We start from the raw sequence: 72089 nt of genomic DNA, 5'->3' as shown, positions 1-72089 counted from the left end.
TGAACTCGTATCAGAAGGAGAAATCCCCAAAATCATGGCCTTCTTAGCCTCGGAAGACTTCTCAATCCGAACAATGGCGATGGACTGCGTGTTAGAGATTGGTTACTACGGTCGAAAGGAAGCCATTGAAGCCATGTTGGAAGAGGGTTTGGTGAAGAAACTTGTGGAGTTGCAGAAATCTGAAATTGGAGGTGTGTTAATGGATGTTAGAGGTGAAAGTATGAACACTGTGATGCGTCCATTTGAGAGCTGTGTAGCTAGATTTGCAGTGCAATTGGAGGTAGGAGAAGGGTTGAGACAACGAGAGAAAAGGGCATTAAAGCAACAAGTGTTGAAGAGAGTTAGAGCAGCCCATGTTTCTGATGCAGAAGCTGCCACCATTGTTGCAGAGGTTCTGTGGGGTTCTTCACCTTGAATTTATTTCGTAATATTTCTTTGTTTTGCAAATTTTTTTAGCATTTTTAATTATCAAAAACATCTTACTTTTTATTTTCTTTTCAAATTCAAACGGTAGATTTTTTTTTTTTTTTTTTTTTTAAATCGTCTTGTCTCAAGATCATGTAAAAAGAAAGCTCATGTATAAAATATGGTTTTAAAGGGTAATCATTATTTTTGTTTCTTTTTCATATTCTTTTAATCGGTGTAATTATTGGTCATGTTTTAATGGGGCTGCGTTTTCTTTTAGTTATTCTTTGCCAAATTTAATATTATTTTGTTTTTTTTTTCAATTAATTTGTAATTTTCTTATATTTATTTAAAAATTAAATTTTAAGTTTGATATGTTGCGGAATAAATGTATATCATTTTTTTACATATCTAAACTAAGAAGTAATTGTTACTTTATTAGGCGTATCATAATGGGTAATTGAGCTTGTATTTCTTGTTTCGTGTATGATTATTAAAATATACATTGAATAACATACAAAGCTGATTATGTGCACTACAAGTTATATATTATTATGTAATATTATCGATTCTGATTTCTAGAAAAGATTCAATATATGAATAATTTTAATATTCTACAATAGTGTTTATACGATGTAATTTAGGCATCACCAGTCATCTTAAGCCAACAAATCAGTTGCCAATTGCAAATTTGCCCACCAAATTTCATAATTTCTCAAATATAGTATTGTAATATATTTTAATAATACACATCGCTTTCTTCTGCACACGTAAGACGATAAGATAATAAGTGTGATAATCCATATATAATATTTTTTAATCATTGATAACAAGTTATGCATTAAATGGTTGTATAGTATAATTATTTAAAACATAAATTGTTGTGTATATATAAAAAATATTGTATAAAATAATACAAATCACTATCCAACGACCACATATATATATATATATATATATATATATATATATATATATATATATATATATATATAAAATTGGAGGAGAGAAGTATCCAAATCCAATAGCTATAGTGACATGTGCTTTTCCTATGGTCATGGAGGAGTGATCAATGTGAACTTTACTACTACACATGTAGAATTATTCAAATCAACAAAGATATAGCCATTTCCTCACTTTAATTGAGATTATTTCATGAAGGAAAAAATGTTCCAAATTTTGAAATTTTTTTATTTGAAAAATATTGTGAGTATTTTTTGTGGTTATAAACAACAAGCATCCACATAGTTAGTGTTAAATTCATGATTACTGATTCAAACGAAATTTTCTTCTTAAAATGCAAATGTTCATTTATCACATTATCACCTAATAATAGTAAAATCTTTTTGGATGTTTCTCATGAAATAAAATCTTTTTGGATGTTTCTCATGAAATAAATAACATAAGAAAATGAAATTAAGAATATGTTGATTTAATAAAGAATTAATAAATTAATCAAAAGTATTTAATTAATTAAAAGATGTTGAATATTAATTAATTACATGGATTAATTGGAATATTCTAGAACCTCGTGTAAGACATATATGAAACGGTTTTGGTGTCCATAGGATAGGGTAGAGGTGGTTTGAATCAGATAAAGATAAACCTTATAGTTTGTATCCATCTAAGATTCTAACATCTACCTATAAATAAACTGTTAAGGTAAACACTAGATTCAATTATTCTCTCCCTCAAAATCGTCCGTACTCTGTCTCTCTTACTCTCCAAATCCAAAAATCACAACCTCTCTCCTAATGTTGGTGATTTTTGAATAAACCATAATTTGTTAGTTCTTCTTTTTGCTATTTTGGCATGTACCTTAATTCCATTAGATGGATTTTCCTTTGGATCATTGGTTTTGCAACAAAGTGGTAAGCACAAGATCACAAAGAAGAAAATATGAGGTTAGTAATCTTTTCTATGATGGTTTTCAAAGTATGTTGCTATAATAGTGTCGCACCCTCTACCTGGCGCAACGCGTCTATCTGGTTTTTCAGATTTCAGGATTTTTACTGATTTCAAAAATGTGGGGATAAACCTCAATTATAAAATATTATTTTAACTATTTCAATATGAATATTTAAATATGATACTTATTTTGAAATATTATTTAACAGGAATTTAAATTTGAATATTTAATTAATTATATTTGAATATTATTTGAACTAGAATTAAAATTTGAATATTTATCTTGAAATTTATTTAATAAGGAAATTAAATTAGAAAGACGGGAATATAAATTTAAAAGCTTAAATTTATTATATGATATTATTTACTATACATACAACGTTAATATCACATGTGTCCTTGCATGTTAATAAAAGACATTGTCGTTGAATCAAGACTAGGCTCACCCACTCTAATATATGGTTTAAGGAGGCCTCTTTGATTCATAATGAGACCGATTCTAATATACTTCGTGCTTACCCCACTTACTGTCTTTCATATTTTGAGAGTAGAGTTACTAAAAAGGTTCAATCAGATTTTGTATTTCAAGATTAAAAGTATTAATCAAGTAATAAAACAAAATATTCACATTTTATATAATTTGAAAAATGTGAGCGGTGTGCTTCCCATGAAAGCGCACATTTGGCTATATTCTGATGATGGAACGTGTGTTGTTAATCGGCACGTCATTTGCGAGAATATAGATCTAGAATGATGAGTCGCTCATGAAATTGTTCTATTGATGGAATGCGTGTGACTAACCGACACGTCAATACGAGAATAATTTTATATCGAGGTTCAAGCGGCTTTGCATGGTTGATTCACCATCTATTTAATGGTTTGAGGCATCCCTACATCAAATTTGGGATGATCACAATTAAGATTAACATGCCATTGAATGTCAATGAATCTCAAATGATTTAGGAGTTTTAAAAGTTTGAAACCGACAAGTTGCTTTGACTGCTTAAATAACTTTGTTGTGTATTTAAAACATCCCTTTACACATTACAAACTGAAATATGGATTCTAGCATTGTTAATAATTTATTTAGGGTTGAAAACTATTTTAAGGCCAAATTCAAACTAACTAAATTTCATTTCATCTTGTTGATGTCGAACGAGAACAATCTTCTTCCTCCTCCTCCTCCCCCCCCCAACACCTAACTCGAACGTTTTGCTTATCTCGATCTTACATAAGGAGAAACTCACCAGTCAAAACTATTTGGACTGCGTTCGTACCCTAAGGATTGCCTTAAGGTACGATATCAAAGAGTATGTCCTCGATGAGGATCTCCCTTTTGTGGATGATAACGCTTCGCCAGAAGATCTAATTGCTTATGACAAGCATGGCGAAGAATCTGATGGGTTTTCTAGGTTATAAAAAAATTACATGTGGCGGAAAAACACTTAAACCCTTAAGTTCACATGCATCATAGAAAGGATCTATGTTTTCTTTATTGATAGAAACTAACTATAAATATCAAGAAGCCCTAAGAGAGAGGCTATGAAATCTAAATTCACATAAATTAGGGTTACATACCTTTTTGATTATCATTGCAAATAATCAAAGTAGAATCTTTCTTGTAGACCTTGGAAAGCTAGCACCAAAGGAATGAATGTCTCTAATAGCTTGTACCCAAAACCCTAGTAGCAAGAAGACTTGAGGAGAGAGGAACCTAGAGAAAATTTTTGGCTCTTGTATGTGTGTATGTGGTGGACAAAAATATGATGCCAAAGGTCCCTATTTATAGCTGATAGGAAAATCCAATAAATCATAATTTAAAATAAAATAATATTATTTCAAATCCGGAATTATCTAGTTTCCTAATTATCCATAAGTAATATCGCAAAAACCCTAAAAACCCTCATTAATTTCATTCAAGGGGTTGGAAGGTTCTGGAATACCTTCTTGTTCAACTAATGCATGACTGATTCGTAAACTATGAACTATATATCTTTGTTTTAAGAATAGAAGATGTTATCGTCTTAGAATTACACGTGACCAGATCCATGAAGTAATTTCTAAGCGTGAGTTTATCCAATACTTAAAATCCCAATTTTCAAAGTACTCATGAATATTGTAACAATTCAAATTGCAATGTCTTAACCTCAATCAAAAATCTACATTCAATTCATGACCGTCTTAATTCACTACTTACTTCCAAAAGTATGAATGCCTGTGGAAGTTTGAATGATTCAAATTATTCAGGATGTTTAAACATGCAAAAAGAAACACAAGAATAAATAATTGAATAAGGTGGTACGATAATCATAAATAATTCTCTATTATTCATTCACCAAATCAATTACATTTATTTTTGTTACAAGTTTCAAACATATCACCTAACTACTAAAACTAATAACGTCCCTTAGGCCTAAGCTCCTAGCATGCTAGTAGTGTTTGACTCTGCTCAGAGCCTTTGTGAAAGGATCTGCAACATTATCTTCTGATGTTACTGTCTTCACCAAAAGGTGTCCTTGCTCTATCCGATGTTGAATGTAATGGTACTTTCTATCGATATGCTTGAATCTATCATGATCCTTTGGTTCTTTCGTTAAAGCAACCGCGCCTTCATTGTCACATAACAATTCCATAGGTTCCTAAATAGTTGGAACGACTCCGAGATATCTGATAAAGTTCTTCAGCCAAGTTGCTTCCTTCGATGATTCACTCGCTACAATGTACTCCGACTCAGATATGGAATCAGCCGTCATGTCTTTCTTGGAACGTTTCCAAGTATCCGCTCCTCCATTCAGTAAGAACACCCAACCAGACTGCGAATGAAAGTTGTCCCAGTCTGTTTGAAAACCGGCGTCACTGTAACCACTCACTCTTAACGTATCACTACAGCCAAGAACTAGGAACATGCCTTTCATTCTTTGCAAATACTTAAGAATATTCTTCATTGCAATCCAATGGGCTTTGCCAGGGTTTCCCTGAAATCGAATAACCATGCTCAAAGCATAAGTCACATTAGGGCGAGTATAGGTCATTGCATACATGATCGATCCTACAGCTAAAGCATATGGGACTCTACTCATGTCAGCTATCTCTTCATCAATACTTGGACTTTGAGTCTTACTCAACTTGTTAGTACCATGAATGGGCAATTTCCCTTTCTTTGAATTCTGCATACTGAAATGCTTCAGTATTTTATCAAAATATATACTCTGTCTAAGACCAATGAGATAATTTTTTTTATCCCGATGAATCCTTATTCCTAGAATATAGGATGCTTCCACTAGATCCTTCATAGTGAAACACTTCCCAAGCCAAGACTTAACTTCTTGCAAGGTTGGAATGTCATTTCCTATAAGGAGCATGCCATCAACATACAAGACTAGGAAACTCACTATACTTCTACTAGCTTTGACATATACACAGGACTCATCTTCACTTCTAGAGAACCCAAATTCTTTGACTTTCTAATGGAAACAAAAACTCCAACTGCGAGATGCTTGTTTCAATCCATAAATGGATTCCTCAAGCTTACACACTCTATCGGGAAATTTGGCATGTATAAAACCCTTTGGCTGACTCATGTAGATGTCCTCAGATAGCTTCCCATTATGGAAAGCTGTTTTAACATCTATCTACCAAATTTCATAATCATGAAATACAGCTATAGCAAGCATAATCCATATAGACTTTATCTTAGTACTAGTGAAAATGTCTCATCATAGTCAATCCCTTGGGTTTAAGTAGACCCATTTGCAACCAACCTAACTTTATAGGTATGCACTTTCCCATCCATGTTTGTCTTTTTCTAGAAGATCCATTTACACCCGAATGTCTTTCGACTAGGCACATGATCAACCAAGTTCCATACTTGGTTATCATACATGAACTGAATCTCACTATCCATTGCCTCCTTCCATTTAGCAGCCTCAGAGTCTGCCATTGCTTCCTTGTAGTTAACAGGTTCATCCAAATTTACTAGTGTACGATCACTGGCAAATGTGTCACCATCTGTAGTAATATGGAAACCATATAACTCAGGTGGCATGCTAACCCTACTGGAATGACGAAGGGTAATGAGTTGTCAACGGGCTCAATTGGAACTTCTTCCTCATGTTGAGTGCTAGTGTTGTCAGAGGTTCCTTCATTGGATGACTCCTGAATTTCTTCAAGACCAATAGCACTCCCACTGTTCTCGTTGAATATGAGCTATCTCTCGCGAAAGACTCGTCTTCGATCACAAAGACCATGTTATCACTGTTGGATTAGTGTCTAAGTCCATAACTATTTTGGTATGTACTTGACCCGATTGTGAGCATGGTCCTTTTGGGTTGCCTTCACACGGGTGACTAGACAGGATGACAATTGAGGAGAGAGGTTGATTAGGGCATAAATATGATTTATTTATTATATTATATGAATAATATATTAATTTGGAATCATATTATTAATTAGTATTTAATCAGAAATTAATCAGGAATTAATTTTGGGATTAAAGGAATTAATTAAAAGTACAGGGGCTGTTTTGTAATTATTTGATAGTTGAGACTTTGGGCTATTGGATCACCTTTATTAAGGCTTGAATGAAAATCCTAGAAGGATCTAGGAGTTTTCGTCCAAGGGCTTAAGGAAAGGAGTCCATGGACTTGCTTAGGCCCTAAGCTAAGGGATTAGGGTTTCCACCTTGAAACCCTGGCTAGCCTCAAGTATAAATAGCACCCTAAGGCACTAGAATTCGTCCAAGCCTTGGGAAACCCTAAAAGGGACGAATTTTAGGGCAAGATACCCTTCTCTCCTCTCTCCCATATTTATCCTTTCACCTAGTGTGTTTGTGAGCCATTAGAGGTACTACACTTGTGGTACTTGCTTCCAAGAGCTAAGGTGATTCAAGGAACTAGTTGTTATTACTATATAACAAGAAAAGGTATGTATTCTATTATTCTATATGGATTTCGAAAATAATAGTAGCATGCCAGGTTTCTTTTTGTGTTCATAAAGTTGTATGTCTAATAGTGAAAACATAGATCCAATTAGGGTTGCATGCACACATAGGATTGTTTGTATAAAACCCAACAGTGGTATCAGAGCCTTTGGTTAACTTGTTTTCAATTAGTATTATACAATTGTATGAACTTGACATATTAGGGTTTATTGCCAATAAACCCTAGGAGGCTAGGATTTTCAAGATTAGGGTTTGCAAACCCTAATTTGCAAGAGTTTGAATAAGATCTTCAAATCCTTTCCTTAAACCCTTAAATTTCGAAATCTAGGGTTTGTTTTAATCCCTTGATTTTCGAAATTAGCCTCCTCCCCAAGATAAGATCCTAAATTTTAGGGATTTGGATTATCCCATATCTTGTAATTATCCTCTAATTGTTATATATGGTAATAATAGTTTTTTTTTTATTATCCTAACCATATTTTCAAAATCTAGAGAGATAATTAAGGGATTAGGATATCTTAAATGTATAAATGGTAATTATCCTCATGATTTAGATAATCCCTTATGATTTAATAATTAAATTAATAGTCTAATTCCAGATAATTATTAAATCAAGAGTTTTAATATTTAAAATTTTAATTTAAATAGTCTTAAATTTCGAAAATTTTAAAGTGAGATTAAAACCTAATTGTTTTGAAAAGTTTCAAAACTTGCCCTCAAGTTTTGGAATTTAAAAGTTGATTAAAAGTTTAATTTTGAAATGTTAAATTCTAAAACCCTCGTATTTTGAAAAGGTTCAAATTACACCATTATGGTTTTGTAAAGTTAATAAAACCACCTAGTATTTTAAAAGTGTAAAATACACCCTATACTATATATATATGACATTAAAAGTCTAATATTATATATGTATAAGTAAACAGTCAGTCTTACCGTTAGTAGGCCTCATTCACGAAGCTGGTCTATAAGGGGTGTTTAAGGAAGTTGCCTATAAAATGGCGATTGAATGGGTATCCACTCTTACCCACCGCACTCTTGACTAGTGGAGGGTCGTTAGCCGAACGGGTAGGATAGGACGAAACCTTCCATTATAAGTATAATGAAGTACAAAGTAACTACATGCTTTTACAAATTCCCAAATTCTAGTTACTTTAGGGCAAAATGTGAATTTGTATGCTAATCCATGGAATTACACTTCGTACCCTTGTCAAACGTTAGTGGAGCGTGTGTGGCTAACCGGCACACTAATTTGGGAATGACATTGGTGGCGAAGGGTGGCTCGATGTTTATCATAGATCAATGGAGCGTGTGTGGCTAACCGGCACATTGATTAGGTGATAGTAGCAATTGGGTGCACCACGTGATTCGTATGGTTATTCACACCTTGTTTGTGATCCTCGGCATCCCAGTCACAAATAGAAGGGCATAATCGAGATTAAACATGCCATTGAAAAGTTCAATGAATCTCAAAAGATCTAGGAGTTTCAATTCATTTAAAACTTAAATTTATTTTTTCGTTTTTCATGGTGGGAATTGGTAAATCGTCATTTACCTACCTTCAAATATTATGCAACTAGATTACGGCATCCCTCTTCTAGGTTGTAGAATGTTGTGTTGGATCCTAGCCTTGATGTTTCATTTGGGTGTTACATCAAGGATTCTTATCAACTAACTTGAATTTTCTCCCGTTTTGTAGATGTCTAAATCTTACAATGGTCTTCCCAAGTCCCTTGGAACAAGCTTTCCAAATGAAAATGACGTTCCACGATACGATCAAGGAAATGAGAGTCATGCTTCACTTCCTCCACCTCCTCCAATTATTCTCCCTAACCCACAAGTTCAAAGGCTTGAAAAGTTCAAGCTCACTCAAGCCCTATTGGCAAGTAAACACGAAGATGGGAAACCTGTGTGTGCACACATCTTAGAGATGAAGTCACACATTGATAGGTTAAGGATGATGGGTGTCGATATCTCAGAAATGTTGGCTGTTGACTGGGTTCTTCAGTCACTTCCTGAATCATATAGTGAGTTCGTTAGAGAGTACTATATGATGGACCATGATGTGACCCTCATTGATTTGACCTATTTGCTTATAGCTGCTGAATCAGAAATGATTTGGCGTGCTAATCGAGCAAATTTGTCTGGCAAATCAAACTCCCAAACTTCAATGGACATTGAAAATAGTGACATTGGAAATCCAGAAAAGGTAAATTCTGAGATAGTTCCTTGTGCCATTCCAAAAGAGTCCATCTGCTTCTACTGCCAAGAGAAGGGGCATTGGAGATGAAGCTGCCCTGTTTACCTGAGAGATCTAAGAGATGGGAGAGTCAAGACGTATGGCTCTACTTCAGGTAAAATCCAATAACTAACTCTATAAGTTCCTATTCTTTGATTTTCAATACATGATGTGATAAGATTACATTTTGATGTTTTGTAGGATCGAAGAAAAGAGAGGAAGCTTAAAGGAAGAAGTAAGCTGAATCTGATCGTGAATAAATGGATTTCGATCGCATTGCTTGAAGATCGGATTTTTGAGCTACTACTTTAGAGTTAGAATAGATTGCTTAGAAATTGAAATAACATAGTTTTCATTTGAATTGCATTGTAAGGACAAGTTTTTCCGCAATAAAATGAATTTTGATTTCGTCCTATTTATTTATCCTTGCAATGGCATATGTGAAAATGGATGTTTATGTATTTCTAATTTTAGCAATGTTGAATTGGATGTGATTCTTGATTATGTTATTTGTGAAATGTCGAGGATTTGCCAAATAAAGGAAGATTCTCATCGCCCAAGTTTCAATTGGACAAAAACTTGAAATCATACAACTTGGTTGCGTGATGAATGAGAAACTTCATATTTTGGAAATTAGACTAATTCTTTGGCAAAGTGTCAAGAGAAGGACCAGGAGATCGAGTACACTAGGTTGTGCGTTGATCAAGTCCACCACAAGAGTGATAAAGATATTCGTCATGATTTACTAAAGGTTAGTAAATATGATTATACTTATAAGATTAAGTATAATTCTGAGTTGATTGAAAGAGTTTCAATCAATAGCAGAACGAATAAGAAGAATCAAGTAGGCAGAAAGATAAAAGTTTCTCTATTCTAAGAAGAAGGGAGAGTACCTTTTATTGTGTTTTATGATAAGTCTTAATGATTAAGAACCATATCTCAATTGATCCTCTAAGTGAGTCTTAGTGCAATTGCATGTCTAAAAAGAGGAATCGAGAATTGTAGAAATGGTTAAATCAAGAAGTCAATCATACTTCGTTCCAATATCAAGTCTTAGAGTCAAGATTTTGACATGAGTGACAAGTCTTAAGTAGGTTTATAACACTCGACAAATGTGGAATTTGGAAAAGTTTTCTTATTCTTACACATTTGAAATTGGTAAGTTGTGATGTCTTGGATAAGACAAAGACCAACCAGGACCAATTGTGTGAAGTGTTAAACTTGACAAAAGGCTACACTAACTCTTGAATATTTGTTTGTCAAGAAATGTTTCTTGACAAGAGAATCTTATATGTCAAGGAGTCAGTGGGAGTCTTAATGGTCTTGAAAAGTTTCAAGAACAAATCAAGAGTAAACCTAGTTGATCATCACTAGCACACGACTTGAGGTTTAAAGCCTATCGTGGATGACATACTCTTTTTCTGTGCCATTCCAATTGAGTTAATTATGCGTGTGAGTTCTATGAGTTCTCATTTGAATGCATAAAGACAAAGCACCTTGATCAATGGAAAGTACATTGATATGAAAGGGTGAGTTGCTTGGAAGACATGGTGGGCATTCATGTTACCATGAGGCAAGAAATCAAGATTGAACAAGTTCAGTCCATATGTTTTTGGATTTGTCGCAAACTTTCGTTTTGACAAATTCACATGGATAGGAACACATACATCATAAAATCTAAGTGTCATAAGGTTTTCCTCCTTTATGAAAATGATTGTGAGGAAATGCTTTCACTAAGAGAGATTTTAAGAAAATAGCAATTGTGAAAATTGTATTCACAAATTCGATTATGATTACGGCATCCCTTTTCATAGTTCGAATTGTGAGATTTGGCAATTGATCTGAACATTTGGGACTTAGTAACATAAATTCTGAATTGTTTAGACACACATGTGAGCTATCTAAGGCAAATGTGTATGAGCTTAAAAATCTTAGATAAATTCTTCTGAAAGCATTAGGTATTAGAAATATGAACTTAAGGAATTCAATAAGCATTGTTTTCTAGAAGTTCAATTGTTTTCTGAATACATGTCAAAGCTAGTGGGAGCATAAGTGTTATGCTGGTAAGAAAATAATCGTCATGTTAGTGGGAGCATGATTATTATAGTAAGTATTGCAAGTTAGCAATATTAATTATAGAAAACAAAGATTCATTTTTTCAAAGTTGCAAGGGTTAAAAAAAAAAATTTGTTTTGCTATAATTAAGGGAGAGAATATTATACTTCATTTCAAAATTCTAAAGCTTAGATTGAGAAATGTTAATAAATTTAGTCAAGGATACATAGTGCATTCTCAAAATTCGATTATGATTACGACATCCCTCTTCATAGTTCGAATTGTGGAAACAGGGCACATAAAATATTATGGCAGAAGGATGATAAAGTATCACATCCTTATGTGATACATTATGCATCGTGTCTAATACGCTTCGGGTATGGGACCGATTGCATATGTTATAATATTTCACCATTCTAAATTTTCCAAATGCCTAGGGCATTAAGAGGGAAAAAGGACTAGAATCGGTTTTGACTAAAATAATTAAACAACCATCAAAGGACGGTCTGAGGTTCACTGAGGATTTGTCGCTTGTGAGTAGTTGGAAGTATAGTACTGGATGGACTATATTGACATTATTATGAATAGATAAGATTCTATTAAGAATAAGTTGTCATATAGCAAATATGGAAATGTTTCCATTAATGGGAGTTGGATATTAAGACTCTATGTAGATTAGAAACTTTTATGCAAAAGGATGTTCAAAGGAATGTACTTTGAGTGAGAGACATCACATCTATAAAATTGTTTTGTAATTTCTGATAGAGAACTTAGTAATTCATTAGCCGGGTCTTGGTGACTTTTGTGCTATGACATTACGAAAGAATCATTGCATAAAGTGTTAGAATCTGACATATTCTAAAAGTGGCAAGAATTTGGTATTCTTATACTAATAATAAAATTGGGGATTGTGAAATGAGTTTCATTGGAAAAGTTTTTCAATTGTTGTATTTCACAGAGTATGGACCATAGGTAACCAAAGTGTGCATGCTTGGAGCATGGGACAATTGTGGTTATAATTCGAGTAATAAGTTGATTTTCTGAAACAGTAAGCAATGAATAATGAGTAATCAATATGGTGTTTAAAAGTGTTTTTATTTACGCTCAAAAAGTTTTGGGACCATATAGGATTAATATTATTATTGCGTTTCATTTTTCATGTTTTGACTTCCAGAATAACTAAGTTATTCGAAGCTCCACAGTCGGTCATACGTTGGAAGTAGGTATGAAGGAAGACTGTCATGAATCTGTCTGTAGATTGTCTAAAGTGTTTAGACATAGCACAAGTTTGCTGCAGAGTTCATGAGTGCTTTGATAAGATTAAAGTATTGGATTAAACCCACGCTCACTTGAATCACTTCATGGTTTTATCACGAGTGATTGGTGAGACGATAACATTGGATATTCTTGAAACCGAGACGTGTGAGTTGTTATTTGCTAGTCGGTTGCACATTGATGATAAGTAAACACACCAGTAACTTGGTGTTATAAAACTTATTGTTGTGTGTGATTCGATTAGTAGGTGCAAGCAAGCATTTGAGTCAAAGTTTATCCATTCCTTTTACCCAAGGTGGGATAAAAGCGATATCTGTGGGCCCCTCGATGATTTAGTGATGACAAAAGAAAGTGCTCGGCCGGGCCAGGACTGATTTGATTTGTTCAATTAGTCAGTCGTCATAAATCGGAAATCGGGAAACGACACATAGACTGAGAGAATGATTTCAATCCATGTCTCATGTCTATACGATATCTTCTAGAATGGAGGAATATATGATCCCTTATCTAAAGGACACGCGTATCTGATAAGATCAGAGTTGACAGCGGCTTTTGGAAGCTACGATTGCTGATCAGGTTCTGAAGTCATACGCAGAATAGTTATTAGACTTATCCAAGTGGGAGACTGTTGGATTAGTGTCTAAGTCCATAACTATTTTGGTATGTACTTGACCCGATTGTGAGCATGGTCCTTTTGGGTTGCCTTCACACGGGTGACTAGACAGGATGACAATTGAGGAGAGAGGTTGATTAGGGCATAAATATGATTTATTTATTATATTATATGAATAATATATTAATTTGGAATCATATTATTAATTAGTATTTAATCAGAAATTAATCAGGAATTAATTTTGGGATTAAAAGAATTAATTAAAAGTACAGGGGCTGTTTTGTAATTATTTGATAGTTGAGACTTTGGGCTATTGGATCACCTTTATTAAGGCTTGAATGAAAATCCTAGAAGGATCTAGGAGTTTTCGTCCAAGGGCTTAAGGAAAGGAGTCCATGGACTTGCTTAGGCCCTAAGCTAAGGGATTAGGGTTTCCACCTTGAAACCCTGGCTAGCCTCAAGTATAAATAGCACCCTAAGGCACTAGAATTCGTCCAAGCCTTGGGAAACCCTAAAAGGGATGAATTTTAGGGCAAGATACCCTTCTCTCCTCTCTCCCATATTTATCCTTTCACCTAGTGTGTTTGTGAGCCATTAGAGGTACTACACTTGTGGTACTTGCTTCCAAGAGCTAAGGTGATTCAAGGAACTAGTTGTTATTACTATATAACAACAAAAGGTATGTATTCTATTATTCTATATGGATTTCGAAAATAATAGTAGCATGCCAGGTTTCTTTTTGTGTTCATAAAGTTGTATGTCTAATAGTGAAAACATAGATCCAATTAGGGTTGCATGCACACATAGGATTGTTTGTATAAAACCCAACAATCACTAGGTCTGTAGAACAAGTATCCAAAGGAATTTTGTGGGTACCCAATGAAATAACACTTCACGACTCTGGGTTCAAGTTTGTCATGCATATCTCGTCTTACCAGCGCTTCACAACCCTAGACCTTGATATGTACGAGCGAGGAAGCTTTCCCTGTCCACATCTCGTGAGGTGTTTTGGCAACCTTATTTGTTGGAACAAGATTCTTGATATGGGTGGTTGTCTCAAAGGCATACCCCTAGAAATGGATAGGAAGAGAAGATCGAATCATCATGGAACGGACCATATCCAGCAAGGTTCGATTACGCCTCTCAGCTACACCATTCAGTTGTGGAGTTTTGGGAGGAGTCAACTGTGAAACAATTCCACATTCCTTAAGATGGTCGTAGAACTCGATACTAAGATACTCACCACATTTGTTAGATCTAAGCATCTTTATCTTCCTGCCTAATTGATTATCAACCTCGTGCTTAAACTCTTTGAAATTTTCAAAGGTTTCTGATTTATTTTTGATTAAGTAGATATAATCATATCTACTGTAATCATATGTAAATTTCATGTAGTATTGCTTAGCATCTCTTGTTGTGGATCTAAATGGGCCACACACATCTATATGGATTAGGTCCAACAATCCTTCACCTCTTTCACATGTTCCAGTGAAAGGTGGTTTTTTCATCTTGCCCAAGAGACAAGATTCACATTCATCATTTGTCCTAAGTGTTGGATTAGGTGTCTAAGCCCATAACTATAATTGGTATGTACTTGAACCGATAGTAGCATGGTCCATTTCGGGTTGCCTTCACCAGAACAATTTGATTGATGGATATTTTAGTAAGAGGTTATTTATGATTTATTAATATATTATAAGTATAATATATTAATTGAGGAATCATATTATTTAATTAGTATTGATCAAGAATTAAGTTATAATTAATTTAGTGATCAAAAGATACTAATTAAATTGATACATATGAGTTGGGCTAATGATTAATTGTTTGATTTGTGATGGGCTTATGGGTTAATCCATGAAGTATTTATCCAAATCAAATGGGTGGATCATAAGCTTATGGGTATGGATTAGGGTTACACATGACCCTTGATATTCTACACACGCACACACACACACACACACACACACACATATATATATATATATATATATATATATATATATATATATATATATATATATATATATATATATGTATGTATGTATTCATAAGCTAAAATCGGTTACACCTTGCATTCCAAGAAGTAGAATCCGATTTCTAGTCTCCTAAATCTTTCTCATATCCATCTAGTTGTTTATTGGTGTTTGTGACTTGTTTGAGGCACAACACTTGGGGTGCTAAGTTCTTAAAGACCAAATACAACAAGTTCTACAAGCTACATAAAGAGTAAACTCCTAACTAGTATTTTATGTTGTTTATGTCAATTGTATGAGAGTTGTAGTCTTAATGCTTTGGAAACAATATTGCATGTATAATTAGAGAAAACATAGATCCAAAGCATTTAGGGTTGTATGTGCACCATAGGATATTGTAGTATACGAAAACCCAACAGTGGTATCAGAGCCATGGGTAGTTTTCTATTATATTGATGCAAATGTTTGATTTCAAAGTTGAAAAAATAAGAAAACTATTGTCTGACTGCTGGACTCGACGAGTCTATGAATGAACTCGTAGAGTTGACTCATAAGTTCATGAACTTGACGAGTCCATTATTAGACTCGACGAGTTGGGTAGTCTGTTGGCAGTTTTTCGGGTTTTTGGCATGTTTTGGATTAGGATCATTACCACAAACTATTTTGGTTCATAAAATTTAATTTTACTGATATGGTAGTGTTTATCCCCATCCAATAACATCATGATTATAAAATTTTAAGATAATTACTTAATTTTGTGAAAAACTAATTATTTATAAAATTGGATCATTTTGATATATGAGTTGAATTAGGTCAAATTAGTTAAAGATAAAATTACTTGATTATTTTATTAGTTTAAAAGTTTGATTTAAAGAGTTCATGAAACCTCCACAAGTTTTGGAATTTGAAAAGTTTTTTTTTATGATACATTGAATTCTAAAACTAAAGTTATTTGAAAAGTTTCACTCATAAAACAAATTAACTCCATAAGTTATGGATATGAAAAGTCTTATTCATAAAACAAATTAATTCCTTAAGTTATGAATTCCAAGAGTCTTGGAAGGTTACAAAATATGATCTAAATGACTTTGAAGAGTTTCATAACTTGCCCTCAAGTTATGGAACTTGGAAAGTCTCTTTTATGGAATTCTAAAAGTTTTGAAGAGTTATAAAGGTTGACCTCAAGTTTTGGAATTTAAAATTTGATTAAAAGGGTTTTAATTGTCAAATATTAAATACTAAAACTTTTGACTTCATAACTTAAGTTTAGAATTAAATGTTTTAACTATGGCTTTGTTAATAATTAATTAAAAGATTAATTAAAAGAGTATTAATAAGTCCATAATTATATGGTTTGGGTTTAATTAAATTAAAAGTCTAGTTTAATTAATAGATTAAACCACCTAGTATTTTAAATACTTAAAATACACCCTTATACTATATAATATTAAAAGTTTAATGTATTATATGTGTATAATTAAAAAGTCAGTCTTACCGTTAGTAGGCCTCATTCACGAAGCCTGTCTATAAGGGGGGTATAAGGTTACTGTCTATAAAATGGTGGTTTACTGGGTGTCCACTCTCACCCACCGCTTCCTTGACTGGTGGATGGTCGTTAGCCGAACGGGTAGGATAGGAAATTAATTCTCATTAAAAGTATAATGAAAATACCAAGTAACTAAACACTTATAAATTCCCAATCTTAGTTACTTAGGAAAAATGTGAATTTTATGCTAACCCATGAAATTGCACTTTGCACCTTGTTAAGTCGTTAGTAGAGCGTGTGTGGTTAACCGACACACTAATTTGGGGCTAACAAGAGTGGCAAAGGGTATCTTGATGTTAATTATGGATCAATGGAGCGTTTGTGGTTAACCGACACATTGATTAGGTGATTTGTAACATTGAGAGTACCAAGCTAATTTGTATGGTTATTCATACCTTTTTTGTGATCCTCGGCATCCCAGTCATAAACTTGAAGGGTATAATCGAGATTAAACATGTCATTGAAAAAGTTCAATGAATCTAAAAGGATCTAGGAATTTCAATTCATTTAAAACCTAAAGTTCATTTTCATTTTTTATGGTGGAAATTGGTAAATCGTTATTTACCTACCTTCAAATATTTTGCAATTGGATTACGGCATCCCTCTTCCGAATTGTAGAATATTGTGTTGGGTCCTAGCCTTAATATTTCATTTTGGGTGTTATATTAAGGACTTAAATCAACTAAACTTGAATTTCTCCCTTGTAGATGTCTAGTTCAGACAACTATGGTCTTCCCGAATTTTTTAGAAAAAGCTTTCCACATAAAGATGATATTCCTCAATATCATACTTCACTTCCTCCACCTATTCCAATTATTCACCCTAACCCACAAGTTCAAAGACTTGAAAAGTTCAAGGTCACTCAAGCCCTATTGGATAGCAAACACCAAGATGGAAGGTCTGTGTGTGCACATGTCTTGAATATGAAGTCACACATTGATAGGCTGGGAATGTTGGGTGTCGTTTTCCCAAGGAAGTTGGCTGTTGACTGGGTTCTTCAGTCACTTCTCGAGTCGTATAGTCAGTTTGTTAAAGACTATTATATGACAGATCACGACGTGGGCCTTATCGATCTTACCTATTTGCTAATTGCTGCTGAATCAGCAATGATTTGGCGCACCAGTAAAGCAAATTTGATTGGAAGATCTACTTCCCAAACTTCAATGGACAATGACAATGGAAACATTGGAAGTCCAGAAAATATTTCTCTTTCCAAGGGAAAGGGAAATGCTAAGTCTGAGATTGTCCCATGTACCATTCCAAAAGAATCTGTTTGCTTCTATTTCCAAGAGAAGGGGCATTGGTTGTGAAGCTGTCGTATCTACCTGAAGGACCACAAGGATGGTAAAGTCAAAATATATGACTCTGCTTCAGGTAAGTCCAATATCTAACTCTATTAAGTTCCTATTTGTAGATTCTTAATACATGATGTGATGAGATTACATATTGATGTTTTGTAGGATCAAAGGAAGCTTAAAGGAAAAGCATGTTGAGTCTGATCGCGAAGAGATGGATTTCGATCGCATGATTCGATGATCAGATTTGTGAGCTGCTACTAGGAGTTATGATAGGTTGCTTAGGAATATGTAGTAACATAGTTTTCATTTGTAATTTCATTGTAAGGAAAAGTTTTTCCGCATTTTATAAATAAATAAAATTTTGTTTTATATCTTATATTTATAATCTCCTTGCAATGGCATTTGTGAAAATTGATGTTTGTATGTTTCTATTTTTAACAATATGGATTTGATTCTTTCGTTTGTGGTAGTGTCAATATTTACCAAATAAGGAAAGATTCTCATCACCCAAATTTCAATTGGATAGAAACTTGGAATCATGCAACTTGTATTGTGTGATGAATGAGAACCTTCGTCTTTAGGAAATTAAGACTAATTCCTTGTTCACATGTATATGTGAGTCGAGTGAAGGACTAGGAGATTGGGTACACTTGGTTGTGCGATGGTCAGGTCCACCACAAAGAATGATAAGACTATTCGTTATGATTTACTGAAAGTTTAGTGAATATGATTATACTTACAAGATTAAGTGTAATTCTGAACCATTGAAAAAGTTTCAATGTAGCAGAACGAATAAGAAGAATCAAATAGGCAGAAAGATAAAGGGTTCTCCAATCTGAAAAGAAGGGAGAGTACTTGAGTATCGTGTTTTATGATCATCTTAGTGATTATGGAACCATATCACAATTGATCCTCTAAGTACACTTGTATGGCTAAGAAGAGGAATCGGGAATTGTGAAATGGTCAAATCAAAAGGTGAATCATACTTCGTTCCAAAATCAAGTCTTAGAGTCATACTTCGAGATTATAACTTGAGTGACATAATCTTAAGAAAGGTTTATAACACTTATCAAATGTAAAGTAAAATGTTTCTTACTCTTTTACATTCGAAATTGGTAAGTTGTGATGTTTTGGATAAAACAAAGACCAACTAAGACCAGTTTTGTGAAGTGTTATTCTTGATAAGAATCCGCACTAATTCTTGAATATTTGTCTGTCAATGAATGTTTTCTTGACAAAGAGAATCTTATATGTCAAGAGGTCAGTGGGAGTAGTAAAGATCTTGAAAAGTTTTAAGAACTAATCAAGAATAAACTTGTTATTAATCACTAGCACACGACTTAAGGTTTATAACCTATCGTGTTGACATATTCTTGTTTTTGTGCCCATTCCAGTTAAAGTTGACTATGCATGTGAGTTCTATGAGTTCTCAATTGTTTTCATAACAAATTGGAAGCAATGGTAGGCCCTTGTGCTGCTAGGTGGCAAGAAATTTAGATTGAACAAGTTCAGTCCATATGAGTTTGAATTTGTCAGACCTTGTCTTATGATAATGGCAGACTCACATGGATAGGAACACATACACCATAAAATCTAAGTGTCATAAGGTTTCTCCCCAATTCATGAAAATGATTGTGAGGAAACACTTTCACTTAGTAGATTTTAAGGAGATAGCAGTTGTGTTAATTGCATTCTCAAATTCGATTATGATTACGACATCCCTCTTCATAGTTCGAATTGTGAGAAATGGAAAAAAGTCTAAACATTTGAGACTTATTACTGTAAGTTCTGAAATTGGTTAGACACACATGTGAGCTATCTATGGAAAAGTGTATGAGTTTGAGAAGCCTATATAAAGTCTTATCGAAGCATCTTGTATTAAAAATCTGAACTTTGGTAAGAAAATCAACAAGTATTGATTTCTAGAAGTCCAGCTTATTTCTGAGTACATGTCAAAGCTAGTGGGAGCATAAGTGTTATGCTAGTAAGATAATAATTATTATGCTAGTGGGAGCATAATTATTATGGTAAGTGTTGCGAGTTAGCAATGTTAATTACAGAAAACAATGGTTTCAATTCACAAAGTTGTAGGGTTTGAAAAGTTGTTTCGCTATAATTAAGGGAGAGGAACTTATACTTTATTTCTAAAAGCTTAGATTGTGAGATTTTAATCAAATTTAGTTATGAACATATATGAATGTTATGTTGAAATGATTCAACATAAGAAAATTCTATATATGGAAATTTTATAGCGAGAGACCGGTAAAGTATCATGTCTTTATGTAAGACATTATGAATCGTATCCCATATGATTCGGGTATAGGATCGATTTCATATGTTATAATATTTATGTGTTCTGAATTTTCCAAATGCCTAGGGAATTAAGAAGGAAAAAGGACCAGAACCGGATATGACTAAAGTTGATATACAATTGCTAAGAACAATCTAAGGTTCGCCAAAGATTGGTTGCTTGTGGGCAATTGGAAGTATAGTAATGGATGGACCATATTGACATTATTATGAATATACAGGATTATATTAATAATGAGTTATTGTATGGGAAATATGGAAATGTTTCCATATTGGGAGTTGGATATTAGGAATCTATGTGTTGGTTAGAAACTTTTATGCAAGAAGGATGTTCAAAGGAATATACTTTGAAACTGAGACTTCGCTTCCATGGAATTGTTTTGTTGTCAACCTCCAGTGGAATACTTTGTAATTTCATTGTCCAAGTCTTTGTGGCTTTGGTGCATTGAAATTACAAAAGGATCATTGCATAACAGTTAGAACCTAACACATTCTAACAGTGGCAAGAATTTGGCATTCTCACACTTGTGATAAATATTTGGAGTTGTGAAATGAGTTTCATCGAAGATGTATTCAATTGATCTATTTCACAAAGAAAGGACCATAGGTAAACATAGTGTGCATGCTTGGAGCATGGAATAACTATTGTTTTAATTCAAGTATAAAGTTGATAAATCGAAACATTATACAATGAATAATGTGTAATCAATATGGTGATTAAATAAAAGGTGTTTTATTTATATTCAAAAGTTTTGAGACCATATTGGATTCGATTATTCTTGTGTTTCACTTTGCATGTTTTGACTTCCCGAATATTAAATTATTCAAACTATCCACAGTCGATCATACTTTGGAAGTAGGTATTAAATCTAGACTATCATGAATGGGTCTGTAGATTGTCTAAAGGTGTTTAGACATAGCACAAGTTTGTTGCAGTATTCATGAGTACTCCTGTAATAAGATTTGAGTATTGGACTAAATTCACGCTCATTTGAATCATTTAATGGATTTTATCACGAGTGATCATGAGACGATAATATCTTATATTCTTGAAACCAAGACATGTGAGTTGTAGTTTACAAGTCAGTTGCACATTGACATATGTAAACACACCAGTAACTTGGTGTTATAAAACATATTGTTGTGTGTGATTTGATGAGTAAATAGAGCAAGCATATGAGTCAAAGTTTATCCATTCCTTTTACCCAATGTGGGATAAAAGCGATATATGTGGGCCCCTCGATGATTTAGTGATGACACCCTAAGCGCTTGGCGAAGCCCGGACTGATTTGATTTGTTCAAATTAGTCGGTCGTTATAAAACGGAAATCGGGAAACAAAACATGAACATAGAGAATGATTATAATCCATGTCTCAGTTCATACGACATCTTGTAGAATGTAGGAATATATGATACCTTATCTAATGTACGTGCCATTGATTTGTTCAGAGTTTGACAACGGCTTTCTGAGAGCTACGATTGCTAATCGGATTTTAAGTTGCATTGGCAGTTATAGTTATTAGACTTATCCAAGTGGGAGACTGTTGGATTAGGTGTCTAAGCCCATAACTATAATTGGTATGTACTTGACCCGATAGTAGCATGGTCCATTTCGGGTTGCCTTCACCAGAACAATTTGATAGATGGATATTTTAGTAAGAGGGTATTTATGATTTATTAATATATTATAAGTATAATATATTAATTGAGGAATCATTTATTTAATTAGTATTGATCAAGAATTAATTTAGAATTAATTTAGTGATCAAAAGATACTAATTAAATTGATACATATGAGTTGGGCTAATGATCCATGGTTTGATTTGTGATGGGCTTATGGGTGTGTATGTATGTATGTATTCATAAGCTAAAATCGGTTACACCTTGCATTCCAAGAAGTAGAATCTGATTTCTAGTCTCCTAAATCTCTCTCATATCCATCTAGTTGTTTATTGGTGTTTGTGACATGTTTGAGGTATAACACTTGGGGTGCTAAGTTCTTAAAGGCCAAATACAACAAGTTCTACAAGCTACATAAAGAGGTAAACTCCTAACTAGTATTTTATGTTGTTTATGTCAATTGTATGCTAGTTGTAGGCTTAATGCTTTGGAAACAATTTTGCATGTATAATTAGAGAAAATATAAATCCAAAGCATTTTGGGTTGTATGTGCACCATAAGATGTTGTAGTATACAAAAACCCAACACTAAGATCAAATGATTCCAACACTCCATCCTTTTGGAGTTGGGCGATACGTTTCTTGTTTATGTGCCGAAGACGACAATGCCACAAACATGCTTTGTCCACACCATTGGACGAATCAATATGAAACAAACTATTTCCTAGGTTATCAACACAAGTCACAGTTTCATACAAACCATTACAAGGTAAAGCTTCAAACATAAAAACAACATTATGATAAGCAAAAATAGAACCAACTTCATTATCAAATGAATATCTAAACCCTTGTCGGAATAGTGCATGAAATGAAATAATGTTTTACTTCATATCTGACGAATAACAACAATTAATCAAATTAACCCTAGCACCACTACTTAGCACAAGCCCATATGTTCCAATCATGGTAACAAGTTAAGATTGCCTATTCCCCATTATCAGATTGAGCTTCCCATGCTCCACCTCATCACTTTATCTTAGCCCCTGCAAATCAAAACAAATATGGAAACCACATCTTGTGTTAAGGACCCATGAATGAGAAAGTTGTTTGTTATTAACTTGAATAGTCTAAATACCGGAGCAGGACGCCTTGATCTTGTCATCCTTCACGTCTCGCAAGTACTTAGGGAAGCTTATTCTCCAATGGCCCTTTTCACCATAATTGAAGCAAGTGACCTCTTTTGGATCACTGACCGCAGGGATATCAAAGTTGGGTTTCAACTTTGACCCACAGCTAGACCCTCCAACATAGGCCTTCCCTTTCTTTCCGGATTGGGAAGGAGCCTTTCTCTTTTTCCCTTTTCCAGATCCAATGGCCAGGGTAGGAGCATTTGTCACTGTAGAGCCATGATTTTTCTTCATTCCCGATTCAACAGTTTGCAACAAATTATGGAGTTTAGTCAATGTCGTCTCCGTATTGTTCAAATGATATATCAAAATGAACTGATCATAACTAGGAGGTAATGAGTTAAGGACCATGTCAAAGGCCAACTCATCATCAAATGACACATTGAGCCTATGGAGTTAATACACGTACCTTTGCATCTTTTGTACATAAAAGCTTTGACCACTTCGAAGTGCTCGTGTCACGCCTTCTTGTGGAACTTTCCAGCAAGGTCGAGAGCCATCTTGTATGGCCAGTATTTAATATGTGCATGTTTATCCCTATATTTAGTATAAAGTTTTATCATTTATTAGCTAATTAATTGCATATTATGGACAAAAGGTACTTAATTATGTTTGAATTATATTTTCAGTCCAAAAGAAGTACTCGGAAGCAAAAGGAAGCAGGAGTAGCTATCGGGAAGCTTTGGAGTCAACAAAAGAAGAAAGGCTCAAAAAGCACAAAGGACTCGGCGAGTAGGGACGTCTACTCGATGAGTTCCTACGAAGATTCGTGAAGCAGGGGAGTCCTTGACTTGCCGTACACGGGAATTTAATGAGGGACTCAACGAGTCGATACAAATCTATAAAAGAAACCCTCCAGATCGATAGACGGGACTTCTGAGAACCCTAGGAGGAGGAGCTGCGATCCAGAACGAAGAGAGATATCTGGAAGAGTGAAGATTCAACCCAATTCAAGTTTTGAAGGACAACTAAGGCAAACTTTGATTTCTCTTAACTAGATCTAGTACTTAAACCATGTTTATGCTATTGGATTTCGTTTTTAAGTTTTCTACTGCCTTAATTATGAGCTAAACTTGCTAACTTCTGTGTGGGTAAGACAATTTTGAGACTATGATTTGATTAATGGTAGGATTAACTTTAAATTGGTGATTTTGTTGAATTAAGCTTGTTAGAGATCCTTATGCATTAACCATAACTATTTTCTGTTAATAGGAAGACAATTAGGCTGCATGAACATCTCTTGATTGTTTACCTCATGTGATTTATGTGAACACTTGATTATGTGCTTAGGATTAGTGAATGTGAAACTAGGATTAATTAGAAAATGGGTAAGTTAATGTGTGAGCTTGTTTGATAAACCAACAACAAGAGGTTAATTGAATTGACAAATTGATTAACTATTACAAGTCTTATTCACCCCGAATAGATAACCTAGGGAATTAATTAATTTAGACAACTGGCCACTGCTTGAATTAGTTTATTTTCTAAGGATTAGCATAGCGAATGTGAATCTAATCACTTGAATCGGTAGCCAATAAAAGGTTAATCCATTGCACCATTACCATTAAAATCAACCATAGGATCAATTGAGTCGAACCTGAACAGAAGTCCTTTTAGACATTGAATTTAGTTGTTCTTTGCTTGCTTAGTTGTTAGTTATTTTAGTTAAGTTTTAGTTTAAGTTTCTAGTCTTGTAAAACTAGAGAAAACCCTAATTTTATAACTTGTCTCTTAGATAATATTAGTTATTAGTTTTAATTTTCCGTTCCCTGAGTTCGATACCCTACTTATTTAGCCATACCACAATTGATAGGTCCACTGCCTTTTGTGTGATAATTTATAATTAAAAGTAGGTTTAAAACTAGTTGATCTAACACACATCAAGTTTTTGGCGCCGTTGCCGGGGAACGGTTCAAAAATTAACTCTAATTCCTAGTTTTATCGATCCTTTGTGTGAGATTTATCTTATACAAAGTTATTTCTTAGGTAATTTAGTAATTAGGATAGGTTTTAATAATTTTCAGTTTTTAGAAGTTTTTAAGTATTTTGCTGTTTTTGCTCTGAACTCGCCGAGTGCAATCGAAGCTACTCGGCGAGTCCATCGCTGTTACACAGTCTCGTTTTTCATTTTATTTTATTTTTGTTCCTTTTACGCATTTTACTTGTTTTGGTTGCAGGCATTACATGACCAGAGGATCCAACACACCCTTGGTTCCTCCATTTGAAGATCCAGAATCCGCTTTGACGAAAGACAAAGGCAAGGGGGTTGAAAGCTCTAATACACCTAAGAACTCACCCTTGAAGAATATCAGATCTGTCTTTAGCAAGAAGAAGAGCAATAAATCAGGAGGATCCAGCATTTCCTTGGCAAACGAAGACCCAATCAAGGAGGACATCGAATACAACTCCGAATCCGAACCCGAGGAAGAGAGCGACTTTGAAGGCGAACTAGCTAACCCCATGGCTAACATCGATGAAGTTCCCATGGGGGAATGGAAGAAGATAATGCGTGACGATACCGGGCCGGGGCTTGTGCAACCCGCAATTCCCGCAACTGCCAACTTTGAGCTTAAAGGTCACATACTTGCTCAACTAAAGGAGATTCCCTTCTACGGTAAAGATCACGAAGATGCCTATAAACACTTGGATGAGGTCAACGATGTAGCTGATTATTTTAATGTTCCAAATGTGCCTCGCGAGACCCAACTGCTTCGTATGCTTCCCGTCACGTTCAAAGGTGCTGCAAAGGATTGGCTCAAGTTACTCCCTCCCGGATCCATCACTACATGGGCTAAGATGAAGGAAGAATTTATTAACCAGTTTTGCCCACCTTCAAAGATAGCCAAGTTGAAGAAAGCTATTGTCAACTTTGAACAACAAGCTGGAGAGTCCCTTTATGAGGCATGGGAGAGATACAAGGGCCTACTAAGGAATTGCCCACATCACGATCTTAATATCCAACAAGAAGTCTCCATTTTTTATGATGGGGTAAATGTGACTACAAGGCAGCTTCTTGACTCGCAAGGACCGCTCACCAAGAAGCCACCCCCGGTGATCAAGGAATTAATTGAGGAATTCTCTAAACATTCTAGAGAATATCATAACCCATGGAATGAAGTAAGTAGGGGGGTGGTGAACACTGTAAACGATAGCATGGCGGCAATGATGCCTAAACTAGATAGTTTAGATCGGAGGATGACTAAGATGGATCAAACAATCCATGCTATTCGGGTTGGATGTGAAAATTGCAACGGACCTCATCTTACTAAAGATTGTGATTTGGATGAGAATGGAAACAAGAAATCTCAAGTATTCTATTCAAGTGGCGATAGATTTGATGATAATTGGCGGAAATCGAAGAAGGAATGGCTCCCGTATGACGAGTACAAAAAGGCGAGGGAGGAGAAGTACAAGCAAAAAGAACGGGGTTTCTATCAAAAGGAGGAACCGGTTATGGAAAAGAGAGCTGATTTGGAAGAGATGTTCACAAGGTTTGTAGCTGCGTCCGAGAAGAGACACAATGATACCGACATTGAATTGAAGGAGCAACGAGTAATGCTTAAAGATCATCAAGCTATGATGAAAGATCAACAAAATTTGCTTAGAAATCAGCAAGCCTCCATTCACAACATTGAAAAGCAGATAGGACAGCTTGCACAACAAATCAATCAAAGAACACTTGGTGAACTTCCGAGCAATACCGAACAAAATCCAAAAATGGCGCATCTAAATGTGATAACCACTAATTCTGACAAAATTTTCACTCCTTTGACCTCTATTCAGAAGAAACCCAGTAAGGTGCAAACAGAAGAGGAGATTGAAAGGAATTCGAGCAAACCTGACTCGACTCGCCGAGTCGGTATAATGGACTCGACGAGTCCGAGAGCTGATGAGAAAAATTGTTCTCTTTTGAAATCTTACAGGCCCCCTTTGCCATTTCCAATCCGAGCCATACCAGTTGAGCAGATTCAACAGTATAGAAGATTTATGGAGCAAGTGAGAACCCTCCAAGTGAACATTCCATTTGTTGAAACAATACTTCATACACCCAAGTATGCAACTTTGCTTAAGAACCTCTTCACCGCTAGACAAAATATGGAAGAAGTTGCTGACGTATTGCTAAATGAACTACCAGAAAAGAGGGGTGATCCTGGAAGCATCTCCATACCTTGTCAATTTGGGAATATAATCTCTACTCATGCGTTGACCGATTCGGGTGCAAGCATTAATCTAATTCCATATTCTTTCTTCAAGAAGCTAAATTTGCCGGAGCCAAAGCCGATGCATATGAAGATCCATTTAGCCGATAAGACAATGATAAATCCAAGAGGAGTATGCGAAGATCTTCTCATCAAAGTCCATAAATTTGTGTTTCCCGTGGACTTTGTAGTGCTTGACATGGAAGAAGACCCTAGAGTTCCAATCATTCTTGGAAGACCATTTTTGAATACCGCTTGTGCAATAGTCGATGTGCGCGAATCTACACTAACACTAAGGGTAGGGAATGATTTAGTGTTGTTTAAAGCAGAACAAGAGAAAAAGAATGAAGGGATGAAAAAGTGGGAAATTTCCTTAGTGGATTTGGATGATGAAGTGTTAGAAAGAGAGCTTGCACTTTTACAAGAAGAAAATCCAAACAAATTTCTATTACCTTCTGAAGGGAATTTCGATGCTGGAGAAGATTTAAAGGAAATAGAAAGGTTGTTGGGGGAAGCTGAGTCAGAAGAAACAACAAAAATTGTGGGAACCTCACAGACTCGCCGAGTCGCATCGACTGACTCGACGAGTCCAATCGAGAACCTCAAGAATCATGAAGATCTTAACTTGCTTCTTACAAGTTCCTTTTCTGATCTTGACATGTACACTTCTCCTGATACCATGATAAAAGAAGAAGCGATTCAACTTGACGAGAGGGTAAGTTTGGGAGAAAAGGAGAATGCAAGGGGTTGGAATAATGATGTGAATAACTCATCCATTGAGTCACTCATGGCTAATCGAGAGATCGAGTCAAATACAATCAAGAGAACCAAACCTCGAGCCCGAGTGTCTACTAATTATGAAGTATGTGCATTTGAACCACCGGATTATTTAGAAGATAAGGAGGAATCCTTAATATCAAGTGAGGATAAGGTGACAACTATACGGGAAATCGAGATTGACAAAGAAGGAATACAAAAGATGGGTCCAAGGAATGGGGTGAAGAAGAAAAAGGTTGGGAAACAGATCAGTTATGCTATACAAGAGGATGCTACGAGGAAACGGGGAGACGAATTGAGACGGGCGTATAAAAGAAAGATACATGTTTACAAGACAAAGTTTAAACAACAAAAGATTAAGTGTGAATTCCCGATGGAGGAAAACGAAGAAATGTAGAGCGGGAAGGAGTCCAGCTAACGACTCCTCAAAAAGAAGCGCTTAACGGGAGGCAACCCGTCCCTAGAGTTTGCTTTCTTTTACTTTTTCTTTAGTTTTATTTTCGTTCTTAGGATTTATTTATTTTCATCTTTTAATTGTCCATAACATGACTACTTGAGGGTGAGCATGATCTGAGTGCGGGGTGGGTTGGATATATTTTAAGCAGAAATAAGAATAATATCACATTTCTAAAATGTATAATTGTCCAAAATCGCGACCAGACTCGCCGAGTCGGTTTGTTTTTTTTATCGATTTTTTTTTTTAATTTTTATATATCTGTAAAATTAGGGCTTTTAACCCTAATTGGTAACCATTTTTCACTCAGCCAGCCGACACTCGACGTGCGCCTCCCTCTTTCTCCTTCTCTATTTCTCTCTATTTCTCTATCAAGCAAGAAAGGTACTAAATTTCCTCTCTATTTCTGTCAAAGCTTTGATTTTTAGAAGATTGGAAGTGTAATTTGGTTGGAAAACCCGTGTTTGAAGTTTTAGAATTTCTAGGGTTTCGATTTTGATCCAATTAGGATGTTATGGGTGAAATTTCTTATACTATTAAGCTTGAGATACATCCCTGGGCAAACCCTTGCAATATATTTTGATTTTTATGGATGACATTTGACAGACTCGTCAACCGACTCACGCAGTTCGTACGACTCGTCGAGTCGATCTACGGACTCGGCGAGTCATGTCTGATACAGTTCAGAATTTATTTTCTAATTTTTATGATCGTTTCTGGTTGTTTGTGTTACGTATTTTTGCAGAAACATGTCTTCACGGGGTCAGAGTTCAAGAGGAAGCCAAGGGGGTTTCCCTTGGTTAAATTTCCCACAAATCGAGTCCAATTCTACGATGACTAGGTGGAAGAAGAAGCTTGCAGAAATCCGGAAAAAGGAAATTTGTGTTCCCAATGCAATTGATTGGGAATGGCTGGGGAGAGTTTGTTACGAAGAGGAGTTGGCTCCTTATTTAGTCAAGACATTTGTGCATAATGGGGAATCCATCACGTGTGATGGATGGAGTCGCATCTTTCGTATCCAAGAGCCGATCTACAAAGAGTTGTGCTTGGAATTTTTCTCCACAATACATTTCCGGGGTGGGGACGATTACTATAACCTCGGGAATATTATTTTTTGTCTTGGGGGCGAGGTTCGCAATTGTTCTATGGTGGAATTGGCTTGGAGGTTGGGAATTTATGACCAACAAGTGATTCACACGGCTGTATTTGGTACCTTTTTGGAGCATTGCCATAAGGTATTCCCGGATGGTGTCACAAGCACAAGTTGGTGGAACACTATTGCCAACAAAGTATATATTCCCAAATCGGCCCAAGAGGGGAGCATACGATCACCTACGCATCGCCTTCTTCACCGCCTTATTTCAAACACCATTAATCAAAGAAAAGATGATGACAAGGTTTCTAACCTTGATGTTTTTTTATCTTTGGAGCATCATTACACCCAACACCTTTTGCAACATTCCATGGTGCGTGGCTTCATACTTAGTTGAAGGGGCGGTCAAGGACCGAAAAACTTCTAAAATTAATGGTGGCATGTTTGTGACGCGTTTGGCCCACTCTTATGGGTTGATAGCTCGTGGTGCTTGGAACTTAATGACGATGGTCCCGACCCCTCCCTTTAATCCTATTCTTTTCCGAAGGGCTAGAATTATTGAGGATTATGGAGGGGGACATTATGCTATTCCACATGATGATGCTGTAATCGGACCCGAGGAGCCGGGTAGGAGAGTTAGGCAACGACGCGGGCCAGCACCTCCCGATCCACCGGTTATTCTGGTGGAAGATGAAATACCCCCGGAATGGTTTAATGTTGAAGGAAGGCAATATCAAGATGATTTGGCGAGAGGAGTGAATTTTGCCAACTGGTCCTTCATCCAAATGTTTAATCACTTTAACATCCAACATGTGGACGGAGGCCAATTTCCTTATATACCAACTTGGGAGGAGAGGATAAGCGCAAGGCAAGTTAGAGCCGGAGGGAGCGGGGCAATACATGATGACAATGATGAGGAAGAAGATGAAGATTGATTTATTTATGTTTTGTGTTTTGTTGAACAATTTGTTTTGTCTTTGTTTAGTTGTTTGTTGGAACTTCTAGTAATTAGGATTTTTAATTTCTCATGGTTTGTTTAGTGTCTTTTCAGAGTTTGAAAATGGGTTGCTTACAAAGAGTCTCACGTGTAATAGGAGTTTTGAGTCTAGGCGGAAGCGAGAGTGAAGTTCAAGTATCGAGTCCGGTCATAAGGAGCGTTCACTTGAGTCTAATTACTGCAGAGAAATATTAGATTTAATATGATTCTGAAGTGGTTAGCTTTTATCAAAAAGATTTGGAGCAGAAAACAGAAAAATTTTCACCCAGCGACTGACTCGTCGAGTGCATTTACTGACTCGACGAGTCCAAGTGTAAAACCATGAATTCCGTATTTTCACGACTCAACTCGGCGAGTCTTATCCTCTACTCGACGAGTGTCTATGAATTGCACAACTTAGCTTCAGGCTTGACGACTATATACCCTCAATAAGTTTTTTTTTATCAAGAAGGTTCATTTCTAGAGATTTTCGAGAGTTTTTCCTGCATTTTTGGAGCTGTTACCACACGCGACTTAATACCCAAGACATGGATGAGCTGTTCCCATGTCTAAAGTCAATTGAAGATGGAGCTGACGAGAAGAGCTATCAACCTCGCCACTACTATCCCATGGGAGTTTGTTCCAATTCTCTCCTTATTTTTATTGTTCTTTCTCATGCATGATATGCAATGGGGACATTGCATAAATCAAGTGTGGGGTAGGGGGTTGGTTACATTAGTTAAAATTTTAGTTAAATTTTGAAAATTTTGAAATTTTTGCATTAAAATTGCTAGGGCTAAATTAGAAAATTTTGGTAAAAGCAATTAGGGTTCATGCTAAGTGTTATGTTTGATGATTGCATGAAGACCCAAATGTTTAGTTGAGCCTATACACGTTCTAGTGCATTTGTGGCCTCCTTTATTCTAGTGAAATCATGGGACAAAAACACAACCTCGCTTAGTTTGAGGGATGCAATATGTTTAGCATCGTGTACCAGAAATGTATCCAAAATTTTTTTTTATCTTTAATCAATAAAGGTTGAAGTTGAGCGCCCCTGCTTAAGCATGTAGGGTTTGAGAGAAAGGAAAAAAGTGAGTTACATGAAAAAAAAAAAGAGAATTACAAGAAAAGTTGTAAGAATTTTGGAGCAGTTAAAGTGAAGATCAAAAGATCAAAATTCCGAAGATTCAAAAAGTTGAAGATACCAAAAATCAAACAAAGAAGGTGGTGAATTCAAAGAAATCAAATATCAAATATCAAAGAAGTGAAGAATTCCAAAAATAGCTCCATAGTGGTATCGAAAAGTTGTAATTATCTAGATTATGTATGCTTGGGTTGCTCAACCAAAAACACCTTGAGACTAAGAGGTTTTCTACGGATAGATTCGGAGGGATGCATAAAATGAGCATTGTTCGAAAAAAGTGTGCGAGTGTTTATGAGGATTGTGAGTATTTAGGATGAGGGGGGTTGTTTAGGAAAAATTTAGACACAAATGCATGCGTTGCGGTCTTGGCATAATGGCTGGGTTTGATTGGGATTGTCTTATGTGATTCTAGTGTGTAAAAATTCAGTTTTGCTTGGGGGCAAGCAAAAGCCAAGTGTGGGGTATTTTGATATGTGCATATTTAGCCCTATATTTAGTATAAAGTTTTATCATTTATTAGCTAATTAATTGCATATTATGGACAAAAGGTACTTAATTATGTTTGAATTATATTTTCAGTCCAAAAGAAGTACTCGGAAGCAAAAGGAAGCAGGAGTAGCTATCGGGAAGCTTTGGAGTGAACAAAAGAAGAAAGAATCAAAAAGCACAAAGGACTCGGCAAGTAGGGGCGTCTACTCGACGAGTTCCCACGAAGATTCGTGAAGCAGGGGAGTCCTTGACTTGCCGTACACGGGAATTTAATGAGGGACTCGACGAGTCGGTTGTGGACTCGACGAGTCGATACGAATCTATAAAAGAAACCCTCCAGATCGATAGACGGGACTTCTGAGAACCCTAGGAGGAGGAGCTGCGATCCAGAACGAAGAGAGATATCTGGAAGAGTGAAAATTCAACCCAATTAGTTTTGAAGGACAACTAAGGCAAACTTTGATTTCTCTTAACTAGATCTAGTACTTAAATCATGTTTATGCTATTGGATTTCATTTTTAAGTTTTCTACTGCCTTAATTATGAGCTAAACTTGCTAACTTCTGTTTTGGGTAAGACAATTTTGAGACTATGATTTGATTAATGGTAGGATTAACTTTAAATTGGTGATTTTGTTGAATTAAGCTTGTTAGAGATCCTTATGCATTAACCATAACTATTTTCTGTTAATAGGAAGACAATTAGGCTGCATGAACATCTCTTGATTGTTTACCTCATGTGATTTATGTGAACACTTGATTATGTGCTTAGGATTAATGAATGTGAAACTAGGATTAATTAGAAAATGGGTAAGTTAACGTGTGAGCTTGTTTGATAAACCAACAACAAGAGGTTAATTGAATTGACAAATTGATTAACTATTACAAGTCTTATTCAACCCGAATAGATAACCTAGGGAATTAATTAATTTAGACAACTGGCCACTGCTTGAATTAGTTTATTTTCTAAGGATTAGCATAGCGAATGTGAATCTAATCACTTGAATCGGTAGCCAATAAAAGGTTAATCCATTGCACCATTACCATTAAAATCAACCATAGGATCAATTGAGTCGAACCTGAACAGAAGTCCTTTTAGATATTGAATTTAGTTGGTCTTTGCTTGCTTAGTTGTTAGTTATTTTAGTTAAGTTTTAGTTTAAGTTTCTAGTCTTGTAAAACTAGAGAAACCCCTAATTTTATTACTTGTCTCTTAGATAATAATAGTTATTAGTTTTAATTTTCTGTTCCCTGAGTTCGATACCCTACTTATTTAGCCATACCACAATTGATAGGTCCACTGCCTTTTGTGTGATAATTTATAATTAAAAGTAGGTTTAAAACTAGTTGATCTAACACACATCAGTATTCTTCATAGAACTTGGCCAGTTTTGGTGCCATAGTGGCCACCATGATTCAAGAAACCTTTGTCACACCCCCGAACCAGACAACAGAAACGTCCGAGGGCTCGCGTGACTTAAATTGAAATATCATCACAATGAATATACATGAAACATAACACGTTCATCACCAAACATTACATAGTACAACTGGCATTGTTTACATCAAGTACATGGTTTACATTACATGATCCCAAAATATAAAGTGTTTGGTGATTAGCAACTACAAAAGAAACTTTCAACACATTGGATGCTTCCTTGTCTAACGATTACCTGAGAATACAAGTTACTTTGAAAACGGTCAACATATATAATGTTGGTGAGTTCATAAGTATGTTTGATGTACAATAGTTTATATCGTTCGTAAAACCCAGAAAATCCGATATTTTCTGTAATAAGACTTTTCATGAAAATGTTGTGATGATCTTGTAAGTATATGCGTGAATGATTTCAAACGTGTATAAATGAGTAGTTTTGCATTATAGTTTTCGAAACACAAGTGAATAAGATTGGTTTCCCCAGAAAACCCGATGTTTTCCGATAAAAAGTTATGATTGTTTTGTATTATTGTATCGTCACAGCGAATGAATATGATTTCCCCTGATTGCTTAAATGATATCGGATTTCTATGTGAGTCGTTATAACCATACATGATAATGACTAGTTCGTCTGTCTTGGCATTCTAATGAACACCGGAATTGATCTTAAGATTTTGTCACCCTAGACTGGCTGAGTCTAACTGTAGCAAACAGCTTAGGTGTGCGGGAGTCACCCCCGTATAGATCTATACACAAACTCTCGCTCTCCCTCCAGGAGACTTTGATTACAACTACAGACTACGACCGACACTTATTGGTGTCACCCGTTATTACTCACTCAATCCACATGAATTTGATTAACCTTGATTAATGATCTGATTTTAGTTTACTTGAAGAGAAGGCAAGCATAACAGACGAGGAGAAGAGGACTACTAGGCCCTACTAATTTCGTATGTTATTTAAGGCTGTTGAGTATACGAAAGGCGCATTGGCCCATTTCGCATAAGGTTTATTTGGACCTTACTAGCAATGCTAATGGGCCACTGAGGCCCAATAGCATGTAAAAGCCATTGAGGGTCCCTTAAGCATGTAATTGGGTCACAAGAGGCCCAATAACATGTATTATTTATGTTGGGCCCAAAAGTCATGTTAATGGGTCACGAAGGCCCAATAAGCATGATTAGAATCTCTCAAGCCCGACATTTAGAATGTTTACTTGTTCTGTATAATATTAGTGTTGCGATTTGTTTAATCGATATGTCGTAAAAATCACAAATTTGTTTTATAACGATTCATAGATTTATAAAAATAGTTATTTTTTTATTTAAAACCCATAAGTTATAAAGTTTTGTATATTTTGACCCAATTATTTTATTATTAACATAATTGACCAAAAATATTAGTTTGACCTATTCAGCCCCTTATTTTGGTAAAGTTGGCAATTTTTAGCCCTTTTTATGAAAAATGACATATTAGGTCCTTGAACTCTTTTTCTTGACATTTTTGGCCTAAACACTTGATTAAATAATGTTTTAAGCCCAAAGGTTTATTTTGGACAGTTTCAGCCCCTTAGTTAGAAGATTTGCATTTAAATCCACACTTTTCGCAATTTTTACACTTTTTACACAAAATCCAAAATCTTTGCATTTTTAGTCCCTTTTGATAAATAAGACCATTTTAACCCCTGAAATAGGTTTATTTATGTTTATAGCCCCTGTTTTGAGAAAACTTTCCATTTCAGCCCCTTAAAAACCATATTTTCCGCAACTTTGAGCCTATGGGTCGAAAAGCCCAAAATTCTAGCCCAATAGGCTACAATTTACATAAAAACTTCTATTTTAACTGTTTTGACATTTTGAGCCTTGTAAAAACCGTAAATGACAACTTTTTCCCAAACTTTTGTTTATTTGACAAAAATAGTCCAATAATGAGTTTTATGTTGTAGTGTGTTATTTTAAAGCTTGTATAGTAGTTTATCTTGACATGATAAGTGAAATATGACCTAGATCACATATTTTTCCTTCTTGAACTATAGATCTCGAAATATCTTTTATTTTTAGCACATATTTACCACAAAACACAAGAAATCACACATAACATACAAATACACATAGATCTTCACATTTTACTTGTATTCTCCCCCATAAATCATATGAAAACCGAAAATAGAGGGGTATGAACTCACCTTGCTTTGATGTTCACATTTTTGAAGAAGAAAGGGTGAAAATGATGAGATCTTTCGGCATAACAAGCTTCTTGGGTGGATCTCGAACTTAGTATGTTTCTAGGAGCATGATCATGAATTTAAGGTGGTAAGAAGAGTGAATGAGTGTAGAAAGGAAATATGTTTGCAAGATCTTACCACTAGAGTGTAGCTTGGAGTGATTTTTGGATGAAATCTCCTTGAAATGCTTCTAATTCTCGAAAAGTCTTGATGAGAGGGAAGGAATGTTCTTGAATGTTTTACTTAGAGATAGTATGAAATGTTTTGTGTGTGTGTGTTGATTCTCGGCCGCAAGTATTAAGAAGAAGAAGAGAGAGAGAGTGAGGTGACAATTATAGATGCATGTTGGTCCATGCATGGAAGTATGAAGTGTAATAGTGAGGTGGCAACCTTAAAAGTCAATTGTTCCCTTTTTTTTGTAGTTGGGCCGAGAGGGAGAAAGGAAGGGAAAGACTTGAGCCTTTTGTGCTTGAGTCCATAATATGAGGCCCAATTTTTGTATAAGAAAATGGATTTGAGTCCATTCAAGCTAATTGAATTTGTTATGGCCCAATAAGGCCCATTAAAGGTAAACTAGTCCATTTTAGGCTTATAAGGCCCAAAAAGGTCAAGTCTCATGAAAGTGAGCCTAATGAGAGCCCATTTAAGAGTTCTAAGCCCAAAATAGTCACATTGGAAGTTTATTGGCCCATTAGGCCCAATAAGAAAATCCTAGTTCATAATGGACTTAAACCGGGATCTCTAGGGTTTTCAACTTTACTTGATGAATCTAGGTTTGAATATGCTTCCATACGTTGAACTTCAAGCATAACATGAATTAGGGTTACTAGTTTACAGTAGATAATGTTTACAAGAGTATAGAATTTCCTAGCTAGAATGCTAGTTGTGACATCCTTTATGGCATCATTAGAGTGTTTCTTGTATGAGGCAATTTCCTTAGGAGTAGTGGTGGAATGATCGATCTCGACAAGAGACTTTTCGAGGACATATTCCTTGACCTCATATCGAAGATTCATCTTCAAGTTCCTCATCCAGTCCATGTAGTTGGGACCGATGAACTTTTCTATCGACAAGATCGAGAGTAGAGAGACATTAGAGTTGGAGGAGCCGACTTGAGTAGTAGCGAGATCATCGTTTCCAGAAATCTATTGAAAGAGACATAGTTTTTAGTTAGTGATATAAATCCTTAATATTTTAACGAAAAACAAATATTCAAGTCTAGGATCCAAAATGCAATTCACAATAAAGAAGAGGGTGATGGGTTTTGAGCATAACAAACAAAAACCTATGTGTGCATGCAACCCTAATTCTTGATCTATGTTTTCTCTAATTGAACATACAAATTTTAAAAATCAAATAGTAAACCCTAAGACTACTAGTATATATTTGAAATCAACAATTAGGGTTAAGAAAACATACCTTGATTGTTATATGGCAATAACAATGAAATCTTAGTCTTCTTGAAACTTTGAGAGCAAGCGTCACAAGTGTCACGCCTCTAGTGGTTCACACCCAATACAAGCAAGTGGATGAGAGATGAGAGAGGAGAAGAGGCTTGATAATTTTGGCAGTCCTTCTAGGGTTTTCAGTTGGCCGAAATTCCTAAGGCTAAGGGGTCTATATACAGTGCAGATAGGATGCCCTGGATAACCCTAATTTGAATATAATATTAATATTTCAAATTAGGTAATTATCCACCTCCTTAATTATACACATGGTATAATCTAGAAACCCTAGATTATCCATATGAAACCGTCCACCTCCTTCCCTAGGAAGGTTCTGGAACCTCTTGCTCAACTATTGAACAATTGCACTTTAGCCCCTGCACTTTTAATCTTTTAATCCCGAAATTAATTCCAGTTAATTTCTGATTAAATATTAATTAAATAATACTATTTCTAATTAATATATTATTCTCATAATGTATTAGTAAATTATTTATTTCAATTTATTAATCAAATAATAAATTCAACATCTATGTCCAAAAGTCATCCTGTCTAGTTGCTAGTTTTGAGGGCAACCCAAAAGAACTGTGCTACTATCAATTCAAGTATATACCAATTATGGTTATGAGCTTAGACAGTTAATCCAATAGTCTCCCACTTGGATAAGTATAATAACTATAGTTGCAAGTATAACTTCTAAATTGATTAGCAAATTGTAGCTCTCAAAGCTGTTGTCGAACTCTGACCTAGTTAGTTACGTGTCCTAAGATAAGTGATCATATAATCCTCCATTCTGCAAGATATCATGTGGACAAACGACATGGAACAGAATCAATCTCATTGTCCAATACTTTGTTTCTTGATTTCTGATTAGAATGACAAAGAACTACTAATCTAACACAACAACTTTAGTCCTGCCCGGGCCCGACACTATAAGTCAACACCAAATCATCGAGGGGACCAATATACTGTCTCCTATCTGGAACTTTTCCAAGTTATCTCTCCTCCATTAAGGGTAAACAACCAGCCATATTGAGAACGGAAGTTGTCTCTACTCCTGTTGCTGCTCCAGTCTTGGCCATTAGACAAGGAAAGGGGAAGAAAATGAAAGGTCCTCCAAAGTAGAATTGGAAAGGAAAGTCCCAAGCTGGGTCAAGCAATGGACCCAAAGGAAAGGCCAATTCTGACGCTCCCCCTACCTCTAATCCCAAAGAGGCTACTTGCTTTTACTGCCACGAAAAAGGGCATTGGAAACGAAGCTGTCCGAAATACTTGCAAGATCTTAAGGATGGCAAAGTGAAGCCAACCTTGGAAGGTATTTACACTATCTTATCTAATAACTCATCATATTCTCATTCTTGCGTCCTTGATACAGGATGTGGTTTCCACATTTATTCTGATTTGAAGGGTCTAAGAAAAAGTGAGGATGTGGAGCATGGAAGGATGAACTTGATCATGGGCAATAGGCGATCTTCACCTATTACCAAGATTGGAGTCTATAACTTAGTGCTTAGTAGTGGGTTAGGTTTAGATTTGATAAATTGTTGCTACTCATCAGAGATTACACGAAACATCATTTCATTTCATGCTTTATTTAAACAAGGTTTTAGATATTCTTTCAATGATGAAAATGAATCTATTTCTGCTTTTAAAAATGGTGTATTTTATTTTGAAGCTTTACCTTGTGATGGTGTGCGTGAAACTGTGATGGTTGTAGACAATTTAGGTAATAGTGTTTTACAAATTGATTCGTCTGATGGTTTAGACAAAGCATGCTTGTGGCATTGTCGTCTTGTACATGTCAACAAGAAACACATCACTCAACTCCAAAAGGATTGAGTGTTGGAATCGTTTGACTTAAGGTCGGATGATATGTGCGAGTCTTGTTTACCTGGAAAGATGACAAAATCACATTTCACTAGTTTTTGTTAAAGAGGTGAAGGATTGTTGGATCTCATACACACAGATATGTATAGACCCTACAGATCCACCACAAGGGATGCAAATCGATTCTATGTGACTTTTACTAATGATTATAGCAAATATGGATATATCTACTTAATCAAGCATAAGCCAGAAACCTTTGAAAAGTTCAAAGAGTTCAAACGAGAAGTCAAGAATCAATTGGGCAAAAAAGATCAAGATGCTTAGATATGATGGAGGCGGTGAGTATCTTAGTATCGAATTCCACGGCCACCTCAAGGAATGTGGAATAGTTTGACATTTGAAAACTCCTAGGACACCACAACTTAATGGTGTGGATGAGAGGCATAATCGAACCTTGTTAGACATGGTTCGTTCCATGATGAGTCGAGCTTCACTTCCAATATCATTCTGGGGGTATGCCTTAGATATTGTCGTCCATATTCTTCATCTTGTCCCAACTAAGAAGGTTGTCAAAACACCTCACGAGATGCGAACAAGGAAGGTTCCCTCGTTAGCATATATCAAGGTTTGGGGTTGTCAAGCTTTTGTTAGACGAGAGACTCACGACAAGCTTGAACCTCGAAGTGAGAGATGTATTTTCATCGGCTACCCACAAAAATAATTTGGATATTTGTTCTACAGACCTAGTGACAACGTGGTCTTCGGAACACTAAGGGGAGTCTTTCGCGAGAGAGAGCTCATATGCAAAGAGGACAGTGGGAGTACAACTGATCTTGAAGAAATTCAAGAGTCAAACGATGATGGAACCTCTGAAAATGCTAGGGCTCAACCTGAGGAAAAATTTTCAGTTGAACCAATTGACGAGTCATTACCTCTTAGGCGTTCCAGTAGAGTTAGAATGCCAACTGAGGTTTATGGTTTCCATATCACTACAGATGGTGATATGTTTATCAGTAATAGTACACTGGTAAATTTGGATGAACCAACTAACTACAAGGAAGCAATGGTAGGCCCTGAATCAACCAAGTGGAAAGAGGCAATGGACAACGAGATCAAGTCCATGTATGAAAACCAAGTTTGGAATTTGGTTGACAATGTACCAGGTTGTAAGACAATTGGGTGTAAATGGATCTTCAAGAAGAAGACTGACATGGATGGAAAGGTACACACTTTCAAAGCTCGACTAGTTGCGAAAGGTTTTACTCAAAGCCCAGGGGTTGACTATGATGAGACATTCTCACTAGTAGCTAAGATTAAATCTATTAGGGTAATGCTAGCCATAGTTGCGTTTCATGACTATGAAATTTGGCAGATGGATGTCAAAACCGCTTTCCTTAATGGGAAGTTGGTTGAGGATGTTTACATGAGTCAGCCAGAGGGTTTTGTGGATGAAAAGTACCCTAATAGAGTGTGTAAGCTTGAGAAGTCAATCTGTAGATTGAAACAAGCTTTTCGCAGATGGAATATTTGCTTTGATGAGAAAGTTAAAGAGTTTGGCTTCTCTAGAAGTGAAGATGAATCTTGTGTATATGTCAAAGCTAGTGGGAGTATAGTAACCTTCCTGGTATTGTATGTTGGTGACATACTTCTCATAGGAAACGACATTACAACGTTTCAAGAAGTTAAATCTTGGCTAGGAAAGTGTTTTGCTATGAAGGATCTGGGAGAGGCTACCTATATTCCAGGGATAAAGATTTTGAGAAACAGGAGAAAAAGACTAATTAGACTTAGTCAAAGCACGTATTTGGATAAAGTGTTAAAACGTTTTAGCATGGAGAATTCCATGAAAGGAGAACTGCCTATCCAGAGTAATACCAAACAGAGTAAGACTCAGAGTCCGAGTACTGATGCAGAGATAGCAGAAATGATTTGAGTTCCATATGTTGGATTAGGTGTCTAAGCCCATAACTATTTTGGCATGTACTTGACCCGATTATGAGCATGGTCCTTTTGGGTTGCCTTCACCATAGCAACTGACAGGATAAATTAAGGAGAAAGAGGATTAGTTATGATTTATTAATATATTATGTGAATAATATATTAAAAGAGAAATCATATTGTTTAATTAATATTTGTCAATAATTAATTAAGAATTAATTTTGTGGCTAAAAGAAATTAATTAAATAAAGGGGACTGATATGGCAGTTATATGATAGTTGCAAATTGGGCTATGGATTCCTAATGGAAAGGGCATTGGACGAAATCTATGGGAAGCCCATATGATTTTCGTCCAAGGGCTTTCTAGCGGGACTCCATGGGTTGCTTAAGGCCTAAGCAGAGAATTAGGGTTTCACCTAAAACCCTAGCAGCCCAAACAAGTATATAAAGACCCCTAGGGCTCCCAAAAACGTGGGTAAGCTTTCTCTAAAAGATCTTGGACGTTTTTAGTGCTCCTCCTTCCTCTCCTAAGTCATCTTGTTGTTAGTGGTGTTTGTGACTCCATTAGAGGTGCAACATTTGAGGCACTAAGCTTTCAGAAGTCAAGATCAAGAAGGATGGTGATTGTTATTGCTACATAACAATCAAAGGTAAGATCTAAACCCTAAATCATATGTGATTTTCAGATTTGCATGTTAGACTTTAGGGTTATTGCTTTGGTATTCAATGTTGTTGTGTTCATAGTAGAAAAACCTAGATCAAAGCAATTAGGGTTGCATGAACACCATAGGAATGATGTTATGCCCACAACCCAACAGTGGTATCAGAGCCTAGGTCGTTTTTCTAGTGAGTAGATGCAAAAGTGAACCACCAAAGATTAAGAAAATCGAAAATTTTGTCTTCTTACTAGCAGACTCGCCGAGTCCATGAATGGACTCGACGAGTAGGTCCTACTCGACGAGTTCCATTGTGGACTCGACGAGTCCAGGGGTCTGGTGCCGTAATTTTCAATTTTCTGGCCAGATTTTGTTGAGGATTACTTCCAAAACTCGTTTTTCTTGCCAAAATTCGATTTTTTATGTTTGGAATGTTTATCCTTATCAAAATTAATGGATTTGGTTAAATATGGATAATATAGGATTATTATTAGTCAAATATTTGACCTAGTAAGTTTGAAAAGTTTCAATTTACACCCTTTAGGTTTTATAGTTTAAATTTGAACTTAAACGTTTTAGTTTTTGAAATTTAAATAGTTAAACCCTAATATTTTGAAAGGTTTCAAAATTTGTCCTTAATTTTTGGAATTTAAAATTCAATTAAAAGGTATTAATTTTGAAATATTAAATTCTAAAACCCTAGTATTTTGAAAAGTTCAAATTACACCCTTATGGTTTTATTAATTTAATTAAGAGTTTAATTAAAAGAGATAATTAATAAATCCATAACTATATGGTGTAAGATTAATCAAATTAAAAGTTTAATTTATTAAATTGAACCACCTAGTATTTTAAAAGTGTAAAATACACCCTTATACTATATAAAATTAAAAGTTTAATATTTTATATGTATGAGTAAATGTCAGTCTTACCGTTAGTAGGCATCATTCACGAAGCTGGTCTATAAAGGGTGTTTAAGGAAGCGGCATGTAAAATGACCGTCATTGGGTATCCACTCTTACACACCGCACCCTTGACTAGTGGAGGGTCGTTAGCCGAACGGGTAGGATAGGACACAACATTCAATTATAAGTATAATGAAATACGAAGTAACTAAACACTTTTATAAATTCCCAAATCTTAGTTACTTTAGGAAAAATGTGAAAATGATGCTATTCCATGAAATTACACTTTGCACCCTTGCCAAGACGTTAGTGGAGCGTGTGTGGTTAACCGGCACAGTAATTTGAGTCTAGCGAAGGGGGTAAAGGGTGACTTGATGTTTTTCATAGATCAATGGAGCGTGTGTGGCTAACCGACACATTGATTAGGTGACTGTAACATTGGGGGCACCAAGTACATTTGCATTGTTATTCACAACTAGTTTGTGATCCTCGGCATCCCAGTCACAAACTTGAAAGGCATAATCGAGATTAAACATGCCATTGAAAAGTTCAATGAATCTCAAAAGATCTAGGAGTTTCAATTCATTTAAAACCTAATTTTCAATTTTCGTTTTTCATGGTGGAAGTTGGTAAATCGTCATTTACCTACCTTCAAATGTTATGCAATTTGGATTACGGCATCCCTCTTCCAAATTGTAGAATATTGTGTTGGATCCTAGCCTCAATATTTCATTTGGGTGCTATATTGAGGATTTTATCAACTAACTTGAATTTCTCCCATTTTGTAGATGTCAAAATCTAACAACTATGGTCTTTCTGAATCCTTTGGAAAAAGCTTTTCACGTGTAGATGATGTTCTACGATTGGATTTTGGAAATGGAAATCATGCTTCGCTTCCTTTACCTCCTCCAATAATTCTCCCTGACCCACGTGTTCGAAAGTTCAATGAATCTCAAAAGATCTAGGAGTTTCAATTCATTTAAAACCTAATTTTCAATTTTCGTTTTTCATGGTGGAAATTGGTAAATCGTCATTTACCTACCTTCAAATGTTATGCAATTTGGATTACGGCATCCCTCTTCCAAATTATAGAATATTGTGTTGGATCCTAGCCTCAATATTTCGTTTGGGTGCTATATTGAGGATTTTATCAACTAACTTGACATTCTCCCATTTTGTAGATGTCAAAATCTAACAACTATGGTCTTTCCGAATCCTTTGGAAAAAGCATTCCACATGTAGATGATGTTCATCGATTGGATTGTGGAAATGGAAATCAAGCTTCACTCCCTTCCCCTCCTCCAATAATTCTCCCTAACCCACGTGCTCGAAGACTTGAAAAGTTCAAGGTCACTCAAGCCCTATTGGCAAACAAACACGAAGATGGAAAGTCTGTATGTGCTCATGTCTTGGATATGAAGTTGCATATTGACAGATTGGGAATGGTGGGTGTCGAAGTCTCTAGGAAGCTGGTTGTTGACTTGGTTCTTCAATCACTTCCTGACTGATATAGTGAGTTCATTAGAGAGTACTATATGATGGACCGCGACGTGACCCTCATTGATTTGACTTATTTTCTTATTGTTGCTGAATCAGAAATGATTTGGCGGACTGGTCAAACAAATTTGCCTGGTAAATCAATGTCCCAACCTTCTATGGACAATGGCAACATTGGAAGTCCAGAAAAGTTTTCTCTATGCAAGAGAAAGGCTAAGTCTGAGAAAGTCCCTTGTGCCATTCCCAAAGAGTCTGTGTGTTTCTACTGCCATAGGAAAGGGCATTAGTCACGAAGCTACCCTAACTACCTGAGAAATCTGAGAGATGGGAGAGTCAAGATGTATGACTCTGCTTTAGGTAAAATCCACTATCTAAATCTATTAAGTTCCTATTTGTAGATTCTTAATACATGATGTGATATGATTACATTTTGATGTTTTGTAGGATCGAAGAAAAGAAAGGAAGCTTAAAGGAAGAGTGAGCTGAGTTTGATCACGAAGAAATGAATTTCGATCGCATAATTCGAAGATCGGATTTTTGAGCTGCTGTTCAAGAGTTAGGATAGATTGCTTAGGAATATATAATAAGCATAGTTTTCATTTGAATTGCGTTGTAAGGACAAGTTTTTTCCGCGTTTTATAAATAAATGAAATTTTGAGTTTTATCTTATTTATTTATCCTTGCAATGTTATTTGTGAAAATTGATGTTTGCTTATTTCTATTGTTAGAAATATTGAAATGGATATGATTCTTAGTTATGTTATTTGTGGTAATGTCAGAAATTTACTAAATAAGGAAAGATTCTCATCGCCCAAGTTTCAATTGGACAGAAACTTGGAATCGTGCAATTGGTATTGTATGATGAATGAGAACCTTCGTATTTGGGAAATTAAGACTAATTCCTTGTTCCCATAAGTATGTAAGTCGAATAAAGGACTAAAGGATCTAGTACTCATTGTTGTGCACTAAGTCGAGTCCACCACAAAGAACGATAAGAATATTCGTCATGATTTGCTAAAAGTTTAGTAAATGTGGTTATGCTTAAAAGATTAAGTATGATTCTGAATCGTTGGAAAAGTTTCAATGAATAGTAGAACGAATAAGAAGAATCATTTAGGCAGAAAGATAAAAGTTTCTCCAATCTGAATAGATGGGAGAGTACTTAAGTATCTGTTTATGATTAACTTAGTGATTATAAAGCCGTATCACAATTGATCCTCTAAGGACACCTTAGTGCACCAGTACGGCTAAGAAGAGGAATCGGAAATTGTTGAAATGGTTAAATCAAAATGTGAATCATACTTCGTTCCAAAATCAAGTCTTAGAGTCATACTCCAAGATTGTGATTTGAGTGACATCATCTTAAGAAGGTTTATAACACACTCATCAAATGTGGACTAGAAATTGTCTTCTTGTTCCTGCACATTTGAAATTGGTAAATTGTGATGTCTTGGATAAGACAAAGATCAACTAAACCAATTGTGTGTAGTGTTTGCCTTAATAAGGACCCCCACTAACTCTTGAATATTTGTTTTGTCAAGGAATGTTTCTTGATAAGAGAATCTGATATGTCAAAAGGTCAGTTGGAGTCTAAATGATCTTGAAAAGTTTCAAGAACTAATCAAGGGTAAACCTATTGTTAAACACTAGCACACGACTTGAGGTTTGTAACCTATCGTGTTTACACATTCTTGTTTCTGTGCCCATTCCATTTAAAGTTCACTATGCATGTGAGTCCTATGAGTTCTCATTTGAATTCATAAAGGCAAAGCACCTTAATCAATGAAATTTCATTAATTTGTATGGGTGATCTGCTCAACAACTTGGAAGACATGGTAGGCCCTTGTACTACCAGGTGGCTAGAAATCAAGATTGAATAAGTTCAGTCCATATGAGTTTGGATTTGTCACTAACCTTGCCTTGTGATTATGGTTATCAAAGATTCACATGGATATGAACACATACACCATAAAATCTAAGTGATAAGGTTTCTCTCCACTTCATGAAAATGATTGTAAGGAAACGCTTTCACTAGGAAGATTTTAAGGAGATAGCGATTGTGTAAATTGCATTCTCGAATTCGATTATGATTACAACATCCCTCTTCATAGTTTGAAATGTGAGATTTGGCAATTAGTTTGAACAATTAAGACTTATGATTGTAAGTTCTGAAACTGTTTAGACACGCATATGAGCTATCTAAGGAAAGGTGTATGAGTTTGAGAAGCTTAGATAAAAGCTTATCAAAGCATCTCGTGTCGGAAATATGAACTTTCGTTAAGAAATTCAATAAGTATTGATTTCTAGAAGTCCAGCTGTTTTCTGAGTACATGTCAAAGCTAGTGGGAGCATAAGTGTTATGCTAGTAAAGTAATAATTATCATGTTAGTGGGAGCATGATTATTATGTTGCAAGTTAGCAATATTAATTATAGAAAACAAAAGTTGCACTTTGCAAAAGTTGTAGGGGTTGAAAGGATGTTTTGCTATAATTAAGGGAGAGAATATTATACTTTATTTCAAATCTAAAAGCTTAGATCGAGAAATTTTAATCAAATTTAGTCAAAAGATATATGTGGATGTTATGTTGAAAAGATTCAACATATGGGAATCCTATATATGGCAATATTATAGCAAGAAACTGGTAAAGTATCACGTTTTTCATGAATTGTGTCACATACGCTTCGGGTATAGGATCGATTCCATATGCTATAATATTCGACCATTCTGATTTTCTAAATGCCTAGGGCATTAAGAGGGAAAAAGGACCAGAACCAAATATGACTAAAATTAATTAAACAACTGTCAAGAACAATCTGAGGTTCACAAAGGATTGGGCACTTGTGGGCAGTTGGAAGTAGAGTATTGGATGGAACATATCGACATTATTATGAATATATACGATTCTATTTACAATGAGCTGTTATATGGAAAATATGGAAATGTTTCCATAAACGGGAGTTGGATATCAAAAATCTATGTCTAGATTAGAAACTTTTATGCAGGAAGGATATTCAAAGGAATATACTTTGAATGTGAGACTTCGTATCTATGGAATTTCCTTGTAACAATCTCCAATAGAGCACTTTGTAATATCATTGGCAAAGTCTTGGTGGCTTTGGTGCTGTGACATTACAAAAGGATCGTTGCATAAAATGTTAGAATCTAACATATTCTAATAGTGGCAAGAATTGGGTATTCTTACACTTATGACAAGGAATAGGAATTGTGAAATGAGAATCATTGGAAATGTTTTCAATTGATCTATTTCACAAAGAAAGGACTGTAGGTAAACATAGTGTGTATGATTAGAGCATGGGACAACAATTGTTATAATTCAAGTAATAAGTTGATTATCCGAAACATTATACAATGAATAATGTGTAATCAATATGGTGACTAAATAAAAGGTGTTTTATTTATACTCACAAGTTTGAGACCATATTGGATTCGATTCTTGTGTTTCACTTTGCATGTTTTGACTTCCCGAATAATAAGATTATTCAAACCATCCACAGTCGATAAATACTTTGGAAGTAGGTATTGAAGCTAGACTGTCTTAAATTGGTTTGTAGACTATCTAAAGTGTATTAGACATAGCAAAAGTTTGCTACAACGTTCATGAGTGCTTATGAATTAAGATTTGAGCATTGGATTAAACCCACGCTAACTTGAATCGCTTCATGGATTTTATCACGAGTGATTAGTGAGACGATAATATCTTATATTCTTAAAACCGAGACATGTGAGTTGTAATTTACAAGTCGGTTGCACATTGATAATATGTAAACGCACCAATAACTTGGTGTTATAAAACATATTGTTGTGTGTGATTTGATAAGTAGATACAAGCGAGCATTTGAGTCGAAGTTTATCCGTTCCTTTTACCCAAAGTGGGATAAAAGCGATATCTGTGGGCCCCTTGATGATTTAGTGATGACACCCTAAGCGCTTGGCCAAGCCTGGACTAAGTTGATGTGTTCAATTGTAGTCTGTTGTCAGTTATCATAAATCGGAAATCGGTAAACAACACATGAACAAAGAGTATGATTAAAATCCATGTCTCAGTTCATACGATATCTAGAATGGAGGAATATATGATCCCTTATCTAAAGGACACGTTACTGATAAGATCAGAGTTGACAGCGACTTTTGAAAACTACGATTGCTGATTAGGTCGTACTTACAAAATAGTTATTAGACTTATCCAAGTGGGAGACTGTTGGATTAGGTGTCTAAGCCCATAACTATTTTGTTATGTACTTGACCCGATTATGAGCATGGTCCTTTTGGGTTGCCTTCACCATAGCAACTGACAGGATGAATTAAGGAGAAAGAGGATTAATTATGATTTATTAATATATTATGTGAATAATATATTAAAAGAGAAATCATATTGTTTAATTAATATTAGTCAAGAATCAATTAATAATTAATTTTGTGGCTAAAAGATTTTAATTAAATAAAGGGGACTGATATGGCAATTATATGATAGCTGCAAATTGGGCTATGGATTCCTAATGGAAAGGGCATTGGACGAAATCTATGGGAAGCTCATATGATTTTTGTCCAAGGGCTTTCTAGAGGGACTCCATGGGTTGCTTAAGGCCTAAGCAGAGAATTAGGGTTTCACCTAAAACCCTAGCAGCCCACACAAGTATATAAAGACACCTAGGGCTCCCAAAAACGTGGCTAAGCTTTCTCTAGAAGATCTTGGACGTTTTTGGTGCTCCTCCTTCCTCTCCTAAATCATCTTGTTGCTAGTGGTGTTTGTGACTCCATTAGAGGTGCAACATTTGAGGCACTAAGCTTTCAAGAGTCAAGATCAAGAAGGATTGTGATTGTTATTGCTACATAACAATCAAATGTAAGATCTAAACCCTAAATCATATGTGATTTTCAGATTTGTATGTTAGACTTTAGGGTTATTGCTTTGGTATTCAATGTTGTTGTGTTCATAGTAGAAAAACCTAGATCAAAGCAATTAGGGTTACATGAACACCATAGGAATGATGTTATGCCCATAACCCAACACCATATGCTTTCGCCGTTGGATCGATCATGTATGCTATGACGTGTACTCGCCCTGATGTGGCTTTTGCTTTGCACATGGTTAGTCAATATCAGGGAAATCCAGGTAGAGCTCATTAGATAGAGGTCAAGAATATTCTTATGTATCTGCAAAGAACTAAGGACTGGGTCCTTGTGCTTGGTGGCAATGATAACTTAAGAGTAACTGGGTATAGTGACGCCGACTTTCAGATAGACAGAGACAACTTCCGTTCTCAATCTGGTTGGGTGTTTACCCTTAATGGGGATGTCACAGTTGGTATCAGAGCATTAGTTTAAACGAATTAGGAATTTGTAGGATTTCTAGACTTAAACTTAGAATGCTAAGAGATGATTGTGAGATGAGTGTCTACCATATTTTAGACACAAGCACTAGTTTATTTTAGGAAAGATGCCTAAAATTCTTTTATGTGCTAAATGATTTATATTATATCTATAAAGATGCCTTATATGATTATTTGATCGGATCTATGGTATGTTGCTGACCGGATCTGGAAACTTTATGTGTTCAGGTTTCTAAACGTTTAATTACGGTATTAGAACTGACATATAACTTTTCGGAGTAATAAGGAGATTTATACGTCTATCGTAAATAAATCCTTTCTAAACTCTCGTCACTACACACCGAACGTCTGATTTTCGTGTATAGGTCGACATGGAGAGCACTCAGAACGGATTCGGAAACGGTAACTCGCAGCCTGAGCCACAAGTAATTGAGCGTGCACCAGAAGTAGCGGCTGCACCTGAGCCAATCACGATGGCAAGAGTACAGGAAATGGTGCGAACAATGTTGGATCAACAGATGGAAGAGACAAGGCGTTTACTTCAACAAAGTAAGGACGAACTTATTGTGCCAGTACGCCAGACACCACCTCTTGAGGCAACCATCTGGGTTGCTAAGTCTATTGAAGAAATGATCAACGACAGGACCACCAACAAGGTTGAAGTTGGCAAGAAGAGGAAATTTGAGGGGTCTTTAAAGGTCCAACAAGAGCAACATGTTCTCAAAGTCTGGAAAAAGAGGAGGTAAAGAAAAATGGTGCGGGAAGTGAAAAAATAAACACTCTGGAAGGAAGGTGACTTGCTTCAATTGTGGAAATTCTGGGCATTACGCCGATGAGTGTATGTTTCCCAAGAGGGTGTATTACGGATGTAGGGAAGAAAGACATATTTCTAGGGACTGCCCGAAGAAAAATGAAGCAGCAAGGCAAAGCGCACCGCCAACGCCAAGGGCATTTCAAAATATCCTTGACGAAGAAGGTGACAACGCAAGGAATCACGAGTAAGGATTTCATATCCGAAGATCGAGATATGAAGTAGCCGTAGTAGCATGTGGTGTAGCCTATTAGAGGCATAGTATGGGTTCAAATTTAACATCTATGTAATCGTTTCAAGAATTAATATAAACCCTGGTTTTGTTATCTGATGTGTCAAACCTTGTCCGCACAAATACTTTGCATTCACACTTCATGCAATCTCCAAGCAGTTCTTGATCCCACTCTTTATGATTTTGTCCTTACTCCTTTGATCGAAGCCCTAAAATGACATACCTTTTTCATTCCACTCACCATCACCACAACTAATTTTCCATCCGACTATCTGGTGAAAGCACATGTCTCTACCGAGGTCGATGATAATCTTGACATAATTCAACTCCAATTAATCAATGATGATATTGTCTATCTTAACAAGTACGTCTTCCTCGAATCCATTGGTCTTCCTAGATATTTCATTCGATCGCGATACGAAACAACCTCGACTACTCAAGTATTTCGCAAACTTCTTGAAATAGACCATAAAACTCCATTTGAAACCACTTACAACTTAAAAAATTCAAAGCTTCCAGTCACATGGAACTTTCTTTTTCACTTAATCATTCACTTCCTTACTAATAAGACTAGATGAATTGATCAACTAAGCACAACATGACTTTAAATCCTCTGTGGAATCATCACCGACAGACCAGTCGATTACTCAACGTGTTTATGGAATGATTTCAAGGAATACATTGACACCAAAACGATGGAGATCCCACACGCGAGATTCCGAGCTGTTTGCCTTGAATCACTCTATAATGCCTCCAAGATTCATGTTGATGAATCTTTGGATATGTTTGAAACTCTTCAAATGACAAGATTTCATGTTCATGATCCAGTTGAATTGAGAGAAACCAAACGTATACCCGCTGCTCTTCTGGACCTTATTCCAAGAGATTCAACCATTCTTACCCAACACATTAAGGATACAGATGAACCAAAACCGGAACGCCCTACCCCATCCTCGACAAGAACATTGAAGAAAACCTCCAGGTTCAAAGTCGACATAACTCCTCCTAAAGGAAAGTTCATCACTAAGAAGAAGAAGATTGACAATAAGTGTAAGGATTCAACTATTCCCTCTCCTACTCCCCAAAGGCGTATCCTATTGCACACCATGTACACTCAACATTCCAGAGGTGATAAAAGATCTCATGTCGAGTCAAAGAAACCCAGAGCCATCCATTCACCTCCTCAAGAAGGAAGTGTCTCAAAATTAAAAGGGTTTAATTTCGCTTCCATAACAACTCCTTCTCAAAAGGGTGTTGGAATCAGTTCGACCACTCATCTCCAAATGGACATCGTCTTAGGCAAATTTTCCTTGAATACAATAGAATATATTATTCATTTATGCACACACCGTACTTCTGAAACCTCTTCTTTGGATATAGATTATGCTGCCAGAACTATATATATAGATTATACTTCGATATTTATCCTTGCTTACGTGGAGTTCCAAGGAATGGTTTCTACTTGTGTGTGTTCTTGTATACAATCTTACTATGTTCTTTTTCAGGAAAAACTTCCCCCGGTCCATCAAACAATATCAATTCATCCGATCAATCCAGATCTTCTAACCGAAGCAAGGCTATTGCAGCCAAAATCAGATGAAGAAATAGCTAAAGAAAAAAAAGATGAGAGATAAAGATGCAACAGATAAAATTGTTGCACTTTAGAAGAAAGCTCTCCATGAGTTTATGGAGAAGAGAGAAAAAGAAAGAAAAGAATTGGATGTTGTTGAAAAGAAAGTTAAAGAAGAAAAAGGAAATGGCAGTCGAAGAAAGTGCCATGATCAATGCTCTAACCTAAGAGCTACTATAAAAGAAAGCAAAAGAAGCTCATAAATCCACTCTTAAGACCTCAACAACCCTAAAGTCTTCATCAAAGACTTTGACCGGAACTCAACTAGGCTCCGAAAATGAAAAGCCTAGAAACGATTCAGAAGAATATGTCTCTGAATCAATCAGAATTATGCCAAATATTTCATCAAGCCTCGCACCATCCAACAAACTGCAACTTCCCAGAAGCTTCCTACGGAACCGACAAAGTCTTCATCACACTCTACAAATCGAGTGTCAAAAGAACACAAGTCAACCGTTGGTTCAAATAAAAAAAACTAATTTTATAGAACATAAAGACCAAATTAATAACTTCAAAAAGAGATCACCGAAGGAGATTTGACCCTAAACACTTCTAAAAATACAAATTTGGAAAAACACAGTTGTAAAAAAGATGAAAAATAAAAGTTGTAAATAGGTATTTCAGAAAAAAAAAAATGTTAAAAAAAATTATAAATATGGTTTGGATCAAACATAAGGACCATGTTTGTAATTTTTGGAACCTAAGGACCATATCTTTAACTTTTGGAACCATTTCTGTATTTTTGTAAATACAGGGACCATTTCTGTAAGTTTACATTTTGACAGGTACCTTTTTTTAATCTATGAAACATAGGGATTATCATTATAATTTTTCAATTAAAGTAGGGACTATTTATGTAAATCTTTAAAAGCACTGTTCATATTTTACATAAAGACATGTGGGAAGCCAACGACGTCGCTGATTGTGTGCAGCCGGTTTCTCCTTACGCTTCTACTAGCCATGAGCGCCGTTACCAAACCCGTCCGCCTCGCCTATCGGGATGAGAAAGGGAGGCTTCGTATGAATGAAGAAGCTGCTTCGATCCTTCTGCTTGTTAAAGGACCGATCGGAGTGGTTTCAGTTTGTGGTCCTGCTCAGTTAGGCAAGAGTTATATCTCCAATCAGGTAATTTTTCTTTTTTCTTCTTGGGACAGGTTTGCTTATGCTATTAGAAAGGCTTGATGCATGATTTTCTATTATGTATTATCTACTTTGCAATTTTGAGATTAGGGTTTTTATATAAGTTGTTACGAAGAAATGAGTCATCAATATAGGTTATATTGGAGAACTGTTGTATAATAGTCTCTATATATTCTAATGATATAAAGGGCTTTATTTCATGTTCTTTTGTGTCTTTTTCTTAGGATGTTACTTAATTCCTCTTCTGATTTTTTTTTCTTAGGGTTTTCTTTTCATTTTATAAGAGTTTTCTTTCCTTTTCTTCTCTTGGATATATTTTCTCAAGTTGTATACTTTTAATTCATAACAAATTTGAAAAGTTTTTCTTGTTCATATAATCAACATGTGCAGAACCAAACATAAGCTTCAAAATTTGGTACACGAGTCTCAAAGTTTGTGGGTTACGGAATTATATGAATCCATATCAACTTTTAATTATATGAAATTTAAAGTCACAAAGTTTAACCTTTTCACATGTTGATTTGTTAATGTTAATATTCCATGGATATAAAATTTTGATACATGTTGATTAATTAATATTTACGTTAGTTTTCATCTTGAGCTGATAAAATTTATGTTATAATTTTTGTAGCTTATGGGAAGGACTAGTGGATTTGAGGTGGGACGAAGGCCATATAATCCTGATCACTGCACTGAAGGGCTTTGGATGTGGTTTTCTCCTTCAACAAAAACTGCTGATGATGGGACCAACTACAATATCTTAGTGATAGACACTGAAGGATCGGATAGTCCATATGGGGTTGGTTTGACTTGTTATAAAATACTATATCTAGTTCATGTTTTTTCACTTAAATTTATTCTTCTGGTTTTTTTTTTTTTTTTTTTTTTTTTTCATCCAGGAAAAATGCTTGTATCTAGCTGTAGTCTTATCAAGCATGTTAATATACAATCAGGTCGGGTTTTTGTTTCATTAATTAGCACCTTTCCTTTGTGCATGCATTTTGCTTAATCTGACTTTTAATAATTTCCATCAGATGGGAGATATAGATGGGACTTCATTTCATTATGTCTCTGTTGTAACTAAAATGGTTAATACGATGGCTGGAGACATCACAGCATCTGAGTTTAAACAATTCTTCCCAATGTTCTTTGTCTGGCTTTTAAGGGTACACTTTCTTTTCTTTTTACTAAGTTTAATTATTAGCGTGTTCAGTTCACCACATTAATTCCGGATTGCAGGATTTCACTTTGTGTTTGGGGGAAATGACTCCATGTGAGTACATGGATGACTTTGCTTTGAAGCCGTTAGATGTTTGTGAATGTCCTGAAGATGTTAAATATGTTAATGAATTAAACAAGGTTTTTGCTTCTCATCATCACTCACTAGTCACTAATACTAGTACCATGGCTTGGTTAATTTGTTTTAGATTGTATGTATGTATGTATGGTTTTCTTTTCATATACTTAATTCCCTAAATCCCTGATAGGTTAAAACATCCATCAAAGATCTCTTCGTGGGCAGGCACTGCTTCATATTTCACCGACCTTCTCTTGAAGAGAAAAAACTCCTGATTCTTGACAAAGTACCAGTAAGTAATAGTTATCTATTTCATGGTTCTCTGGAAGAAGATTGGAGTTTTTGTTTAATTTTATTTATATTTCAAACTTTGTAGGTGCGTTGCTTGAGGAAAGAGTTCAGAGAAGGAGTGAAGGAGTTAAGGAGTTTAATTTTTGAGAAAACTAAGCCCAAGAAGATAGGAGCAACGGTTGTGACCGGACCTATTTTTGTTCAAATAACCCGCTACGTTATTGACGCTCTCAACAATGGCAAAAGGCCCACGATTGCTTGCATATTGGAGGTTAAGCAATTTGCATTTGATGACATTATTTTTTATGATCAACTATGTTGATACACATTGCTTCATGTCTTTCAGCACGTTGAGAAAACCAAGCGCCCAAAGGCATTGAAATCTGCTACCATTGCTACTGTATTTGACGATCCCCCGGTTTGTCCTCTAAAATCTTGATTTCCCATTTTTTTTTTCTTTTATCGCTTAGTATAACAATAATGCACTTTTCAAATGTTTGTAGGCTGCAAATACACGGCAAAGGAAAAGGATGTTGAGCTAAGAGATGGCCTTAACCCCTACATGAAATGGAGGGATGGGAGTAGACTGTATGAAAGACTGAAGTAGGGTATTATTAGGTGTTCTTCCTTTAACAAGGTCATGCATACATATAATCTTCTTTGTAAAAATTTAGTTATGTTAATTCTTAAAGTAACATTCTGCATTCATAGATTGACGTTGAGTGTATTAGGGGTTGAGGGTTCAGGTCGTGTCGGAGACATAAATAAAATTAGAAGCTTATTAGATTTGTCGTTTCTAAAAAAAGTTAATTGCTAAACTATTTGTAAGATGAACATGAAGTAAAATTGTTCGGCTGCATGCATATCTATGACATAATGAACCAATATTTACATATACATTTATTTAGGTATACATTTTGTGTTGTTACACTGTTGATTGATATTATTTATCACAATGAATTCTCGGATCAAGATCATCAATCTTTAGACATTTTCTATCAAGCAATGCATTATGATTACTTTTTCAAATTATATATAATTGTAAAAATTAACCGAGAGCTTTTATAATAAGAAATATGTTGGAGGACTTCTATTCTTTCTTTATTTAGTTTATGAAATTAATAATGGTTACTGTTGTTTTTATTTATTTATTTAACAACCGGATTTTATTTTCTAATATAACTACAGAAAAAAAAAACTAGTCTTCCGCTTCCATGATTAAATAGCTTTGACCAACTCCGTACCTTGATTAAATTGTTCTGATCAAGCTATTGAAGAACTAGTCTTCCACTTCCTTTTAGGCAATTCATAAGCAGATTCTCCACTCAGGGTTCATCCATACATAGGCACATTTCTCCTTTCCTAGGCTTAGATGTAGTTAGTTTCCATCTCTACTTTCATTATGAGTATTGCAAACGTAGCATTGAGAAATATCAAACAAAATTTCTCCATCCCATCTTAATTTCTAGGAGATTAGCAATCTCAAACATGTTGTATCTATTACTGGTGCTCTCGTTGAATGTCAATGCCTCACCATTGCGGCCGATGGTCTAGCACGTGTCCTCACTGGTCCACCACAAACATTGCCCAACTCGAAGCACTAACTCAACAGATTGTCGTTCAAACCTCTACCATTTTAAATGTCATAGCAGTCGTCGGCAAGATTCAAACAGAACCTAACCAAACACCGACAATGGTACTACTCTTGACACCAACACCAGGCCACAAGTTTCCAAAAATACAACTACCTTGTTCAATTTCAGACACAGTCGATTAGCTATTCCATACCGACTAGTATTTTGCCTATTTCATCATTCCCCCAAAGCAACACCTCACCATCACATCCTTCCACCTTCGACGTTATTCCTTGAGCTGGTTCTACTATACGCATAGTGTTTAGTGCTCGTTTTTTTCCCTGAATTTTACATTGTCAGCATTTTTTTTAGCGCATATATATATATATATATATATATATATATATATATATATATATATATATATATATATATTTGCCAATCATTTTACTTATTTTAAGAAAGTGATTAATACATATTATTAAATTAAATATAATTGAAAAATATCATTTAATTTAACTAGAAGAGTATTTTAGTCAATTAACATATATTTAATAAATGAAATTTGCATATTTTAAGGGATCATATATTCTATTAATTAAAAATCCGATTTTACGAATTATAAGGTTTTTAATTCGGACATTCTGACAGAATATGTTTGAGTATGTTCAAAAAAAAAATTTCTTGAACCATAAAATAATAAAAATATTCTTGAACATATTTCTTGATCATGACTTTAAAAATTTATTGTAAAATAACAAAATTCTCGAACCATCAATTAAAAAATTAAAACAAAAATTACATTAATTCTTATAGAATACATGTAACAATTGCTAAGAATTACATTTATTATTAAATAATAAAAGTAAAAAACTTTCAAATCTGGAAAAAAAACATCAAAATCTAACAAAGACACTACTACATTCTAAAAGAATAATGTTGCTAAGAGACGTCGTTCAAATTTCGTGGTCCGTTCTTCAAGCATGAACTTCTGTAGAAACAAATCCAATAATAAATTAGTGAGAAATTATCTATATTCCATTCCAACATAATTGGAATTCGTGATTCCATTATGATAGAATTGGAATTCAATTACCAATAATTATATTAATTCGAGGATTTCTAACATAATATGTTCATGATTATCATAAAAAACATTCTTTTCTGATAGAATACTATAAACGAAGAAATACCATTCAGTTGAAGCATTTTAGCGAGCGCTTGGTGTGCATCAAAACAACTTTCAATTTCGGATGAGAGGGTGCTACAGTCGCCGCAATAAGAACCCTAACCCTAGGAGGGTGCTACAGCCGCCGCTTATACCCCATCCTTCACCCGCCACCTCCTATCCGCCATTGGAGCCGGAAATCACCGGAGCCACCCCCTCCTACATCTGAAAGAGAGCGAGCCAGTCAGATGCAAGAAGTCTAGGGTTGTCACGCCACCATCCCTTTCGTGGTGGCTAACTGCCGTGAACCGCTCAGTCACTGCCATGTTTATATGGCTGTTGTGAACTACCGGTGCCCAACCACCGTCGCCGCTTCAACGAGCATCGAAGACGAAGGTCGCCGATTGTCACTGTGGCAGCGAGCGATCAGAAGAAGAAAGATATTGGATGTCGCGTTGTGTTTCACGTGAGTACGAGTGTTTCTGCTCGTGTTTAGATGCGTATTCCAGAATATGTCGTCGTTTGTGTGCTTGGTCGGCCGGAAGTGTAGTGTGTACGAGAGGGAGATGAGAGGGAAAAGGTTGGGGGCGACGATGAATAGAAGAGAAGAGGGAAGAGGCAGACGTGAGGATATATACTAGAAATTCGGTTTTAAAACTGATATTCCTAAATTAAAGGGATATTAATTGATTTATATATTTACCATAATTAATTAAATGTATGATTACATATTTACCATTTTGAAATGATTGGCCTATATTTATTCATACAATAACACACTAATTACTTTAAATACCTGAACTTAGCTCTCTCTCTCTCTCTCTCTCTATATATATATATATATATATATATATATATATATATATAAAGTTCAGTTGAGAATACTAAAAAGGTTGAAAATACGAGAATAAATCTTGATCATCTAATTATTTAAATCTATGGCTATTATCAAATGAATCATTTATCTAAATTGTGAAATTATTGGTATTAGAATGTTACTTTTAAATGGTGAAAATGATATAATAGTAATTGAATATTTATTTAATTGCTATAACTTCTCACACTCTCAGACATAGAGTGTGTCATCCAATGCAACTGTTGTACTCATACGAACTAGCTATGAGGCAACCCTTATATGAGTAATTTAGTATTCATTTGTTCTACAAGATATCTTTATGAACCTGAGACATGGAAGCAATTCAATCTCAATGTTCAAGATTATGTCTCTCGATAGAGTGTAACGGCCTAATTTTTTTTATTTAATTTGAAATATATGACTTGTAACACCCAAAAATTTCAAGACAAATTTGAACTTTTAAAACCTTTCAAACCATTAAAATCATTACAACTTTGTTTTCAAAATGTATAATATCATAGTTTTCCCCAGAAACATAAACAAAACATGAGGAGCTGTACGATCACGCCTTTGCCTTGCCGCGGTCCCCTGATGTACCTGAAAAAATAAACTGAAACTGTAAGCCCGAAAGCTTAGTGAGTTCCCCCAAAATACCAATCTCGTATAACCATAATCATATCACATCCACAAATACAAATCAGCATGCATAATGAGCCTTCAGCTTGACTGGACTGCCTCCCAGGGCCTACAGCCTATCTGGACCGCTCCCGAGCCTTCGGCATGACTGGACCGCCTCGCAGGGCCTACAACCTATCTCGACCGCTCACTGGGTATGTTGGCCTTCCGCACAAAGTAGGACCGCCTCAACCCAACCCCAATCAAACAAACATGAACATAATATCATACGCTAGCTCATATCATATAACAGTCAAACCAATCTGATAGTTCACTAATCATGGCAACATCCCAATAACCGGGATACAGACCTAACCGGTCACTAACACAACATCATCCTATAATCAGGACATTGACCTAACCAGGTCGCTACACATAAGCATATCACCACCCTAACTACCAGGATGTAATCAATAAACATATCATGCCATAACCGAATACAATCCTTAAAGGTCCGGCCTTGGTGCCTTAGACCCTATTGATATAGTGAGGATAACTCACCTCACAAGTAGTGCTGAAATACTACAAATCTCTGACTGTTGTCTCCCCGGAATCCCACACTATCACACCATAAATAATAAGTTAATACCCATCATGACCTTTTTGACTAAATGTCCCCACCATGCTCATATTTTTCCAAAATACCCCAGAAGTCCAATAATCAACCTTTGGTCAAAGTCAAAGTCAACTATCAAGGTCAACAGTCCATGTTGACCTCAACTTGTCAAGTACCCTCAGCTACTCGCCGAGTTCCTGGCATTACTCGCCAACTCGCCGAGTCACTTGAGTGACTCGTCGAGTTCCTAGTGTCAGTGGCCGAAACTCCTTGGCAAACTCGCCGAGGTTTTCCCTTTACAATCGTCGCGTTCATATGTGTCCAAAGGTTGGGAAAACCCTAGCCGACTCGCCGAGTCTCTCATCTGACTCGTCGAGCCCACGACAATCTTCATCGGACTCGCCGAGTCGACCATGCAACTCGTCGAGTCCCTTCAGTCCTTCATCCATACAGAGGCTTTTTAAGCCATGCTAAGGCTCCAAATTGTAGATCTAGCTTCCCAAGGCATGTTTATCACGTAAAGTTGCAAACTTTACGTGCATGTAAAGCTCTAAAGTCTTAGAATGACAACACCAAGCTTGCAAGGAACTCTCACACTTGAGGGAAGGTTCATACTGGCCAAAGCTGATAACTTTATGGATCTAAAGGCCAAAGGGAGTCCAGATCTGAAGTTGCAACTTCAGATCTTGGCTCAAACACAAGAATCATTTTCCTAAAACCCACCCAAAGAGATTAAAGATGAAATGAGCCAAGGAAACAGCCTAATACCTTCAAGAAAGAGCCAACTGAAGTAGATCTTTGCTCCCCACGAGTTCCTTGCTTCAATTTACTTGTTTTCCCCAAGTGTTCCCTCACCAAGATCCCTATTCCAAGCTTTAACACACCAAAGAAACACACACACACGATTTAGGGTTTAAGAGTGTCAAGGAGCTGTAAAGGGGAGGCTGGGGGAGTCCAATGATCCTTTAAATAGGGTGCAATACCCCGAAATTTAGGTTTTCATCTGGCAGCTCCTAATCGTCGAGTCCCTTCTTGGACTCGGCGAGTAGGTCACTAAAACACGCGGGCCAACCTGCTGCTACTCGACGAGTAGGGCAACCAACTTGTCGAGTAGACCTTGAAATCAAGAAAATTCTTATCTAAAACCGATACCTGAGAATCGGGGCGTTACATTTCTCCCCCACTTAAACTACACTTCGTCCTCGAAATCTGCTGCGGCGAACAACTCCGGATAGTGCTCCCGCATCTCTTCCTCTGGCTCCCACGTCCACTCGGACCCCCTCCGATGCTCCCACTGTACCTTCACCAAAGGTATCTCCTTGTTCCGTAGAACTTTCATCTTCCTTTCCAGTATGGCCACAGGCCTCTCCACGTAATTCAGACGCTCATCGACCTGAATATTGTCCAACGACACCCCTGCCTCCTGATCCATAATGCACTTTCATAACTGCGAAACATGGAAAGTGTTGTGGATCCGACTAAGCTCCTCCGGAAGCTCTAGCCTGTATGCCACCTTTCCAATCCTGGCAGCAATCCTGAATGGCCCAAGATATCAGGGACCCAATTTTCCCCTCTTCCTGAAGCGGATCACACCCTTCCAGGGAGAGACCTTTAGGAGTACCATATCACCGACCTGAAACTCTAACTCGGATCGGCGCCGGTCGGCGTAACTCTTCTGCCGACTCTGAGCAGTCTGCAAGACTACCTCCGTCTGACCCATCAGCCTGTGTCCAACCTCTCCCCAACAAACTGGGGTGCGACATCTCCGCCTATACAACAGCTCGAAAGGCGGGGCGCCAATGCTGGAATGATAGCTGTTGTTGTAGGCGAACTTTGCAAGCGGTAGGTGTGAACCCCAACTCCCACTGAAGTCAATGACACACGCCCTCAACATATCCTCAAGGGTCTGAATGGTCCGCTAGCTCTGACCGTCGGTCTGCGGATGGAATGTTGTACTAAAGTGCAACTGCGTGCCCAGTTCCTCGTGGAACTTCTGCCAGAAACGGGAGGTAAACCTAACATCTCGGCCGGAGACAATGGAGACTGGAACCCCATGGCGAGACACGATCTCACGGACGTACATGTCGGCCAACCTCTCGGCCGACAAACTCTCCCGAATACCCAAGAAACGGGAACTCTTGGTCAATCGATCTACAATGACCCATATAGCATCAAACCCCTTCGCCATCCTTGGAAAATTGGTAATAAAGTCCATCGTGATCTGTTCCCATTTCCACATGGGAATCTCCAGGGGCTGCAGCTTGCCATGCGGCCTCTGATGCTCGGCCTTGACCATCCTACAGGTCAAGTACCTCTCGAGGTACCAAGCGATTTCTCGCTTCATGCACAGCCACCAGTAGCTCAAACTCAAATCTCGGTACATATTGGTGGCCCTTGGGTGAATAGAGACGTGAGACTTATGAGCCTTCTCCATCACTGTCTGTCTGACCCCACCAGACATCGAAACCCATACCCGACCGCATCGGGTCAATAATCCTCGGCTACCCTGCACGAACCGGGTGTTCTCACCCCTAATCCTTTCCAGTTTCCAGTTCTCAGGTCGCATGCCCTCCACCTGAGCATCCCTGATCAAACTCACAAGCGGAGAATCCACCGCTATCCTCATACATATCGCTGGGGTGGAAGACCCAGCAGACTTGTGGCTCAGAGCGTCCGCCACCACATTCGCTTTACCGGGGTGGTAAAGGATCTCGCAGTCGTAATCCTTGACTACATCCAGCCACTTGCACTGCCTCATATTCAGGTTCGTCTGATCCATGTTGTGCCTCAAACTCTTTTAATACGTGTATATAGTACAACAGACCCCATATAGGTAATGCCTCCATATCTTGAGAGCGAACACCACCGCTCCCAACTCTAAATCGTGAGTAGGATATCTCGTCTCATGCGGCTTCAGCTGCCGCGACGCGTAGGTTATCACCCATCCTCTATGCACGAGGACCGCCCCCAAACCTGTGATGGATGCATCACAGAACACCACAAAATCCTCCACTCCCTCCGGGAGTGTCAAGACTAGAGCCTCGCACAAACGCTGACGGAGGGTCTCAAACGCCCTCTGCTGCTCAGTACCCCACCAGAAATCCACCCATTTCCTCGTTAGACGAGTGAGGGGTACTGCTATCTTGGATAAATCTTGAATAAATCTCCGGTAGTACCCTGCTAAACCCAAAAAACTCCTGATGTCCGAAGGAGATCTCGACACCTCCCACTGCATGACTGCCTCGATTTTGGCTGGGTCAACCAAAATCTCCTCCTGGTTGACGAGATGTCCGAGGAACTGGACCTCTCGTAACCAAAACTCGCACTTCCAGAACTTGGCATACAACCGTTCTCGTCTCAGGACTCCCAACAACTCCCTGAGGTGTTCCTCATGCTGCTCTCGGGTCTTGGAATATACAAGGATATCATCAATAAATACGATGACCGAGAAATCAAGCATCGGTCTACAGACCCGATTCATCAAATCCATAAACACTGCTGGCGTTTTGGTGAGCCCAAACGGCATCACCACGAACTCGTAATGACCATAACGAGTTCGAAATGCAGTCTTCTCCACGTCCTCCTCTCTGACCCGGACCTGATGATACCCCGACCTCAAGTCTATCTTGGAGAACCAAGATGCACCCTGTAACTGATCAAAGAGATCATCTATCCTAGGTAGTGGATAACGGTTCTTCACCGTTAATTTGTTCACCTCCCTATAATCAATGCACATCCGATGCGAACCGTTCTTCTTCCTGACGAAGAGAATCGGTGCTCCCCATGGAGAAATGCTAGGTCGAATGAACTACTTGCCCAACAGTTCCTGCAGCTGTGAAGACAGCTCCTGTATCTTGGGTGGCGCCAACCGGTACGACGCCTTGGCTATAGGAGCCGCACCCGGCACCAGGTCGATCCGGAACTCGACCTGCCTCTCCAGAGATATCCCTGGCAACTCCTCTGGGAACACATCGGCAAACTCCCTAACCACTGGAACCTCTGAAACTGAAATCTGATCCCTGACCCGCGTATCCACCACATACGCTAGATAACCCGCACACCCGTGCTGAATATACCGTCGAGCCCTGGCAGCTGAAGAAAACCCTGATCCCACTCTGGTGCCCTCACTATACACAGTCAGTTCTCCCCTACTTGGGGTTCGAACTGCCACTCTCTGACCCTCACAGTCAATCATAGCACCGAACCGACTAAGCCAATCCATCCCTATAATCACACACACCTCCCCCATGGGGATCGGAATCAAATCTATCGGAAAGGACACCCCGAAAATCTCCAACTCACAACCTTGGTAGACCGTAGAAGCAGAAACCTCGTGTTCGTTGGCGATAGAGACCCGCAACGGGCACTCTAACTCGCCCACTGGCACACCGAACTCCTTACTAAACGAGTGAGATACGAAGGACCGACTCGCCCCCGAGTCAAATAAAACCAAAGCAGGCAAAAAGTTCACTAAAAATGTACCTAATCACCGGTACAACAGATAAGCATAAAACAATTATAATAAATGAAATAAAGGAGAGAAATATACCAGCAACCACATCCGGTGTTGCCCTGGCCTCCTCTGCTGTCAGCTGGAAGGCACGTCCCTGAGCCTTTGGAGGCTCTGTCTTGAATGGCCTCCCATCTGGTATCCTCAATGTACCCGGCGCTGGAGCCTGCGTCGGCCTGGCTGCAAGCTATGGACAGTTGGTCTTCACGTGACCAACCTGATGACAGTGATGGCATAACCTCATATCCGATGCAGGGGCTGTCTGGCGACAATCCCTAGCATAGTGCCCCTCCTTGCCACACTTGTGGCACCCACTACCCGTCCGACGAACTCAAGAATGACACTTGCCGCACTTTCCACAAGTGTGGCTCTGCTGACCCCCGGTCCTAGAATCAGCGGTCTTAGACCGTTTAGGCGCCGGCTGAGACTGCGCCGGGGCCTGCTGCTGCTCCCTCAGCTGCAGCTCAATCTCCAACGCACGTCGCCTAGCGGCCTCCTGCAACTCTAAAAGAGTATCACATCGCTGGGTAGACACAAATTGACGGATGTCAGTCTTGAGCATGCTCAGATAACGGGTCATCTGAGCCTGCTCATAAGCAAACTCTGGGCAGAACATCGCCCTCTCTGTGAACATGCGGGTGATCTCCACCACCGACTCCCCCTCCTGTTTCAAACTCAAAAACTCTTATGACAGTCGTTCCCGCTCGACCCGTGGAATGTATCGGGCGCGGAACATATCCCTGAACTGCTCCCAAGTAACAATAGCTCTCTGATCATCAGTGTATGACCCAGTCGCCAATCTCCACCAGTCCTTGGCCCCGGACCTTAGCAGGTTCAGAGCACACCTGACCTTTTGGTCAGTAGGACACGAGCAGGTAAAGAAACACCCCTCCACATCTGAGATCCACCTCATATCCTTGATGGGGTCCTGCGTCCCATCAAAAGTAGGGGCTTCGTGTTATCGAAGTCCCTGTACTGGAATCCGCGAGTGGCTCCTCCTCCTCCCCCTGCCGCTGTTACAGCCGATCCAGCTGCAGCGGCAGCCGTCTCCGCAAGGGCTGCGTATTGCTCGTCGAAGTACTCGACCATGGCGGTCTTAATAGACCCAAACATCTCCAACAGTTGTGCCCGGAACGCAGCAACAACCTCATCTTGCAGGATCTCCCGAATCCTGGCATCCAACTCCTCTGTACCCATCTGTACCACGGGCTTAGGTGCTGTTGGCTCCTCCTGGCCTCCGTCTCCTGATCCTGATCCTGAACCAGATCCAGTCACAAAGCTTCTCGTCATCACCATTCTGAAACATACCACAAGATATCAGATAATCCACATAAATAACTGGGAACCAACTCCCGAATAAACCCTAGGGGTTGTGACTTCCTTGATACGCGTATGGGTCCTGTGCTTTTAGTAGTACGGGCCCGTACTACCTTCCACGCCTACCCATATTTGTCTCAAGTATCACCACAACACCCTAACAATATACATAAGCATAGAGAGCGCTTAATCCTCACTCCTAGAGGAAGGCCAACTGAATCACGACTGACCTACCGGCCTCACACAACCCACCCATTCATGAAACTTCCACCAACCCTGCAGCATTAGTGTATGTTAATCATACATAACGCTAGACCCTATAGACTTCAAATATTCGATCCTACCCTAAGCCCTAATAAATAAGAACAAAACATCAGGTCAAATCAAACATTCTCGGGCTAGAAGATCTTAATTATGTACAACCGTGATACATACACAAGTAACTACAGTAATGATGTCAATCTCATATAAAGAAACCCTAGGCTAGAAGGCATCACGTAATCAGGCAATTTTATCATGCAATTCCTGAGGATCCCTAGCCTAGTACTAGCATGTTGTTCTATCATATCATAATATCAAATAACTGTATGGTATTTTGGGGTCTACTTACTGGCTCCCGCTGATCGTACACTCTGCATCCTCCTTTACTTATTTTGAAAACCATTTGAAAAAAATCATTTTAAGATCTTTCCCTTGATTTAAGACTGGAGTCACACGAGTGTTCCTCCAATTCACTCAAACCAAGGCTCTTATACCAACTTGTAACACCCAAAAATGTCAAGACAATTTTGAACTTTTAAAACCTTTCAAACCATTAAAATCATTACAACTTTGTTTTCAAAATGTATAAAATCAGACTTTTTCCCAAAAACATAAACAAAACATGAGGAGTTGTACGATCACGCCTTTGCCTTGCCGCGGTCCCCTGATGTACCTGAAACAATAAACTAAAACTGTAAGCCCGAAATCTTAGTGAGTTCCCCCAAAATACCAATCTCGTATAACCATAATCATATCACATCCACAAATACAATTCAACATGCATAATGAGCCTTCAGCCTGACAAGACCGCCTCGTAGGGCCTACAGCCTATCTGGACCGCTCCCGAGCCTTCGGCATGATTGGACCACCTCGCAGCGCCTACAGCCTATCCAGAACGCTCACTGGGTATGTTGGCCTTCCGCACAAAGCAGGACCGCCTCAACCCAACCCCAATCAAACAAACATGCGCATAATATCATACGCTAGCTCATATCATATAATAGTCAAACCAATCTGGCAGATCACTAATCATGGCAACATCCCAATAACCGGGATACAGAACTAACCGGTCACTAACATACATCATCCTATAATCAGGACATTAACCTAACCAGGTCGCTACACATAAGCATATCACCACTTTAACTACCAGGATGTAATCAATAAACATATCATGCCATAACCGAATACAATCCATAAAGATCCGGCCTTGTTGCATTAGACCCTATTGATATAGTGAGGATAACTCACCTCGCAAGTAGTGCTGAAATACTGCAAATCTCTGACTGCTGTCTCCCCGGAATCCCACACTATCACACCATAAATAATAAGTTAATACCCATCATGACCTTTTTGACTAAATGTCCCCACCATGCTCATATTTTCCCAAAATACCCAGAAGTCCAATAATCAACCTTTGGTCAAAGTCAAAGTCAACTATCAAGGTCAACAGTCCATGTTGACCTCAACTCGTCGAGTACCCTTAGCTACTCGCCGAGTTCCTGGCATGACTCGTCGAGTTCCTAGCGTCAGTGGCCGAAACTCCTTGGCAAACTCGCCGAGTTTTTCCCTTTACACTCGTCGCGTTCATACGTGTCCAAAGGTTGGGAAAACCCTAGACGACTCGCCGAGTCTCTCATCTGACACGTCGAGCCCACGGCAATCTTCATCGGACTCGCCGAGTCGACCATGCGACTCGTCGAGTCCCTTCAGTCCTTCATCCATACAGAGGCTTTTTAGGCCATGCTAAGGCTCCAAATTGTAGATCTAGCTTCCCAAGGCATGTTTATCACGTAAAGTTGCAAACTTTACGTGCATGCAAAGCTCTAAAGTCTTAGAATGACAACACCAAGCTTGCAAGGAAGTCTCACACTTGAGGGAGGGTTCATACTGGCCAAAGCTGATAACTTTATGGATCTAGAGGCCAAAGGAAGTCCAGATCTGAAGTTGCAACTTCAGATCTTGGCTCAAACACAAGAACCCTTTTCCTAAAACCCACCCAAAGAGATTAAAGATGAAATGAGCCAAGGAAACAGCCTAATACCTTCAAGAGAGAGCCAACTGAAGTAGACCTTTGCTTCCCACGAGTTCCTTGCTTCAATTTACTTGTTTTCCCCAAGTTTTCCTTCACCAAGATCCCTCTTCCAAGCTTTAACACACCAAAGAAACACACACACGCGATTTAGGGTTTAAGAGTGTCAAGGAGCTGTAAAGGGGAGGCTGGGGGAGGCCAATGATCCTTTAAATAGGGTGCAATACCCCGGAATTTAGGGTTTCATCTGCCAGCTCCTACTCGTCGACTCCCTTCTTGGACTCGGCGAGTAGGTCACAAAAACACGCGGACCAACCCACTGCTACTCAACGAGTACGGCAACCAACTCGTCGAGTAGACCTTGAAATCAAGAAAATTCTTATATAAAACTGATACCTAAGAATCGGGGAGTTACATGAATCTTATAAGAAAATACTGAGTGATTTTAGATTAACTTTCAAAACATATTATCAGAGTTTTACAAATAAAGTATTTGAAAACATCAGGTGGAAGTAATAAAATCTTAGGTCCATAATCATAAAAGTAATAGCTGAAAACTAGAATATATGAGAATGCAATGTCGCATGCAGTCACAGTAGTTACTTGCCTTTATATGTACCATATAAACATGAAAAATGTTGAATAACAATGGGTAAGCTCTAAGCTAAGTAAGTATACACATGACTCACCCATTATATTGATCAATTACCTACACTTAGCGCATAACACATAACATATATCATATATCACTTATCACTTAAACACTTAACCATATATTATTAGTACTAACTACTTTCCTGCTCCATTCCCTCTTTTCCTAGGAACAAGAACTATAAGTTGTCCCCCCCCCCTTTGGGGTATTCCTCCCTTTTCTTGATGTAATCCGAAAAATCGTCATGAGACTGATCGAGTCGAGACCTCGGATATGTGCTTTGATGCCACTAGTGAGCCCTGATATGATTCTTGTTACACTCATAAACGAGAATCGTTACAATCGCCTCCTGGGAGCGGCCTCCAACAATCAAGTTAGTATTGCTACAAAATATGGGTCGGATCCTTCGAGATGAAGGAGTCTGAATGTATGTATGTGTGATGCGTATGTAGAAAGAGTACGAACCTGAGATGTGTCTTGAGAGGTGTATATATATATTGTTGGGTTTTGAGCATTCTAACACTCCTATGGTGTACATGCAACCCTATAAACCTTGGATCTATGTTTTCTCTATTATACATGCAAATATTAACTATTCCAAGGTTTCATCCTAACTAGCATATTATGAAGCACCTATACTACAAAGTTCTAGTTAGATGACATACCTTTTGATGTAGCTTGATGTCTTCAAGCTTTAAGAGCTTAGCCCCAATAGTGTGGAAGCCTCAAATGGAATCACAATCACCAAAACACCTTGGAAGAACTTGAGAGAATATGTATGCACACTAAAATCGGCCCACTCTTATTTTCACACACTTGTCCCAATTTTGTGAGCCAAGGACCCCTTTATATATTATGGAGGATTAGGGTTACATCCATGTAAACCCTAATACCCATGACCTTTCATTTACATATGATCCATGGGTTAAAAGCTCCATGAACCATCCATGAAAGCTTAGCCCAACCTAAATGAACTTGGCCCATTCCATATATATAAGAGTCCATATTTAATTAGTTCTTTTTGATCACTTAATTAATTCTAAATTAATTCTTGATCAATACTAATTAAATAATATGATTCCATATTAATATATTAGAACTTATAATATATTAATATAAATCATAAATATACTATTCTCAAAAGACTATCCATATAAATTGTGCCGGTGAAGTGCAACCCAAATGGACCATGCCGGGTCGGGTCAAGTACATACCAAATATAGTTATTGACTTAGACATTAATCCAACAGTATCCCACTTGGATAAGTCTAAAACTATTATTGAGTATGACTTCAAAGCCTAACTGGCAATCGTAGCTCTTAAAGCCGCTGTCGAACTCTGACCTTGTCAATGACTTGTCCATTAGATAAGGGATCATATATTCCTCCATTCTAGATATCATATGGATTGAGACATGGATTATAATCATTCTCTCTGTCCATTTGTTGTTTCCTGATTTTCGATTTATGATAACTAACTGATTGAACAAATCAAATCAGTCATGGCTTGGCCAAGCACTCACATGTGTCATCGCTAAATCATCGAGGGGCCCACAGATATCGCTTTTATCCCGAAGGTAAAAGGAATGGATAAACTTCGACTCATATGGCTTGTTCTACTACTTGTTGAATCATACACAAAGGCACGTTTTATAACATCGAGTTACCAAATGCGTTTTCGTGCAATCAATGTATAACCAACTCATAGTAACAACTCATATCTCTAGGTTTGAAGAATATAAGATATTATCGTCTCATGATCACTCGTGATAAAATCCATGAAGTGATTTAAATGAGCACGGGTTGAATCCAATACTCAGAACTTATGAGCACTCATGAGTGTTGTAGCACCACTTTGTCCACCAACTTGGACCTCTACAAACCAACCCATGACAGTCTTGATTCATATCTACTTCCAACATATGACCGACTGTGGATGGTTTGAATAACTTAATCATTCAGGAAGAGCGACTTAGTTATTCTGGAAGTCAAAACATGCAAAGTGAAACACAAGAATAAATGAATCAAATATGGTATCAAACCCTATGAATATAAATAAACACTTTTATTTATCACCATACTGATTACTCATTATTCATTGTTTCGGTTTTATCAACTTTATACTTGAATTAAAAACACTAGTTGTCCCATGCTCCAAGCATGTACACTATGTTTTTCTTAAACAATAGCTTTGCCATACACCAAGTATGCACTCTATGTTTGTCTATGATCCTTACTTTGTGAAATAAACCAATTGAACATAATTTCAATGATTCTAATTTCACACTCCCAAATCCTTATCGAAAAATGTGAGAATTTCAAATTCCTATCATTTATTGAAATCTGTTTAGATTTTAAACGTATATGCACTGACCCTCCTATAATGAATATGTACAAAGTCACAAAGACTTGTCAACAGTCATTATAAGGTATTCCAATGGAGATCAACTCCATGGAAACTAAGTCTCATATTCAAAGTACATTGCTTTGGACATGCTTCTTGCATTAAGTTTTCTAATCTTACACAGATAACTTCCACCTATGGAGACAACTCCATATTCTCATTTTGACTATCACTTCTGAATAAGAGATGCCTCTTTTCAGAATATGTCAATATGGTCCTTCCAAAATTAGCACTATACTTCCAACTGTCCCTGAGCAACCAATCTTTGGTAAGCCTCAGATTGTCCTCGACAATTGCTTAATCATTTTAGTCATATCCAATTCTAGACCTTTTCCCTTCTTAATGCCTCTGGGCATTTGGAAAAATTTAGAAATGACAAATATTATAGCACATGCAATCGATCTTGTACCCAAAGCAAATGGTACACGATTCATGATGTCTCACATAAAGACATGATTCTAGACCAGTCTTTTGCTACAATATTTTTATTTGCCATGTTTTCAAAATTTGACTATGAAGAGGGATGTCGTAATCATAATCGAATTTTGAGAACGCAATATATAGAATTTCCTTAAGTTGAACCAATCCAACATGAATTCATATATATATTCTTGACTAAAGATGATTAAGGTCTCAATCTAAGCCTTTAGAACTGAAATGAAGTATATCCTCTCCCTTAATTATAGCAAAACAACTTTTTCAATCCCTGCAGCCTCACGAATTGAAACTTTTGTTTTCTATAATTAACATTGCTAACTTGCAACACTAACAATAATTAACATGCTCCCACTAACATGATGATTATTAGCATAACACTTATGCTCCCACTAGCTTTGACATGTACTCAGAAATCAGCTGGACTTCTAGAAATCAATACTTTATTCACTTTCTTACCAAAGTTCAG

General features: G+C 37.0%; 2 protein-coding genes and 1 non-coding gene across 3 annotated transcripts; 1 reads left to right on the top strand and 2 right to left on the bottom strand.

The window, feature by feature from the left end:
* Window positions 1–23206: 23206 nt before the first annotated feature.
* Window positions 23207–23718, bottom strand: LOC145112862 (uncharacterized). The gene is made up of 2 exons (XM_079048981.1): window positions 23316–23718; window positions 23207–23223 (listed from the first exon to the last, which is right to left on the bottom strand). Exons 1-2 carry the CDS (start codon window positions 23716–23718, stop codon window positions 23207–23209), a joined length of 420 nt encoding a protein of 139 aa, XP_078905107.1.
* Window positions 23719–26211: 2493 nt separating this feature from the next.
* Window positions 26212–26318, bottom strand: LOC145117952 (small nucleolar RNA R71). The gene has a single exon (XR_013712943.1). It is a non-coding gene; the product is annotated as a small nucleolar RNA R71 (small nucleolar RNA).
* Window positions 26319–53387: 27069 nt separating this feature from the next.
* LOC145117567 (uncharacterized) lies at window positions 53388–56004 on the top strand. Its single transcript, XM_079053861.1, has 9 exons — window positions 53388–53578; window positions 54225–54392; window positions 54493–54546; window positions 54628–54759; window positions 54833–54952; window positions 55081–55182; window positions 55267–55452; window positions 55528–55599; window positions 55685–56004. The coding sequence occupies exons 1-9, from the start codon at window positions 53414–53416 to the stop codon at window positions 55721–55723; spliced, it is 1038 nt and encodes a 345-aa protein (XP_078909987.1). The 5' UTR covers window positions 53388–53413; the 3' UTR covers window positions 55724–56004.
* The last annotated feature ends 16085 nt before the right edge of the window (window positions 56005–72089 follow it).

Source organism: Lactuca virosa, chromosome 5 (assembly GCF_052849685.1).
Source record: "Lactuca virosa cultivar CGN04683 chromosome 5, Lactuca_virosa_CGN04683_v6, whole genome shotgun sequence".
Taxonomy (NCBI): domain Eukaryota; kingdom Viridiplantae; phylum Streptophyta; class Magnoliopsida; order Asterales; family Asteraceae; genus Lactuca; species Lactuca virosa.
This window is presented reverse-complemented; position numbering and strand designations above follow the sequence as displayed.

Excerpts from the sequence above, each read along its gene's own strand:
- LOC145112862 (XM_079048981.1), bottom strand. The coding sequence starts at position 23,718 with ATGGTCCTTAACTCATTACCTCCTAGTTATGATCAGTTCATTTTGATA.
- LOC145117567 (XM_079053861.1), top strand. The coding sequence starts at position 53,414 with ATGAGCGCCGTTACCAAACCCGTCCGCCTCGCCTATCGGGATGAGAAA. Across the intron at positions 54,760-54,832 it reads TCTTTGTCTGGCTTTTAAGG|GATTTCACTTTGTGTTTGGG; the intron begins GTACACTTTCTT and ends TCCGGATTGCAG. Across the intron at positions 54,953-55,080 it reads ATGTTAATGAATTAAACAAG|GTTAAAACATCCATCAAAGA; the intron begins GTTTTTGCTTCT and ends AATCCCTGATAG.